Genomic DNA, 72089 nt, shown 5'->3' on the forward strand with positions numbered 1-72089 from the left:
CACATGGATCCTGTGTTCTTGGCTTTGGAGAGTGAGGTTTTTACCTGTGCAGCCGTGATCACAGGAACATTGCATTCTTCCGGTATAGAGATGGGCCCTTTAGGGGGTGAGAGGGGGTAAAGTTAGCACTGAACCTATCTGTCAAGATGTTGGCAGTATCAGTTGGTTCTGTATATTTAGTGCCATTGTGCTGTAACTCAGAGCAGATCTGTGTTGCCCCTGAGATTCTTGACATAGCTATAGAATGCTTTGTGGTTGTCTTTAGAATCAGTGGCAATTTTGTTTTCCTAACTAGCTTTGGAGGATTTTATGAGAGATCTCTGCTTCTTACTGAGGCTGACCAGGGAGTTCTTCCACTCATGGGATTTTACTTTTTTTTTGCAACAGTTTCTTTCTTCTCTTGTAGAGTTTGTTTATGGCAGAAGACCACCAGATTGGCATCCATTGTTTGGAGGATAGCATCTTGGTTCTGTTAGGGATAGCATGATCCATGCACTTGTGTAAGGGCTTATAAAGTGTATTTGTGTAGGATTCAGCAGTCATACCTTTATTGTCCATCTGCATAGGTGTCATGAAGTTTGCCACTTCTGTCTTAAGAAGCGTGAAGTTGGCTTTGGAGACATTTTTTACAGTTGTTTTCCTAATGGGGGTGGGAGCGGGATGTAGATGTCTAGGGTGATTAGCTTGTGGTCGGATCTGACCAATGAGGAATTGACTTTTGGTGTGGAACACTGGTCACCCATGTTGGTGATGACCAGGTCTAGGATATTGCTGCCCCCTGGTGGGGGAGTGGATATTTTGATCCAAGGCATTGGAACTGATGAATTCCAGAAAACGTTGAGCAGAAGAGTTGCTACATGAGTAGTTTTCCCAGTTAATGGTGGGGTAGTTGAAATCACCTATTATTAGGGTGTTGGGTTGTACCCTAATATTTTCCAGTGTATCAAGAAAAGAGGAGTGGGAATCCTGAGGCATGGTGGGGGGTCTGTAGCAAGCTACAATCTGGATTGTGATCTTGCTCAGAGTTAATTGAACTTGGATAATCTCGGATGCATTATGCTGAGCAACTAGCTTGGAGGTGTGGATATCCTTAATGAATATAGACACGCCTCCAGCTTTAATGTTTCGGTCCGGGTTAGGTGGCCGAAAGATGTGGTATGAATTATAGCCTGGTAATGCAGGGGTGCTCTCTGAAGCTTTGAACCAGGTCTCTGTCACTGCACCAATGTCGATGTTCTCCATTTTAAGGAGTGCCTCGAGTGAGTGCATTTTGAGGTTTAGACTTCTAGCATTGAGTAGCATTACCCTCGGATTTTGCTTGCTTGTACCTGTTACGGTGGTGAATTTGTCATTTGAACCTTGCCTAAAAAAGGCACTATAGGGGTGGCTAGAGCCTTTGCCAGTATCCAGAATCTCAAGGGTGACAGGTGCAGGCCATCTCTGGCAAAGCATCATGGTCTGTAGATCATGTCATCCCAGGCAGACAGATACTGGATTCCCTTAGAATGACACCAGAAGCTTAGTCAATTGTTGAAGTCAATCATTTTGTCCTTGTACTGTGGTATCATTCTGGGTGATGGCAGGATGCTACTCAGGGCTAGGGTCATACCTGCCTGGGCTACAAGATCAGAGAGCTTATGGATGTCTCTTTTCATGTAGTCCAGGGAGGTACGTCTCAGCTCATTCACACCAACAGGGACAATAACAGAGTCATATTTGTACTTGTTGTGGAGTGACCTGAGTGCGTGCTTTATGTGGCGGATCCTGGCACCTGACGGGCAGCTGACAGTAACTTTCTCCTTGTTTAGCCTGGTGAGTGGAACATCAGTGTGCCTGACTGTGGAGTCACCTATGACTAGAGTGTTGGGTATATTATGCCTTATGGGCTATAGTTGAGTGGCACACTGAGTATGTGGGCTATGTGTCATTTGGGTTGTGTTGGGGGGATGGAGGTTGCTTGCATATCTGCTTTGGAGGTCTCAGTTGTTTGGGCAGATTTTTATTGAGAGCCTCCGCAAATGTAGGCATGTGTTTTGTGCTCCTGTGTGTGTGTTTTGGTGGTGTAGGTTTTGAGGGACTATGTGATGAGTGTGGTGTGGTGCAAGCACTGCAGCCCATTTTTTCCGTGGTTATGGTGAGAGCCCATGAGCCCTCTGATTCCCCTTGAAAGCAAGAGTCAAGCACAGAACTAAGCAGTCATATGCATGAGTTCAAGCCCTACCTATTCTAACCTCATCCAATGGCAGCTGACTCTTTGATAATTACTGCTTCCTGGGAGATGAATGTGTGCCAGCTATGTCAGGAAAAATAGGGCAGTGGATGTGTAACATATGCCACAACAGCTAGCTGGAATTTTGTAAAAAACTATATGTCATTTGAATATCAAACTGATTTGTACAGATGTTTGTGTTTTAAAATGCATTTGTAAAATTCCTTGTGTTAAAATGCATCAACAGTGTTTCCCGCTGGACAGAAAAGAAATGTACATGCATTATTGTAACTGTTTAAATGTATACATTGTAACAGCATATACTGGTAGAGCCAAATCCAGCAGTAGGCGACATAGGCAGTTGCCTATGTCGCCCCATGAATGCTAGGGGCCCAAAAATGGGTAAAATTGAAAAAATATAATATATAAATATATATCTGTAAAAAATGCACTGTTTTATTTTTTTTTAAATTGGATTATGATCCGATGTGTACAGTGCGTTGCTTGACTTCTTCAACTCAATTGCGGTGTCATATTTTCACTTGACATTTTATTTTTCTCCCTCAGGTATCATACAATGCAAGCACTACTAAGCAGGTGCATTGGTCTGCCTTCTCCCGGCCTGACGGACTTAATAGTTCAGTCGGTTCAGGGTTCAGCTGCAGGTCACGCAGGTGCATTGTTCGTTAAAAGCGTCACCACGCTTTTTTTACTGCTGATCTGCTGGCCCAACTCCATCCTGCATTTTATTTCTTGTATTTATTGGCTGCCTTGGTACATAAGTTATGATTTATTATTTTATTGTATTGTATTTAATGATATTCTCACATACTGTCATACATGCCTCTCAGCCTGTGTGTTGTAGGTCCATTTAGTTATTTTGTTTTTGTAATCCTAACCCACGTCACTTTCCCTGACTCCAGTAGCCTTGGTATGTGTTGCCATCACTATGTCAGTTATATACTCCCATTACTCGAAGCCATGACTGCATCAGCCACTGTACTCACCCTGCATTCCAGGGCCAGTGTAAATCCCATAACCTTGCATTCATCCCATTCTTCCACATGATTAGCACCTGCTATCATCAAATTCAAACCTGCCGCCATACTTGGACATGCATGAAACTTTCTCCTTTTGCCCTTTCTTTTTCATCTTCATCTTATACTGTATTTTATCGTTTCTTTCTGGATTCTTTCAGTCTTCTTTTTTTTTTCCTCTCTTGCTGTACTCATGCTTATGTACCTGCTCTTTCCTGTTTTTAATTATTTTTTGCTTGCTGCATGCTTACTGTGGCCTTTTCGAAAACAAGATGGCATTGGCAACCACTAATCACGTACCTACAATAAACAGAGTGACTCTTTTATTCTGCAAAAATTGCAAAATTATAAATTGTTAAGGTTTGTGATTCATAAGACCTTAACTTAAAATTTTGCAATTTTTGCAGAATAAAAGAGTCACTCTGCTCATTGTAGGTACATTACAAAAAATAGCAATAACTGTTCATAATAATGATTGAAGCAACCACCCGCAGAAGCAGTCTAATACACACAAAGCACAGCATTCATAGCTTGCATGCACATCTTTATGTATTTCCACAGCTGGGGCAGTGAAAAAAAATCTAATTGACAGGCTGAAATCCAGAAAAGCAGAAACATATGTATACACTTGTTATTGTACTTACTGAATTTTGCAGAATTAAAATGTATGAACGGGTAGCAAGGGAACATGGGGCCAACATAAATGCGCACATACAGCTGAACAAAATATAATAAAAATGCAAGCAATAAGGCGTATGTAAGACAGCAAGGATAGCACAACACCCACCATGTATGCAAATAAAGGCCATGGAAATGCCAGATAGTAAAATCAGCAAAGATTAACAACCCTCCGTACATGTAGGACCAGAGCTTGGTTTTCACATGTATGATGAAGAAGCACAGGTAGTATATATGTAAAGAGGTTTTATCCAGGGCAGTCGCTCCTACCTTTTAAAGTCTGCCTGCAGTCACGCTTGTTAATTTCTGTATCTCTTGTATATTTTCATGCCAAAACAAATAAAGGAATTAAAGGAATATACTCAGTCAGATATTAAAATTTAACAAAAAATGAACAGGGTTTAAGCCAAGCAGAAATCAATGTTTGTAGTGGGTTAATTATTTTTGAGTTACCTTGTCCTTTAGAAAATGCACTGTAAAATAAAACCTTTTACTCTAGCAAACTTCCAAGTTTATGAGAGCAGTATTTAACATTTGTTCCCATTTTTGCGGCTTTGTCCTCCTCCCTTATGTTTGTCTTTGTCCAGATTTCTTGTTGTAAGAGGTAAGCTTACTCTGACTTGGAACATCATGTCTTTTTAAGTAATTATTGAACTGTCAGGATTTTTTCAAAATCTAATAGCAGTTACTCTTTCTGGAGAAGTTAATAGTTAAGATCAGTGATGATGGAATCTGTAAGAAGGCTATTTTCCTTGCTTCAAGAAACCTCATTAGCAATCCTTAAGTTGATCAGGATATGTGAGCCTGCTCTGGATGCATGCTGATCATTTGCAGCTTGGAAGAATCGACATTCCTTTGGCTGTCTCCTTTCAGCTTATGTGTTTGTCTATGCAAATTAGTAAAGCTTGTCTAAGTGATGGATTGTTTTCTTTTATTTCAGGCCCATTTATGCAATACTGTTGTTTTATAAAAGTTAATTTAAGTGCACTTGAGTCGTCTGCTATTGGATGTGAAATTAAGGTCTGTAGCTAATATCTACCATAATCACTCTCCCCTTCAGTATGTCCCTGTTCTGTCATTTTAACAGTGCTTTGCATTCTCCTCCTGACCTTTCAATGCATTGCTATATGATGCACTCTGTAAATGATACCTGCTCATGCTTAGATTGGGAGAATTCCTTGTTTCAATCGGGTTCCCCAGTCTTCTTCCACTTGTGGATTTTTCAATTTGATATGATGACTTAAAGACATGTGCATGAACATGAATCTGTTTCTAATCATATGGTACTACTCTGTGGAATATTGTATTCAAATTTTATCTCTCCTGTAATCCATCCTTAGACTGATGGCTCTTGGAGAAAAGGTGGCGAATTACCCATAATAAATAATGACAATAATTTGAGTTATAGGCTTCTTTTTCTACAGAAAAGTATATGTAAATTCACATTCTCTTATTCTGACAATGTTTCAAGTTAATAATAATAATGTTTTAACAGTGTCCATGATTGTCATTGATTGTCTGATTATTTCTGTATTTGGCTGTGATTCTTTTGAGATTTGTCCATGAATGCTTGAAAGCTATGGTTTAGCATAAAAGCACATTTTAACCAATATTTGTGTGGTAGTAGCATGTTAATTTAATTTTATTCAATTTAAGACATTTTTTTTGGGGGGGACGGCAACATTGTGACATCATGTGGCAGGGGGGCCCAGTCCAGTGTCCTGCCTAGGGCCCCATATGATCTTAATCCGTCTCTGTATACTGGAAGGGAAGAAGTTAATTCACCTGACTTTGACAAATATTCTTGAAATTAAAGTAATTTATGGGTTAAGCCATAAAGATGTTATTCCACAGTTTTGAAGGGAACCAGAGACGCAATGTCTGTGCTAGAGTATGTTTTATTAGCTCCTGTAGGATGAAGGGAAGTGCTTTATGGTTTTATCACTTCCAGGAGCTGCAGCAGATCTGAGCAAAGCTCTATCTGTGTGTATGGTAACACACAGGTGCTAAAATCATAGCAGCTTCTAGGGATGGTAATCGTGTGGGAACCAGAAGTCAGATGACCAGATGCATATGATATCATTCTGTACATAAATAAAGTTTTAATATTAGAGGAGACTAAATTTTCAGGGGCAGTCTGTTCTTGGAAAGTTGACTAGAAAGACTCTCACCCACATTATCTTGCCTTGCGGCAGTAAGTGACTTAACTAAGGACAGTAATTATTTTAGTTAATCAGGAATAGATAGTGAGATTAGCTAAATACTGTTTTTCTGTATCAGTGTGAAACTTTCCATCGGTGTTATTTTTTTAATATTTCATGCGGCAGAAACTCAGGTGTTTACTGTAAATAGATATTTAGTATTTTCTTGTCCTTTTATTATTTATTATTAAATATATTTAAAATTGTCATTATGGCTGTTCCTTTTTAGAAAATATTTAAGCTTTGAGAGTACTTACATTTATTTGTTGATAACTCTGGCCACTCCTGAAGGTCTTGCTGTTTGGTCAACATTACCATTTGTATTAGTATTAACTGTACACAGTATAATTGGGTACCCTTGTAAGAGCCTTAAAGTTGCTGGCAGGGCTTCCGGTGGCAGTGATAACTACCTTATAGTCTGGGCAGAAGGGGGCACAGCAAGTGAATCTGTGCCAGCCTTTCCCAGGTGTGTGTGTGTGTGTGTGTGTGTGTGTGTGTGTGTGTGTGTGTGTGTGTGTGTGTGTGTGTGTGTGTGTGTGTGCAAATAAAATCTCAAAGAGTGTGTGTGTGTGTGTGTGTGTGTGTGTGTGTGTGTGTGTGTGTGTGTGTGTGTGTGTGTGTGTGTGTGTGTGTGTGTGTGTGTGTGTGTGTGTGTGTGTGTGTGTGTGTCAGCTGCTTGTAGCAGGGACACAAGGCACTGGTTTCACAGAGAGGGTGCTGGCAAACTTGGCTTGGGACCTCAGTTAAAGACTCAACTCTAAAGCTGTTGTGAGGTCTGCATTTTTTATTCATGCTTGGAGAACATATTTTATCTATATTAGCACAGTATATAAAATTTATACTTCATTGCATTAGGCACAGGAATGTCTTTTAGATATTTCAGTCTTATTTTGTAGTTCAGTTTAGTGCAATTTTAATTTTTCATTGCTAGTTAATCAGAGTCTTAAAAATAACGATTATATCTTGTCTTTCTTATTATTTCAGTATGTCATTTACTACAGGTCAATTCTTTGTTTTGGTTTTCATTCTTAGGATCATAGGATCACAGGATCATAGGAGATTATTAGGCTGTCGACCAAAAGGTCATTTTAAGCCTAGCCATTTCAACACAATGTAATTACATACATGTACTAGTCAATTCTCAAGATTGCATTTAGTGATGACTGCCCATGTCCAGGACGGTTGCGGGTGCTATCCCCAGTAAGAATTTATGGTGCCCATCCACTCATCCAGGTTCCTCTTGTACAGCGACATAGAGGTGCTCTGTTTTACATGAATTCGTAGCCTGTTCCAAAGACATGGTAATCGCTGAGAGATAAATCTGTCCCAACAGCAATTCCTATTTAAGTCACAGGCCATATTTAAGTCCCTGGAATTGGTGGCCCTAGACACATATGATTTATGTATATGCAGTAAGTTCTTTAGGTTTGGGGCTTGGGTTGCTCTGTAGGCCAGGCATACGTCTCCCCTAAGAAGTCTATATGATACGGAGTATAGTGACAAGGATTTTAGTCAGTCTGTGTAAGGCAGATGCTGGAGGCCCTTGATCTTCTTTGTTAGAAACCACTGAGGTCTCTCTAATTGCTGTAGGTGCTTAGTACAGTACATACCGAATGGGACATTATACTCAATTATGGGCAAGATAAGTGCCGAGTATAGGGGGTTACGACTACTTTTGCTGTCAAAGTGATGTCTTTACTAATCAAGTGAGCTACATGGAAAGTTTTCCTTACAATGGTAGACACTTGGTGGTTGAAGTTAAGGTTGTGGTCGACCTGTGATCCCAGGTCCCTTACCACTTCATGGGTACTTACAATATTGTTATTGATTTGATAATGTGAAGGGACATTGTTTGTGCCAAAGGGAATGATGATGCATTTCTTTGCATTCAGTTTGAGACCGTGAATAATACACCAGTCGTTGGTCTGTGTGAGATGATCCTGGAGTATACTGACATCATTTGGGGATTTAATGGTTGCTCCTAGTTTGCAGTTATCTGCAAACTTGATCAGCCACAACTCTTTAGTTTTGACCTGAACTTCTGAGAAGTATATACCAAACAGTAGGGGGCCCAGCACTGACCCCTGTGGCAACCTGCTGGTAACAGGTCTTCTGGTTGATGTGGATTCAGCCACTTTGATCATGGGTGCCAGAAACATAGAGCCAGGGGGAGGGCAACCCTCCACTTTTACAGCTGCAAGGCCTTTCAGGAAAAATTAATGAAGTGGAGTTTTCATGCTAACATGGATTTGCGAGCGGAAGTTAAACTAACTAAACTAGCTGTTCTTGTTCTCTTATTGCTCTGTCACTTATGCTGCCAATATTCTGTTGGTGTTGCCAGAGCCAGTCATGCCGGTAAGGAGAGTTTTATTCTTTTATTTGCAGAAGTTATGCTGCTTGTGTGTGTGTGTGTGTGTGTGTGTGTGTGTGTGTGTGTGTGTGTGTGTGTGTGTGTGTGTGTGTGTGTGTGTGTGTGTGTAAAATGCCCCAGTTAGGTATACCTGGTGGTTAGTGTTAGTCAGGCTAAAACAAGAGCCTGAATTCTCTACTCATACCACCACTTGTGATTCAGGGAGTTGAGTCCATAGCTCTCAACTGTCCAGATTTTCACAGAATATTTGGCTCATGCTTTTGGTCTGTTCCTCTTAAAATTTGTGGTTTTCTGGCAAATCAGTGAGAACTGAATTCACTAAATAATGATAGCCCTTTAAGTTTCAGTGTTCCTATCTTTCAGAAAAAACACATAGTAACACAAAACACTTTATTTTAGCACCTTTCTAAGATTATACAAACAATATTTAAAATGTGTCCCTGGTTTTGGGCCCCCCCCAAAATAAATTTTGGCTTTTTCCAGATTTCTTGTGCTGCGAAGTTGAGAGATTTAGTTGAGCGTCAAGTGGATTTTACAAGGAGCTGATAGCTTCAGGAGAAGAGAAGTTTAGTGCTACTTATACTAAGTTGTTTGCCTTGTTAGTAGCACGACAGGTAGTATATTTGCTTTTTGATGCAGAAGGCTGTGGGTTCTATTCCCACAGTATGCAGATGGATCACTGATACTGTATTGTGTTGTATTTGAAAGGTAGTGGATGCTGCAGTCCTATGAATGTCCTCCTTTGGAGGAGTTACCTAGTAACTATGTTTCTGTTACCAGTTTGCCATCCATTTCCCATGGCAACATTACTAGCTTATCTTTTTTTTTAATGTAGCATAGGCAATTTATTCTTCGAGGGCAACAGGCACTTTATTTGTAGATGAAACAATGAAATATAAAGTTGTTTGCTAGCAGCAACCTCTTCATTAGTTACAGATCCATTTAATGTGGAATTATTTAGATGACTTACTTCTGCAGAGATTTTGCATATTTACTGATATTGGTGGATTGTAATGACAGAAGTTTGAGTGGCCTTTTATGGTTGAAATTTTCTGAAATGGGTAGTTTTGTCATTATTGGTTCATACATTTTGTTTCATTGCTTACTAGAAGACTGCTCTAAACTACAAATTTAAAATACATTCTAACAAGTGGTGCTGTGTTATACAAGGAATATAATTTAATATGGTTAATACAATTAGGAAGGTGAATCAAAGAATGCATATATGTATGCTTGCTCACAGGATGCAGGAGATCAAAATAGGGGAAGAGACCAGTCACCAATGGAGTCCCCCAGGGTTCGGTGCTGAGACTTTTTTCTGTTTGGCATATACATCTCAAAAGTAGAAGGAAATACCAAGGGCTTTGGCCAACTAAGTTTGAGATGACTACAAGCTAGGAGCATTACTGAATCCCCAAATGACTTAGCCATCATGCAGGAATGTTTGTCCCAAACAATAACTGGTGCCAGAATCATGGATTGGAACTAAACTCCAAGAAATATATTACTGTATCCTTTGGGAAGTTGTCTACTCCAGGGAACTGCCAAATTGACAATGCCCCATGAGAACTGACCCAGTTGTTTGGCATTTGGGAACTTGTGTGTATAGTGACCTAACTTTTGACCAACATGTGCCCAGAGTCATAAGAAAGTCTTTCTATATTGCACAGCTTATAAACAAATTGATTTTGACTAGATCTAGAGATGTTATTGTCCCCCTTTACAAAGCCCTCATCAGTTCAATCATTTTGTATAATGCCCACTTTGGCATGAATCTGTCCAGACCCATGCAACAACTGGAATACCCACAGAGATACCTTACTAAAAGGATACAAGTCATAAACAATAGGTCTTGCATGGACCACCTCAAAGATTTATCACTATACTCAGTGTCCTACAGAGTGCTTAGAGGTGACATGTCTGGCATACAAGGCATCCTCTGATCTAATACAGATGGACCTACTGAACATCAGCAAGTCAAATGGCATCAGAAATACTCAGTCCAGGTATCTAAACTGAATGTTGAGGGGAGATGGATATATATCACAGAGGCTACCACTGTTCCAGAACAGACTATCTATTCAAGTAAAAAAAAAAGTGCATCCCTGTCCACATTCAAATGCAACTTGGATCTAAGGATGGGTAATAGAAAATGTACTGCAGGATAGTGGCAGTTTCTAAATGTTATATCCTTTACATGGGTCCCCTCAAGTTATCTACAGTATGATCACATTTATTCTCACTAGGGCTAATATAAAATTTTCAGCCATGGGATAGGTAAGACCAATCAGGAAATGTTAAGTCAAGCACCAAAAGGGAAATTGGCTAAGCTTAAAATGTCCTCCAAATAAACCTATGTTGTGGTAGCAAATAGTTTTTAAAAAATTGCACTTTTTAGATCACTAAGTGCCCCTCTCACCCCCCCTCCCCCAGTCTTCAACACTTTCTGGCACCTCTGCAGTCTTTGATAGTGTGTGTCTGGTTTGTGAGCCAGTTGGCAACCTATCTTACAACAAAGGGGTTTACATTCAGTTTGCTAAGTTTATCGGTAATACCTGAAAGTGGGATTATGTCAAAAGCCTTTGCCAAGTTGAAGTATGCTGTGTGCATAGATTTGCCCTCATCAGTGGCCTTGGTTACACTTTCAAAGAAATCCACCAGATTTAACAGGCAGGATCTGCCCTTCAAGAAGCCAAATTGGGTAGGATCCAGGGTCACCTATGTCTTTATTTATGAGGTCCATAATGATACATTCAATTGCCTTACAGATGAAGCTGGTCAGGCTTATGGGTCTGTAATTCCTTGGGTCTGTTGCTAGACCACCTTTGTGGAGGGGAATAACTGTAGCTGTTCTACATTCTGCAGGAACAAAGCCTGTGGTTAGGCTATGATTGAAAAGGGTACTTAGTGGTGATGCTAGTTCATGTTTAAGTCTGTTTAGCAAACAGCCTGGGATGTCATCTGGTCCCCTAGAGATCATGTTCTTTGCTTTGGACAAGGCTTTGAGGACCTGCTCTTCAGATATGTAAGGTGGTGGGGGATTTTGGGGGAGGGTATGTTGTAAGTAAGGAGGGGATAAGAGAGTGAAATTTTCACCAAAACTATCCGCTAGCAGTTTTGCTATCTCTGTGGGGGTCAGTGTGTGTGATATCGTTGACCACCAGTTATGCACATGCTTGGGTCCTACCCTTTAGGTTACGTACAAAGCTGTAAAAGGCCTTATGGTTATCCTTGGCAGTAGTTGCTAGATTTCTCTTAAAAGAGATCTTTGAGGATTTGACAAGTTGTCTTATTTGCCTGCTAAGGCTGAGGAGGGTGCTTTTCCATTGTTGGGTCATTGTCTTTGTTTTCTTGGACAGTAACTTTTTGCATTTACGATAGAGTTTGTTGATGCTGGAAGTCCACCATGGCAGCTTGATTTCACTTGGGACTCTGGCTTTGATTCTATCTGGTACAGCCGAGTTTATACACTTATGCAAGTGATTGTACAAGGCTTTAGTGTAAGCTTCGGCATAGTTATCACTTTCAGCTTGAGGTGGGGCTTGGAATGCATTTATACCTTCTCCTAGGAGGGTATAGTTTGCCTTGGTGAAGTCTTTTAGTCTGAGTTCCCCCTTTGTAAGTTCTGGTCTTAGTGTCAGTTCGAACGTGACTGATTTGTGGTCAGTTTTAACGACTGAGGGTCTGACAGTTGCAGCAGTGCACCTGTTTGACATATTGGGGCAGACCAGATCTAGAATGTTTGTTTCTCTTGGCAGGGTATGGACAATTTGCTGCAGGGCATTTGAATTCACAAAGTCAAGGAACTTTTGTGTTAGTGAGTTTGGGCTAGAGTAGGTTTTCCAGTTGATGGTGGGATAATTGAAATCCCCCATAACTAGTATGTTCGGTAAAATTTGGATTGTCTTCAGTTTGGATAAGTAGGTTTCGTGGGTGTTGTGACCCATGCAGGAGGACCTATAACTGGCTAGGACTTGAATGGGGGTCTTACTCACCATAACCTGGACCAGGAGTAACTCCATGGAATTGTCCAGTCTAACTAGACATGAGGTGAATTTAGCTCTAATACAGATTGAAACACTGCCTCCTTTGGTTTTCACATGTTCATTTTGCGGTATAAAGCTGTGGAAGGCATTGTAACCTTGCAGGGCTGGGGTACTCTCTGAAGCCTTAAACCAGGTTTCTGTGACTGCACAGACATCTACAGCTTATAGTGATGGAAGTGCTTCCAGGGAGTGTAGTTTTTGGTTTAAGCTCGTAGCATTTAGCAGCATGACCCTTATTTTGTTGTCATTGGTTAATTTCACCTGTTTTTGAGACCTTGCTTTAAAAGGCACTATGGGGATGCAATAGCCTTTGCCAGCTGCTGAAAGCCTAGAGGTGCCAGGTGCAAACCGTCTCTGGCAAAGCAGTGAGGTTTGTCGAAATGTTGCAAATCTGTTATTGCTTTTGAATTTAGATTATGAAGGTTATGTATCTAATAATATGGCTGCACTGAATGAAAGCTTTGAGAGAATATTACATGAAGTAGAATCTGCTGCCTATCGGTTAAAAAGGCTACAATGGCAGCGCTTCCATCTTGAGGCTAGCATGCATTACAAAGTTATTCCTAGGGGCATGAGAATTAAGTGTATGCCGAGTTACGGCAACAAATATCCTGAAGTTCTTGCCCAATGGCAAGCGTTAAATTTGGAAACAAGCTTTAAATATATGCAGCTACTGACTGATTTTTTTAAGCCTGAAGAGGAAGAAACAGCTAAACTGATCAAAACTAAGCAACTGGAACTAGAAAAAATGGACCTGTCTGAGTCCTGTATTACTAAACTAGAGACTTTGCAGCTCAACCTGAAGTCTTATGACAACAAATTAAAAGATCAGAAAATTCATAAACTCTCTTAGAGATATTTCTCATTTTAAGCAAGGAAGGATTTTTGAATGGCCCAGGGAAGACAGACCAGCTCATTTTAAGAGTCAACAGCTATCTAGTTTATCTGTCTTGTCATCTCTCACCCATAGATCTCATATTAATATGAGTTCACCACTTTGCCTAAGACGAATGATGTGATGGCAACAGAAGCCTCTTCGTCCACCACCGGTGTTCATTCCATGTTTTCAGCTGATCTTACAGCTGATGAGGAGAGACAACTTGTCTGCCCAACAGGCACTAGACCTAAACAAGGAGCGTCACATGCTCCCATTATTCACCATTTACTGTTTTTTTTTTTTAAATTAAACCTGACAACGGAATACCATGTCCAACAGTCAGGACAGGAAGAGAAAGAAACCGATCCAGTAATCAGAACTGATCTGGTAGTGAATTTGTCTAATTTTGCATTAAGTAAAGACCAACTAAGCCTACCTAATAAAGGTTTAACTTTTATTCCTTCCTTGGGTACTGATTTGAGTGAGTTTGTTCTGGAAGCAAAATATTTTGGTAGAAATGCATCACTGAAGAATATTTTTGGTCATCAGAATAATCAACCACAAACCATCTTAAAGAAATCTAGCACCTTTGCTCCTGTCAACCATCCTACAGTGGATCTCTTTATCAGGTTATGTGAGAAAAAAGTACAACAAATCAGTCAAAGTGGTTTAGGAACAGCTCGCTTGTACAATATAACCAGGGAGAGAGAAAGGCACTGACTGAACTTCAGAAAAACACAGAGATTGTGATCAAGCCCTCAGATAAAGATGGTGCCATAGTTATTCTTGATTCCAAATAGTACAAAGACTCAATGAATATGATGCTCTCTGAGGAAAAAATGTATGAAAAGATCACTAAGGTTTTTTGGACCGAAAAATAACCAGAGTAAAGTAAGATCTACATGAAATGCTGATACAAAGACACATAAACCAGGACCTTTATGAGTTTTTTGATACACCTTATCCATCCATTGCTTCCATAAGTGGCCTTCCCAAGATTCATAAAAGTATCACAGACCAACCACACAGACCCATTGTTTCAGGACATGGATGGGTGACAGAGCCACTTTCCATTTTTGTGGAGAAATATCTAAAGACAGTACTTGCGGCTATTCCCACCATTCTTAGAGACACTGGTATGTTCTTGACACAGCTGAATATGTTTATGAACACTGCAGAAGATCTGTCCAACATGTTGCTTGTGACTATGGACATTTGTAGTCTTTTTACTTCCATTCCTAATGATTATGGAATTGAGTCCATCAGAGCCTTAGGTTCTATAGTTCCACATAATCTGAATTTAGACCTCATTTGTACACTACTTGAGATGATCCTGGAAACCAATATGTTTTTCTATGGACATAATTATTATTGGCAATGTTGGGGTGCGGCCATGGGCACACCTTGTATCAACAGTTACTCAAATCTTGTTTTAACTGTTTGAGAGAGAATACATATTTTTAATACCATCAATCTTTGGTCCAACAATGTGGCCTTTTATGGACATTTTGTGGATGATGTCTTTCTTTTATGGAAAGGGGATGAGAATGAGTTGAAGAAATTTGTCACCTATTTGAATGAAACCACTACCTTCTTAAAATTTACTGTCCAGAGCTCCTGCTCTGAGATTGATTTTTTTGGATGTGAAAGTGTCTTTGGATGAACACAAACAGATTGGCACCTCTATCATTAGGAAGGACACATGAAAAAATCATTATTTACACAAAAACAGTCTCCACCCCAGACATATCTCCAGGAACATTATGAAGAATGAGATGACCAGGATCTCACGACTTTCCACCAAGGAATCAGATTTTGACAAGGAGTGACACTTTTTACAACAAAACATAAAGGAGAGAGGCTTTTCAAACCATGATATTGATGTGAGCCAAGAGGAACTATGAAATCTCAGATTGAGTAAAGGCTTACCATATGTTAACAAGCAGCTACAACAGGAAAAATCGTATGCGAGAGACAGACAATATCAACATAATGACTGCGTCGAGTTCATTTTGACTTACACCAATGATAATCACCAGATCTGTGAAGTGATAAAAAAATATTGGCCGGTCCTAACCAAGGATAGTAAACTTTGTGAAATTGTTGGCGAACATCCGAAGTTTGTCTTTAAAAATAAAAAAAAACTTGAAGCGTCTACTCTGCCAGAAGGATGGCTTCTATCGTAACTCCAATTGGAGCAAACAAGGCACCCTTTGATGTGGCAGGTGCTCTTCTTGTAGAACTATAGATGTACTTAATACTTTTAAACATCCCATCAGTGGACTGGAATATACCTTTTCATGCAAAGCTGACTGTAATACGTAGCATTTAGTGAACCTCACTACTTGCCAATGCTGCACTGCCTATTATGTAGGTAAAACAGATCAAATCTTTAAAAACAGAATACTTAGGCATCTGAGAGATATTCGTAATAAGGACCTTAAGAATGCCCTTGCTTGTCATGTTGCTCAATTTCCAGGACACTTTTTTAAGTTTAAGGCTATTGAAGTTACATCTAAATGGATGAAACTAGGAGATATCACCAACAGTACTGAAAAGAATGAAACCAAATGGATCATAAGTTTGAGAGCAGACAAGCCTCCTGATTTAAACACTGTAGTTCCTCTGAGACATATTCTGAAGCATAGGAGAACAGCCATTGGTTGATGTGAAGGCATGTTTTCTTTTAAGTGCTCTGATTGGCAAGTTTTCTGATTGGAGCTCAAGGATGATACCTGGCTGTGATTGGCTTGTGATACTCTGACTGATGATTGGTTTATGCAAATAAGTACTTTTCTTCAAGCTTGTTGATTGGCGGATTTCCGATTGGTTCTTTGGCAGAAAAAACTGAAGCCGATTGGTTGTGCATATCTTTTAAAAGCATGTTGCTCCTGTTTCCCTTTATGATCTGAAGAAGGTATTTCCAAAAGCACTTATCATTTGAAAGGGATTTTATTTTTGTCTTGCCACATTTTATGTCTCAAGTTTTCAGTAAAAGATTTGTGTTCATCATTTTTGTTGGATTTTAACAAGTTTGCCAGTTGTCTGTGGTGGTGTCACTGCTTTTCTCTTTCGATTTTGTTCTTTGTAACAGTGCATCTTCAGCAGTTACAGGTTCATTTTGTGATTATGGCTTTCCAGGCAGACAGGAACTGGATCCCCTTAGAATGACACCAAAAACTAAGCCAATTACTGAAATCAATTATTTTTTGTTTATACTGTGACATCATCCTAGGTGAGGGTATTATGCTCCTCAAGGCTAGGGACATACCTGCCTGGGACACATACTCAGAGAGCTCAACTATGTCTCTCTTCATATAGTCCAGTGCAGTACATCTCAGGTCATTCACACCAATGTGAACTATGACAGAATCATAATGGTACTTGTTGCTGAGAGACCATGTGTGATTTGGTGAATCCTGGCAGTGGACAGGCAGCTGACAGTGACTTTCTCCCTGTCCAACCTAGTGAGTGAGACATCCGTGTGTCTCACTATTGAGTGTCCAATGACAAGAAAGCTTGGTTTTTGAGTGTTACACCTTACGGGTTTGGTGGGTGAGACACTGATGTTACTGTGTGTCATGGGTGCTGTGGCGACTGTGTTAGCTGTAGAAGACTTGTGTTTTGGAGGTCTCTAGTGTTTTGACAAGTTTTTCAAGAGGACCTCTGTGTATGGATAATGACGTGTTTGGTGCTTACTATGTGTATGAGTAGTGGTATTTGTGTGAGTAGTGGTACAATGTGAATATGTAGTGGTGGGTTAGTAGACAACCTTCTCCATGTTACTGTTTTGAGTGAGAGAGATTCTAGATTCTTGGTTTTAATACATCTCTCGCACTCTGTACTAGACTGTGTTATTAGTAGAGGGTTGTCTATATACATGAGGCAATTGCTACACTTTCTCAAGAGACACAAATAAACAAGCTTGGCAGGAGAGACAAGGGTAGTCCAACTGTCCATAATGCTAGGTTGAAGACTGTTGTCACTAGGGGTGGCTTTTCAGAAATTATCACAGAGGAGCTCAGCAAATAGATATTTCTGCCTAGGGTTTAAAGGAAAATCTGTTCAATTTAACTGTCTGGTTTTGGCGCACAGTTAAGTGGCAGTGCGTGGTGCTGTGTGAAGCACAAACCAGCAGAAACTGAGATGCAGGGCATATATACCAGATGCTAAAACTTGAAAAAAACCTCTAACAAAATTCAGATAGCTTTAAAACAGTGAAAAATACAAGTAAATACCTAACAAACAGTGGAAACAGCAAGATAGCTTGCTAAACAGTGAAAACAACAATAACATTTAATTTTACAGGTACAGTGTACCAGGCAATTGCAGTATAACAGTGTAGTTTAATACACAGTAAATAAATACAGTATAAAAGTAGGTGACTGGCAATAAAAAAATGGCAGTAAATAGTATAAATAAGTAAAAAAAAAAACAGGAAACTTATGTTTTTTGGAAGCTCAGAAGCCTCTAGTCATTTGGTATCTCAGCTCAGAGTGGTGGCTGGTAGCCCACCTCAGTTCAGCTTGGTACAAACAAGCAGAAACCTGCTCAGATGAGGGGGCCTATATACCAGAAGCTAAAACGTAAAAAAAAAAACTCTAACAAAATTCAAAAGGATAAATGAGGATGCTTATTCTAAGCCCTAGACAGGCCTCCCTTTACCAGTCAGGTTGCAGTAAAACACACTTCTCTCACAAAAGTGTAGATAGGCTCCTTCAATCCAAGATGACCTGGAAAACGTGCTCAGAACAAACAAACCACTACAAACAGTTCCAGAAGCAGCATGCCTAGATCTGGACTATGCTACAGAAAATAGCAGCATTGTGCACTGGAACCATAGATCAATCCAACCACCCAACTGTCTCAAATTGTATGTTGACGTCATCACGCGGTGCATGTATTTCCAGGTTTACGAGCGGGAACTGAAACTGACAGTTTCTGCTTATCTTCTGCTGGGAGGAGAAACAGACAGTTTCTGCTGCTTATCTGATGGTATTTCTGGGTTTAATGGACAGTTTTCTTTAGCTGCAAGGACTGAAACAGATGGTTAACACTTTTCAGAGTGAGTAAGATGGCATCTGAATGAAACACTGTGGACACTTTACAGAGTGAGTAAGGTGTCTGAATGAAGTGTGTAGTGTGTGTGTGTGTGTGTGTGTGTAAATACCCCCAACAGGCTACATCTGGTGGCTAGAGGTACTCAGGCTCAAACCCTGTACCTTGGGTACAGGTAAAAAGGGCCTAAAGTCCCTAGCCACCATCACTTGTGAATTTATGCTGCACATTTATATTCTGTTCCTCTGGTTTTCAGGAGTGGTAAAAAAAAACTTTTATTCTAGAATTTTCTAAGATTATAAAATCAGTAATTGAAATGCGTCCCTATTTTGGGGCTGTATTCCCCCCTTACTGGCTGTGTTCTGTATTTTTGTGCTAAGAGGTTGAGAGCTATGGTGAGAAGTGAGAACTGAATTCACTAAATGATATGATAGCCATTTAAGTTTGTCTTCCTGTCTTTCAAGAAACTGCTGGTTTAGCTTAGTGGTATGTTGCTCTGACTATAGTGTACAGAGTTCTGGGTTCAAGACTTGGTAGTTAAATGCATGGTCGTTAACACATTTTATGCAAGCAACTTTTCAAAATCATACAAACAATGTTTAAAATGTGTCCCTGCCCCCCCCCCCCAATTGAAAATAAGTTCAAGAAGCTATGCAACATGCCTATGGCTTACATTACTGTGATCCTGTATTTATATATTGTGTGTAGAAGTAGACTGTTATGGAAATGTTCTGAATAGGGCAGTTTTGTCATTATTGGTGCATGCATTTTGCTTCATTGCCTACTGGAAAAATGTTCAGACAATAAATTTAAAATGCAATTGTGTGTAGAAGTAGACTGTTATCATGGAAATGTTCTGAATAGGGCAGTTTGGTCATTATTGATGCATGCATTTTGCTTCATTGCCTACTGGAAAAATATTCAAACAATAAATTTAAAATGCAATTGTGTGTGGAAGTAGACTGTTATCATGGAAATGTTCTGAATAGGGCAGTTTTGTCATTATTGGTACATGCATTTTGCTTCATTGCCTACTGGAAAAATATTCAAACAATAAATTTAAAATGCAATTGTGTGTGGAAGTAGACTGTTATCATGGAAATGTTCTGAATAGGGCAGTTTTGTCATTATTGGTGCATGCATTTTGCTTCATTGCCTACTGGAAAAATATTCAAACAATAAATTTAAAATGCAATTGTGTGTGGAAGTAGACTGTTATCATGGAAAGGTTCTGAATAGAGCAGTTTTGTCATTATTGGTGCATGCATTTTGCTTCATTGCTTACTGGAAAAATGTTCAAACAATAAATTTAAAATGCAATTGTGTGTGGAAGTAGGCCTTTATGATGGAAATGTTCTGAATAGGGCAGTTTTGTCATTATTGGTTAATGCATTTTTGTTTCATTGCCTACTGGAAAAATGTTTAAACAATACATTTAAAATGGGCTCTAACTTAAGTCTAACAAGTGTGCTGTATTATTCAAGGAATATAATTTAATACAATCAGGAAGGTGCATCAAGGAATGCATACATGTATGCATGGCCCTAAAAATGTGTCTGAAAACAGCCCAGAGGAAAGTGTGAAAGGCTCAAAATCATGGACAAATTGTAAGCTTTAATCTTGTTACCAAAGCAATGGATGGGGGTAAAACAGTTCACACCACATTACCTTGACCTGGCCAGGCCTTTTGACACAATCCCCTACTCAGGTGTAGTACAAAAGATGAATAATGTAGGAGCAACACTTACATCACCAGCTGCATTACCAACTTGGCTCACAGGATGCAGGAGATCAAAACAGGGGAAGAGACCAGTCACCAATGGAGTCCCCCAGGGTTTCATGCTGAGATTTTTTCTGTTTGGCATATACATCTCAAAAGTAAAGGGAAATACCAAAGAGCTTTGGCCAGCCAAGTTCGAGATGACTGCAAGCTAGGAGAAGTTATTGAATCCCCAAATGACTTAACCATCATGCAGGAAGGTTTGTCCCAAATAATAACTGGTGTCAAAATGATGACAATGCCCTCTCAAAACTGATCCAATTGTTTGTCATTTGGGAACTTGTGTGTACAGTGACCTAACGTTTGACCAACATGTGCCCAGCATCATAAGAAAGCCTTTCTATATTGCACAGCTTCTAAACAAATTGATTGTGACTAGATCTAGATCTATGTGTCAGTAACCTTTTTATTATTGTCAGTCCTTGTTTTTCTTTCTTCAGTTCTTTCTTTCTGTTTTTTTTTAACATTCTTATTTTGGATTGTTTGTTATACCTACAAGATTTATAATTGAGAGCAGCTAGCTAAAAATATTATCTACCAACTACTGTAATTAGTTTAAAAAAATAATGATTGTATAAAAGCATTGATGGGATTTTGTGGGAAAGTTGTTTTTCTGATGTGGGGGGAGGTGCACCATGCACACGCTTGCTGTATGTATATACTAACTCCAAGATTGTTATACCTCTGATTTCAGAGTATACGCTGCAATGTTGCAATCTTAGATTTAATATTGAACATTGGTTTCATACTTTCAGTGTCAATATTTTAAGGATCACAGATATGATTACTAACACAAATCTTTTGCTTGGTGTCCACATGGATTTATCATATACATATCATATACATTTTTTTATAAACTGCAGAGTTTTACTGTACCTATGTAGAAAGCATTTACTTAGTAATCAATAGTGCAGAAATCATCTGCACCACACTAACTATAAATTCAAGAAAAACACTTAATATAATTCTCTGCTATACCCCACCTGGATATAATGCCCCAACTATAGAACATCTATTGCACTGGGCAAGTAGTACCCTTAGTCAGGAGACATTCATACTGGGTGATTTTAATTTAGAACCACACTCTGTCCAAGTCAAGAGTGTGTTCCAACTATTAATTAGAAAAACAACAAGTTAAGTGCTTTCGTCCCTTCAAGAACTTCATCAGAAACTGATGCCTTATAAAATCATGACTTATATATAACTTAAAACACACATCACCCAATCACAATGCATCAACATGTCAATTCCTCAACCCTTTAATGTCTATCATATGTTACCATCAGTGAAAACAAAGTCACTATCTGAAACAAAATAAGCATAACCAATATGATAGAAGCATAATAAAAACCTGATAAAAATCAAAGTCTTCTTATATTATTTGTAACCAAACATACATAAATATATCCACATTTCAACATGTGCCTATTGTACAAAAATTCTGTTTAAAATTCTGTTTAAAAAATAAAATAAGGAGGCCGTGGTGGTGAAGCGTTTAGCATTATCACCTCACAGCACAAGGTTCTCCACTTCGATTCTCTGCTGGAGTGCCTTCTGTGAGGATTTTGCGTGTCCACTCCGTGGTTGCGTGAACTTTATAAAGACATGCCGGTAGGTGCGTTTGTGAATGGTTGTGCCTTCTTTGAAGGCTGGGCACTGGGCTGGCAACTCAACACTGTAAAAGTCCACTGCCAATCATTAGAGGACCGGTGATCTGTTATGGTGAGCCCTAACCGGGAAAAGCCGAAAAGACACTAAGACACTATACGTTGTTAAATAAGCAAAATTAGTAAAAAATATTACAGTTTATCAGCTCTCATTTTAAGTATAGGATTAATCGTGACATATTCATTTAAACCTGGTTTGTGCATTGCATCTAATCTAAATTGCCATAGAAGTTCCTTGTATTTCATTTTCATTTCCCAAGCTCCCTCTGTAGCTTCTAGTGGAACTACATCTACAATTCCAAAAACAAACTTCTTATGGCCGTCATATACACAGGTCTATTTGTACAACACATTGTTCTTATTGCATTTCCTTATGTAGTATAGGTGTTCATAAATTCTTTTAGAAAGTTTCCTCTTCATTTTCCCCACATAAAATGAACAACAATGGTCACAGAGTGCTTAGTACACCACACCACTTGTGTTACAGTCTCCTCTTGAAAAAGTCATTTTGTTGTTGAAACTGTTGTTCAGAACAATTTTCCCTTTGTTAAATATGTGGTTGCAGTAACTGCATGTACCACATTTGGTTGTTCCAAATTTATGGGGTTTGGGGTCCCCTCTCTAACACTTGTTTGATGCTCTTGTCAACCTTGTGTGTAAATGTGGGTGTTTCTCCTATGTGCTGGAACAACTCTTCATCAGTTTTTAGAATGGCCCAGTTCCTTAGAATTATGTTCTTTATGTCCTTGTTCCTTTCATTGAACTTGATCATCATAACATTTTGAAAACCTTAAGTAGCCGTGTTTTTACTCTGTCCTATACTTTCTAGTAAATCTGGCTTCTCCAGTATACATGGGTATCTGATGTCTCTGTTGCTCACCACTTCCTCCCTAGGTGTTCTTAACAATTCCTGTGGGTAACCCCTTTCCAAGAATTTGAATGTCATTTTGTCCAGTTCTTCTTTGAACAATATTTCATTAGAATTCATCCTAGCCACACAAATGAATTGTCCCTTTACCAAGCTCCTTTTACAGTAACTTGGGTGCCCACTGTTGAAATGGAGAAAACCATAAGAGTATGTGTCCTTTCTATAGATCATAGTTGTATAAGTTTCATTCAATATTCTAAGATGAATGTCCAGATAATTTATGCTGTCTATGTTCTTAGTGTGTGTAAACCTCAGTAAGGCTGATGTACCCTGGAGGTAGTTGAAGACTCAATCTCTGTGGGGTTCCCTTTCCATGCAAAGAACAGGTCATCTAAAAATCGAAAATAGTGAGACCATAGTGAGAAATAGATGAATCTAGTATAGCCTTCTTCTCCCATCCTAACATCACTATGTTTGCAAATGTGGGGGCACACACCACTCCCATTGCCACTCCACTAACCTGTTTGAAATATTCACCTTCAAAGTATAGGAAATTATTGGTTAGTACAAGTCCCATCAAGTCTACCAAGAACCATGTGTCATTGACAGTAAACAATTTGGTTTCTAGGAGCATATCCTCAAAAAGTTCCAAACCTTCCTGATGTGGTATACTAGAGAAAAGATCATCAACATCAACCGTCAGAAAACAAGTTGAGTCTTTGGAACTGTTGACATCAAGTTTGGTTAAAAAGTCCCATGAGTCTCTTAGGATATGCATGTGTTCATTGTATACCTGTTTAACGTTCCTGTCTATGTAAACAGCTAAGGGGTATGTCTTTGATCCCTGTGCAGTTACAATTAAACTGTATGGGGCATCCTCCACACTTTTGTGTACTTTGGGGATACCAAATGCTGCCAGAATCAACAGGTTTCTATTGGTCAAAAAACAAGGGTATTTGGGGTGAAGAATCCTTGCAAAAGGGCATCTACTAGGAATAAATCAATTTTCTTGTGAGCTATATTGATCTCATTTCTCGAAACTGGGGTGTACCTAGTTTCATCTAAGAGCATGTTCAGCATTTTACCTACATAATTGATGTGCGCTGCTATCATCACCCACCCTCACTTGTCAGGTTTCATAACCCTGACTGATTTGTCTCTAAATAGCTCTTCAAGTAAGTCATGTTCTTCTTTGGTTAAATTACTAAAATTCTTCTTGTTGTCACTGTATGCTACATAAAGATCCCTTTCACAAGCTTTTTCAAAAGTTTGTAAAGCTTTACATAGTGGGGGGGTTAAAGGTGCTCTTTTTCTTCAGTGCATTGATTGTTGTGGGGGCTACATTATCTCTGTTTAGGAAAGATAAGTTTAACCTCCTAGTGAATAACTTTAACTAGAGCATTATGTCAGCTATGTTTCCTTTAGAACTGGGAACAAATTTAAACCCTTTTTCGAGTAAACTGAAATATACAGTGTCAATTTCCCTTTCTGTGTAGTTACAAATGTGGACACCATTGTGGTTTAACATCTTTCCACCATAGCTGGCAATAATCTGAGCTCCCTTTTCATTGATTGTTTGTTGTCCTATCTCCTGTTCACCTACCCCTCCTCTGTGATTCATTCACCCTGTGTGCCTGGTCTCATTTGACCTTGGAGTAAAAAAATGTCCCCTACCCTTCAAGTTTTGTACCCTTTCCAATCATCTAAGCAAAGACTGAATATGGGGTTGTTCTTTCCAACTATTGTACCTACTTTCCTCCGTAGAACCTTGCACTGTTTCTGCTAATGTGTTGAACTGGTAAACAAACTGCAAATAAATAAATAAATAAATAAATATGAATAAATCTGCCATCTTTCTAGACCTACCAAAAGCTTTTGATACGGCCTCCCATTCCAAACTAATAGATGTACTAACTGAACTATCCTTCTCACCATCTGCCACAGCTTGGTTTAATAATTATTTATCTGGCAGTCAGCAATCTGTTCTATGGCAAGTTGACCTATCTCCATACCTTTCTTTATCCAGTGGTGTCCCTCAAGGATCTATCTTAGCCCCTCTTCTTCTTGGACTTACTTGTCTCCCTAACAATAAAAAACATCCATAAGAAACTTGGAAGTCTATATAGGCACAAAATGTTCCTAACCAAAATGACCAAAATTACATTAGCACAGACCCATCTGCTCTTCACTCTACTATATGCCTCTCCAATTTTAACTAATCTTAGGAAAACTGACTTATCTAAGCTAGAAGCAGGTTATAATAAAATTGCTAAGTTTGCATCTGACTGCCCATATAGAATACATCATTGTACAGCTTTAAGGATACTAAACTGGCTTGAACTTCCCAACATTATTCTTTACAACCAACTCTCTCTAACTCACAAAATTGTAACACAACCAACCAGAACCCCTGCACTACAAAATCTCATCCTTCCTTATAGTTCCAGCAGACCACTTAGCTCTAACAATAAGAACTTACTCACCAACTCCAAGGCCAACAACACTGCAGCAGAAACTTTATTTTCCAGCTATATGTCTCGTATATGGAACTCCCTTCCTAACTCCATTTTCTCAGTCTCGTCCACTAACCATTTAAGCCACAACTTAAAGTTTATCTAAAAAAATAAGTGGCTATGTTCCTGTACTAACCCCTCATGAATGCTCTGATACATGACAGTATACCCCAACCATATCCAAGTTCTTCCCCAGTGTTTAATCTTTTATTCCTACTGGTCTGTCTTAATCTTATATCTTGACATAAGTCATACTTTACAAATAGTACTAGCTATGTTCAAAGCCTGGGTTTTGTTGTCATGATGTAACAACTTTGTATTTTCTTATGTATACTACATTTTGTTTACTTTATACTTTATTGACTATTGTAATTTGTGTATTAAAATTTACTGTTGCTCATGGAGCTTTTCTCCCCGGGCCTCCACTGAAAAAAGACCTGTGACCAGTTGGACTTTCCTGGTAAACAAATCTTAAATAAATAAAATAAATAAATGAAAAATAAAAATTTGGCAGGGTATTGTATAGTGTTGTGCTGTTGTGTTAGTATTGGCATTGGATGTTGTGGTGATATTGATTTTTGATAAGTATAACTGTGTATTAAAATTTTTACTTCTTGCGTTTTTATTAGTGTTTTAGATTTAGTGACATGGTATGTGAATGTATGCCTTATTTTGTGTGGGGAATTTTTATACGTCGTATAGTTTCAGTTTCTGAATGTTTGGTGATCTCACTATTTTGATCTTACTATTTTCTGCATTGAAGAGAATGGTATATATTTGTCTGTTTTTGTTAGAAATAGTAATTGAAGATTTGCTTAGTTGTTTATTTTGTCGTGTAGTGGAGATGTGTTTTTGTTGCATGCTTAGTTGTGTGTTTGTTTTCAGTGTGCATATTTTATACTGTTTGATATTTTTTCTAACAGCTGCCAATCAAACATCAAGTTCCCTGCCATCAACCAGTCATGCATGCATGCATCCTAAGGGTGGGGCCAATTCTGGGAACTATCACAAAGGCAACCATCATGGGACACAGGGTTTTCTGCTGTCCCTACCATCCACAAACACTTGGTTTTGTACTGAGTCGGATATGCAATATGCATCAGTTCTGAGCGGTCACTCTCTTCTTCAGAAGAGATAAGCCATAATATAGACAGAGACATTAATAGAGACATAAATATACATGTATAATTTCTCATGAAACTAACAAATTAAGAACTTGATTGTAGGTGGTACAGATATGGGGCAAAGATTATGAACAGGGGGATAGCAATGGGAGAAATTTGTGTATCTTAATAAAATGAGATGGATGGTTGCAGATGAGCATTAATGAAAACATGTAGGCTATTTATGTCAGGGTCTATAATTTAGGGAAATACTTGACATGGGAGAGATCATGCTAGTGCAAGACAACGTTTAAAGGGTAGCTGTCTCCATGGTGTAGAAGGCTGGGCCTCTGACTATGAACCAGTTAGTGTAGGTTGAATTAGTAACCTAGATACTAGAGGAGTCACTAATGAAATAGTAAAAGGAGTAATTATGGTCAGCTTGAACATAGGAGGAGATAGGAGTCCATATGGGAGGTCCATATGGGAGTCTGTGTCCCACTATAAGATACTAAGGTACAGGCAAAGGAAGCTAGTATCACCAGTGTTATCTCTCAAGAGAGAGGAGCCGGGCTGTCTGAGTAGCTGCCAGCTGCAAGGGTGAGCGACATCCTTATAATGTGCCCATGAAACCAGAACTGGTTGCCAGGATCTACAAGTCAAGGATAGCTACATGCAGGAAACAGCATCTCCATGCAAGATGATTGCCTACTACTATTTACTTGTCACCCTCCCATGTGTGACTGCTATGACCAGCCTAAACTGGGTAAAAATACGTCATCACATGTTGGGATAGACTTAATGTCCAAACAAAGATGGATAAAAAAGGAGAAAAAAGATTTAGGGGTTGTGATCATAACACTTTAAATCATCACAACTCTAGACAAGAGTAATGGCTGGGGTTAATAAAATGCTGAGTTGCACTGCATGATGAATGACACTGACAGAGACTGAAGTTATAATGTCATTGCTCATAGCATTAATGAGGCCTCCTCTAGTATTTTGTAAGTAATTCTAGAAACCACACAGGGAAAGGAAACCTATTGAATTGAAGGGGTTTAGAAAATGTAGCAGAAATGATGAATGGAATAGAAAGACTATGCTTCCTGGAAAAAAATAAACTAAAACTGGAATCACTGCAAGAGAGCAGGGGACTGGAGTATGAGAGGGATGCATCGTTAGTTAGAGGACAAGCTGGAATTATTTAGTGGAAAAGGGTAGACTGGGGAAGAAAGGACATATGCTGAAGCAGTAAGGGCTAGATTTATATGGGATGTGAGGAACATTTGGAATACTTTGCCAGGAGACCAAGGGACAATGGTGAGCTTCAAAATTTCTGAGTGAAACACTACAAAAGCATTCACCCTAATGGTGTAGATCAAAAAATAGTTACTCTCATATGAGGGACAAATCCCCATAACCCACAAACTTATATATACAAATTCCATGTTTGTACAATACTGGGGAAGGGAGAAATCCCCTTAAACTGCACAAATCTCTCAACCATTCATTGTTTTCACACTAACACAAGCTAGAAACTGATTACCAAGGAAATGCAGTTAAGGAAATACACAATAGCCATACATATTTGACATTTAGCATTCAGCTCTGCTATTTGACCAAAAAAGCAGTGCCATGTTACTCTTTATCTTGTGATGCTGATGTCTTTTCTATTACTGGCTCAAGGGTTTTGAACTTCCTTCAAAATGTAGCAAAACTCTTACCTACACGATCTAAGCATTCCAGCCACTGCTTCTGAAGAAAGCTGAATGGTGCTCCAAAAGCAAAGTTAGTTTGTTTTGCTAACACTACCACAACTGTTTCTAAAATTAGCAGGTCAGTATGTGTTTAAGCTGATGTAATGCTGTCTGCATATGTATACTCAAATGCTTTTCATGCACTGTAAAAAAGGCCCACTGTGTGTGTGTGTGTGTGTGTGTGTGTGTGTGTGTGTGTGTGTGTGTGTGTGTGTGTGTGTGTGTGTGTGTGTGTGTGTGTGTGTGTGTTCAAAACAGGCATTTGAGGCAGGACAAATGCAAACACAATAATCCACAAACCAAAACATTAGCCTGTTGCAGTTCCAAATGAAAGCAAACAGTACATTAATGAATTTCACAACAATGCTTAGTCCACATAGCCCCTCCATGATACAGTCTCTCTTGTAGCACAAGGAAAGGTCAACGCTGCAGGCTTCTTCTAGGCCCAACTTTCAGTCCTAAAAATAAGTGCTTTCACATGGTATGCTCCATAGACTGGACTTCACATGTTAGCCTTGACTGGGCTCTCAAACCACATATGTCCAGGTCTTTTCTTCAAATGCAGGTCTTTCTTTAGATGATCCTTCATGTGAGGAAATAACACAATGAATTTAGCCCACCCGGTTCCTCTCTTTTATATCACAATAATTTGCAATTAAGATATACCAATCTATATAGAAAAATATCAGTCACAGGATTACTAGACTCGGGAGCTCATTCTCCTACCTATAAAGCCCAACATACTCATCCGTCTACCTGGTGCCAGTCTTCAGTGTTAAAGGCAACATTAGGAAGAAAGTTAGAATAACCATTCCATAGTTCAGTACAGGTACAGTATTATTAGCAGCACAGCAGTGACCACAACAATCAGGAGAGGTAGGTTAGCTGCTTAAGACTGAGAAAGACACACTCAGGATGTAAGAAGAAATGCTCTTCATACTTTAAATTAAATTCGGGTAGGCAGATGTCAAAGTATGCTCGCTCATTCTGAGAGGACCTGCAACTGATTTTAGATAAGGTACTAATGGAGGTATACAAATAAGGTATGGGCACTAATATAAAGAGGAGTGGCTGCAGGGGCAGCAGGCTCATGGACATTAAACTTGGGCTCATGGAACAGTCAACAGATTAGTGAGGTGAGTAAGCACACATGAGAGAAGGCAAGATAACCAGCCAGCACAATGATGTGACTGATGACTGGAAGTGGTCATGTCAAATTATTCAGGGATGGCTGTTATTGTGGTAGGTTAAAATGCTGAAAGAGTCTGCTGAAGGTGCTGTCTAGACAGGGATTTGTAATCACTTACAGAACAGGTATAGAAAATGGAGAATTCCTTATGCAGTTTAGATTGAGTTCTTAAAATGTCACCCTCTATTTATAATTTTTTTCAGACAAGTTTTAATCCAGTGACTGGTAAACACATCCAGTTTAAGATTAATAAGGTTATGCAGTATACGTTGGTGAGATTTTCTATCATGTGCTTTTTGCAGATCCAGATAGATAATTCTGTGAAGAATCTTATTATTGAAGACTTCATTTAGTGATTGAAGAAAAACTGATAAGACTAGCCAAACTGTTGCTATTGCAGAAACCGTTTAGAATTGAGTTCATTTAAATGATCACCAGTTTTGCATTACTCTATTACTCTATTACCGGACTCCCTAAGGAGGAAAGCAGCAAGTACAGGCCCCAGTAGGATTAATAAATGCACACTATAGAGGAAAAAGGTGCTTTTAACAATGCAGTTAGTAATCCTTGTGTGTCCCATGGGTAAGCATAAGCTGCCATGTGTGAACTTCAATTTACTAGGCAGAGGCTTCCCTGCTGATGTGACACAGAAATAGCAGCAGTATACAGTGCACATTGTAATTTCATTATTAAGTAGTCACAAACAAACAATACTATCCACATGTATGTACTTGCAGAAACAGAGCCTAGAGCTTAGTTAGAACACCAGTTTTGCAACGAGTGAATAAGTCAACATGGGAATCTGCAGGATTCGAGTGAGATTCAGAAAGCTTTATGCTTAAATGCAAAGGGTAGTTGTACCTTGGAGCACATATAGTAGAACTAAAACAAACAAACAAAATGCTGACCAGGGAATCATGCCATGTCACAGTGGTGTGATTTCCAAGTCTGTGGTTTTTGTTTGTTTGTTTTAGTTCAGACTGTGACATGATTCCAAGTCAGCATTTTTTTTTAGTATAAGATGCAGTAACTGATCACTGTTGATCATATCACTGGGTGTTATGTGTAAGCAGTTTGCGACTCAGACCAATATGGCTATGTTTACACCTCCTCCCAACCTAGTAGTCCAATTCCTAAGTCACAAAATGAGTTAATCAGTTTTGAACCATGGAGCAGGTAGCCCTGTGCCTCAGAGTTGCAATCACAGATTTTTCTGCACAATTCTTCAGTTATGAATGCCGAGTGTACTTTGAACAAGTACAGAATGTTACACAATTGCCCTGTCTATCTATAGTGAATATTTTTGTTTGTGAGTAGATCATCTGTTATAACAAAAATGTTTACCCAGCCATTGACCAAACAGCTTAATAAGGTGTTCGCCCTCCTGATATCCCTGCAGTATTAACTTACTGGGAGTAATTGTTCACTGAGTCCTGGGCTGCTACACTAAGTTCTGACTTAACATGGCTCATAAAATTGCCTCAATAAATATTTATGATTCCCTTATTTTAAATACTGTTTAGTTGCTTACACCTCTTGTGTCATTATACTCCTCTACCTAGCTTCTGTATCCTAACCTTAGTTAATGCACTGCAAAAGCTTGTTATGTAACTCTTTTCTAACAGACCTCTTAAGGAGTGAATCAGTGAAATAGAGCAGATGCAAAATTAATAAAAAAAACACAGAATGCAGAGCATTCACTATTGAACATTCTTGTTGATTTTTGTTTGCCTCACAAGTATGTCAAAGAAAGAGTGGTATTTGTGATTCTGCAGCTAATTTTGCTCCTTACCAACAAAAGCCAAATATTTCTTTTTCTTTATTTCTTCCTCTCTGACTACTTTCATATTTTCTTGACTTCAGTTCTGTGCCCTTCTCTTCATCATGGACTCTGCAGCTTGACCAGTGATGTCATGAATGAGTCATGTGGTAAGTTGTAATTGCAGGAAAGCAACTAAAAGTCTTTCATCTTTTCCCGGTTAGGGGTCGCCACAGCAGAACTCTGGTCCACTCATGATTGGCAGTGGATTTTTACGGTGCCGAGTTGCCAGCCCGATGCCCACCCTTCAATGAAGGCACGCACATTCACGCTTTCACCTACCTGCATGTCTTTAGCATCACTCGACCGTGGGGAGGACATGCAGACTCCACACAGAACGCGCTCCAGCCTAGAATCGAATGGGAGAACCTCTTGCTGTGAGGCGACGACTCTAACTGCTGCACCACTGCAGCCTACAATTGCAGGAAAGCAACTCTAAACTGAAATTCACAAGGTGAGGTCACAAAATTGTCTGGCCCTTTATTGCTGGTCTACTTTGAATGAGTGCAGTTTGTTTTGGGAACACTAAGGGTGAAGAACCTCAACTGCTAGTCCACAACCAAGTTTTATTTAAATTAGAGATTAAAAATATCAGAAAGATGACAGATAATGAACATCTAAAAGACTAGACAAGTTGAAATAGTGGGCTGTGTCAGAACCCCACAAGAAATTTTGAGGTAGGTTATATTTATTTATGTGGGTTTACTGTTTATGAGTATAAACTTTCTTATAACAGAGATTACCATACTTTTAAATCATAGCTATAAGTATGCATCTGGTTATCTAACAGAAGCTTGGGCCGTTTTACATATGCATACATTTTTCTTTAATCATTTTTTTATCTTTGCTACCTATCAACTGTCAGTCTTCCCAAACTCTTCCTGTCTGTAAACCATCAGTCCTCATCCATTTTGTTCCCCTTAGGGAGACAGCTCATCACAGAAGACTATTAGCAAGGCAGCCATTAAGTACAGTATAGGATACAAGTCCTTTTTCCTGTCTACTTGTGGGTGCAGTCTCATATATGACAGCAGCTATGCTTTCTCCCAGCTGCATGCCTGCACACATTACTACACATTGACCCCTCAGAAGCCTACTGCACAGTGGCAACTTGGCAATGGCTGCATGCTGTACTTTCTGTTTCCAGCAGAAGTCAGTGCTACAACAGGCTAAAGTCCCTCTGATTCTCACATGATTAATTAATAATTATATTGTTTTGTCTGTTAGTTAATCGGGTAAGTACACTAGTACGTGACCCTTTTCAGCCACAACCCAGACCAAATAACAAGACAAAAATACACAAAGTACGTAATAAGATAATAAATCACAGTAAGCAAATATAAAGCAGAAGGTGCATGCAGTGTAACTACTTAAAATTTTCAAAACATTAAGAAATAATTTGCACTGCACCTATACAATATATAGATATTTCCAACAACAGCTAAGCTTTAACTGCTGTGGCTGTAGTACTGTCAGCTCAAAAGCGTGGTATAATAAGATGCATGAAGGTATAGATAAGGGAAAAATGGTGAAGCTGAACTACAGAAATGGAACTGCTAATCTGTATCTCTAATGCAGATGCATTTAAACTCTTCCTTTAGGTGTATTTTCAATTTTTTTTAAGTTTATAGTCATTGCGTTAAAACAGCGTGTAATTCAAGTGGTCTTAATTTGTTTGAAGGTGGTCTGAAATATCTTTAATTAAGCAATTTGACAGTTAGATAGTTGAACAGGTCATTGTCCCAGGCTGGCAGTGAAGGCCATCTACCATTTTGTATTGTTACACAGTGATGTTCTTTGTTACTGGGTAGATGCATTAATCTCAAAACTCTGTTTTTGTCATTTTGTGAAATGTTAGTGTTGTGGGCTGACAGGGATGTCATAAATTCATAGAGCATATTCTAATCTGGAGATTAACACATTAATAGTTATGGATTAACCAACTTCACTTAGGAAAACATTTTAATTATTTAAGCTACTTTGAGTTGCTTGGATTGCTTTTGAACTTTAATGGTTATTTGGTCTGTATATTTTTGAAAGTTTAATGTACTGTCCAGTATAGCGCTTAAATATTGTTGCTTTGTTGTATTAAGAAAGCGAATGCCTATGGGATCAGTAATTTTTACTTGTTGAATTTTGGCAAAAGGCTTAGTTGTGCCAAATATCATATTTGGTCATCTTCTGCTATCTTTATTTATTTATTTATTTTTATTTTAATAGTTTGCTGACAATGCACCAGTTCCAAAATGAGTTAAATGTCCTGCTGTAAATCAGAAGATTTACATTCACAGGCCTTAATTTTCTTGTATAATACCATGTCATCAGCACACGGTGGAATTTTTAGCTGTGGTAGGTCCCATGGAAGTTGCTTATGTACAAAGAAGGCAACAAGGGTCACCCTCTTGGTCAGTAAACATATTTCAGCCAAGTACTTAGGTGACTGCAGTGGTGCAGCGGTTAGCATTGTCACCTCACAGCAAGAGTTTCTCCAGTTTAAGTATCTGCTGGGGTGCCTTCTGTGTGGAGTCTGCATGCCCTTCCTGTGGTCATGCAGGTCCCCTCTGGGTGCTCCGGTTTCCTCCCCCATTCCAAAGACATGCAGTAGGTGGATTAGACACTCTAAATTGGCCATAGGTGCATGTGCTAGTGAGTGGTATGGATGAACTTCCATGGTAAGGCTAGCAACCTGGTGGTGTAAACCTTGGCTTGAGATGATCATCGCTGATGAAGTGACACCCTAACCCCATGTGCAAAATGGGAAAAGGGGTTGAGGATGTAAGGATGGAGTTATGTCCAACCAATGTAAATGATCTATTGGCAAAATAATTCCTAATCTGAGAGGTAGATTCTAATGAAAATACATAATTGGTAAGTTTCTGCAATAACAGATCCAAAAGCTATTTTGAGGTCTAAAACATAACACCTGGAGTAGGACTTTATCAGTATTGTCATAAATCTGAGATGCAGCTATAAAGACAACTGGCTGCATGTGATATTTGGATAAAGAAGATGTTGCCTGTTAGACAGCAGACTTAATTTGATAATGTGTTTGAGTATATGGCTATAGGTCAGTCTTTCAAGTATTTTGGTTAATGGATGGATGTTTAAAATTGATCTGTAATCAGCTGCATTGGGGTTGCTGAAATGGCAGGTAGGGAATAAATAGTGCATGTTTAACACTAAGAGGGACTATGTTAGTAGTTAATGTCAAGCTGTAAATGCAAGTTATATGTCCTGCCTTCTTTGTTGAGAAATTTTGGATGTAGATAGTAAAGCTGAGGGTTAAACTGAAGCCTACTGTAGCCAGGAGTTGCTGGACTGAATTCTTGCTAATTTATTTAAAGTAGATCAGTGGGTATTGTAATATTTTGTGTAATAAGGTTAATAGTTTGAGATGTGCATTACTGATAAAATGTTTGCCACTGAGGGTGGTGATGAGATATTGTCACTAATGCCTGCAATCACTGTGCCATCTAAAATAGATATAGTAGGGGTGGAGCCGAGATGGCCAACTGAGAGCAGTGAATTTTGAGAACTCCATAAACTAGTATATTAATATAGAAAATGTTCATTATTTTCAAGTTAAAAACATCAGAAATCTATAGATAAAGTACTAAACTACATAGATATCAATTTTGGTGGAGATATACAAAAATTTTCCTGTCAGGTAACTTGGAGACATTTTGAGTCACTGAATATGAACAACTCAAGGAATTCTCATCCAGATGCTGCTTTAAAAAAGAACTGCAATTGATTCTTTTTTAAATTCATTACTTTATTTATTATTTTATTTATTTATTTGCAGTTGGTTTACCAGGATAGTCCATTGGGCCAAAATGAGCCCATTTTCAATGGAGTCCTGGGGAGAAAAGCTCCAAAAACAAACAAACTAGGTACATACAATAGATTACTAATGATAATTATACAAATATAAAAAGATACAAGCATTTCATTTCAAACATTCAGGAAACATTTCAGAACAATACAGTCTAGTGATGAAAATTTGAGGTGTTTTAGGCTGTGAAAAGTAATATTGCATAATGATACAGAGTAGTTATTGTGTAAGTATTGGGTACATAGGCATTCTTACTACTGCTAGGACTCACCTCCACACATGCCCTTAGCAGCATGTGCCCACCTTTCCTTTAAGCAAAACTTGTATCCCTAGCCACCCAAGAATTGTGGTCATCTGGCCCTGCATTGCCCGCCCTACAACCTGGGAAGATAGCAGCCTTTCTGCAGTGTATGTAACTTGAATGTTTTAGGAGCATACCTGGCTCTTGATAACCTGCTTTTCTCTCAAAGTAGATTGCTAAGGGCATCCCACTTAGACTTTAGGTCCTGGTAGCTTCCCTGTGAGGTCCTTCCCATATTTGTTTTGCCTTCTGTAACTTTAAGTTTCCAACATAATTAACCTCAAAGCATCGCCTCACTCCCATATTCAAGGAAGTGAGACAGCAAATGCCCTTCTCTACATAACTAGCTGTAGACTGTAGTGTAGAAACTAATTGTTGAGAAAAATAACAGAGCTCAACAAGTAATAGAGTTTCCTGCAAATTGGAAAGAGTTGTAGTTCCAAATTAAGGGTTGTGTGGATAACTGACCTGGACAATATCTTTCTCTTACCAAATAGATTGGTTTTGGTAGATTGGTTTTGGTAGCGGCATCTTCTGCCACATGGGTCGGCCCTGCTCCGTTCGCCCTCTCTGCGCTCGGGCTCACTCCGCTCCCCTACCCTGCCCCCACTACATCTCGACTTATACCTATACACTCCTCCCACAAACCCCAAACCAATCACATAACAGCCTAACCAACAACTACCAATCCTCTTATACTGCAACCTACTCACTCCTCCCACTAATTACCACACACACTCTCCATCACAGCCACTTAACATGTATATATTCAACTTTATCACTCTTGCACTACTAGCTATAACGTATCACCTCACAGCCTATCGCATCACTCTTCCTACTACCATTACTATCCCATCACAAAATACATCCACTTACTCCACTCACACCAAACACTATAGCCTACACATACCCTCAAGTAGTTACCACCACAGCACAATCCCTCTACCTCCCACAACACTTATTAAAACCACTACTAAGTCACTTACCACACAGAGGTACATAGGCATTCTTACTAAGCTATCAAAACTCCTGTACCATATCAGGCACCAACTAATATTAGCGGGTGACATACACCCTAACCCAGGCCCAAACCCTGACATGAACTCCCCTTCCTCCCCACCCCTATCTAACAACCCACCTTTACTCTCCAGACCAAAAAATAGCCTACTTTTCCTAAACTTAAACATACGTAGCATTAATAATAAAGTACATCTGCTACATACTCTAATAGACCCTTATTCCCCAGATCTACTATCCCTAACCAAAACATGGTTAAAACCTACTACTCCTGACAGCGAATTTCTTCCCCCAGGCTATAATTTAATATGTAGTGATAGACAAAAAAGGGGGTGGTGTAGCATTACTCTACAAAAACAATCTAAAGGTTACCATTATTAACCCTCCTATACTCCCCCTAATGTCTTCTGAACTACTACTAGCCAGACCTGAACTTACTGATAACAATTTTTTGAATATTATTACAGGGTATATACCACCAGTTAATAACATCCCCACCCTAGAAGTCCTGTTGCATTGGGCCAATCAAAACCTACCCCAAAAAAACAATTATCCTTGATGACTTTAATATAGACTGGCATACATGCTCCAGTACCAACCCCACCAACTTTATAAATCTTTATAACTTCTCCCAAATGATTAAGTCTAGTATAAAGCTAGGTAATAATAAAAGCAAAGAAAGCCTCCTAGACTGGATACTGATAAACAATGCCAATACGTCCTACCAAGCAGGTGTCCTACCAGATGACCTCAGTGACCACCAACCCACCTTCCTACTTAAACTCAAACCCCACACCAACTCCGAACCACCACTTCACACCATTAGAAACAAATGAAACTTTGACATAAGTAAATTTAAACTTGAACTACAATACCAAAGGTGGAGCCTACTAAAAACACTCCCACTAGATGAAGCTGTTGATCTATTTAACATTACCTTCCTAAAAATTTTAAATACCCATGCCCCTCCTCATACAAGTAAACTAAAAATTAAAATAGCCCCCTGGATCACCAGTATCACCAGGACCATGATAACTCAAAGAAATAGAACCTGGCATCACTGGAGAGCCACAAAAAACACAGCAACCAAACAACAATTCCAGAAACTCAGAAACAAAACAAAAAAATAAATTCTACTAGACAAAAAGGAATTATTTTCTCAATTTGCAAAACAGACACCAAAACAGCCCCCAAAAATTCTTGGCAGGACTAAATAAATTACTCCACCCTGGCAAACTCATTACCCTAACACCAACCACTGTAAAGGATAGCATTGACATTTCAGAAGCCTTTAATAGATTTTTATAGAAACAATTTCAAAACTACTTCATCAACAACCCAGAACATCTACTACTAGCAACTCCATGCTTGCTAGCAGTATCAACACCACCTTCCAATTCAAACCTATTCCCACAGATTATGTAAAAAAACTATTAGGTAAACTCAAACCAACTAGCCTAGCTGCTGACAACATTCCTGTCAAATACCTTCAAATGGCTGCTAATGAGATAGCCTATCCAATATCAATTCTCCTAAACAGATCAATAACAGAAAGCAAAATTCCAACAATCTGGAAGACAGCATATGTCACCCCACTACGTAAAGGTGGTGCCTGCACAGACCATAGCAACTATTGCCCTATTGCCATATTATCCCCACTAAGTAAAATATTGGAAAAATGTATTCACCAGCAACTTGTGCAATACCTACTGAAAAAACAACTTTATACCAGCCTATAGTACAACAACTGCCATCCTCTCATTCACTAACCTAATCAACCAGAACTGGAATTTAGGCAAACTAACATCAGCCATATTTTTAGACCTATTAAAAGCCTTTGACATGGTAAACCATCCCAAACTTCTTGAGTCCCTGTCAGACCTTGGACTATCCAATCACTCACTAGCCTGGTTTCAGAATTACCTACTAGGTAGATAGGAAGCAGTCAGGTGGGATAACAAACTATCCACACTGATTCCTATTACAACTGGAGTCCCACAAGAGTCAATTTTAGGCCCTCTATTATTTTCCATTTTCATTAATGATCTCAACAGGATCACTCAAGATCCAACTGTCATACAATATACTGATGACTCGACACTAGTTTGCTCAGCCAGCAACCCTCTCACACTCCTCTCCATTACCCAACAAGTCTTAAAACCACTGAAGCTTGGTTTCTCAGTAAAAATCTGTTAATGAACCCCAAAAAAGACCAAATTATTAATTTTCAAACCAAATAAATCCAACTTAGACGCAGATACTTTCAGTATTATGTCTAGTGATGTACCATTATCTCCTCAGACTCCCACACAAAACTACTAGGTGTCACAATTGACAACAAACTGAAGTTTGATCTTCACATAAATCAAACTATCAAAAATATACACAAAAAACTAAGCTGTTTGCACAAAAATAAAACATACCTAAATCAAAAGACTAAAATTACCATGGCTTAAACTCTGCTCGTATCCACACTTCTATATTCTGCTCCCATCTTCACCAACCTATCCAAAACAATTACAAAACTAGACACATGTTACAATCAAATTGCCAGATTTGCCACAAATGCTCCCTACCGTTCCCACCATTGCCACTCACTACTTCAACTAAATTGTGTCGAACTTCCAAATCTTATTACCTTCCATCAACTAGTCTTCGTTCAGAAACTCCTACTATATCCTGAAAAAATACCAGCACTATCTAATTTGCTTAAAATACAAAAAAAAAAAAAAAACAGAAAACTATGCTCTAGTAACAAAACATTAAACAAAATAATCAAATCCACCAACTCAGCAGGTGATTCCCTATTTCCTAACTACATAGGTAAAATCTGGAGCTCACTGCCCTCTGCTATTACCTCAGCAAACTCAATCATTAAATTTAAACAACTACTAAAGGAACACCTATTTATCAAAAGACAATGCCCATGCCTTCCCCCAGGTTGACCCTCTATACCTAACACAGCAACCACCAACACAGCAAACCAACGATTCAAGAAGAAAACAACAGGAAACACCACAGCCTTCAAAGAGTATATTTTTTAATCAAACCTTCCCATATATAGATATATATATATATATATATATATATATATATATATATATATATATATATATATATACCCCTTAACACAACTAATCAAACAATAAAGCACTCAGGTAATAAAACAATTACATCAATTAAAGCAAACATTTCCAGTTAATTTCCTTATTCAACCCCCTTGGTGTAAGAGTATCATATTTTAAAATAAACACAGTTTCTTTATATGCTAATATATTTTTAATCAATCCTTCATCTCCCTTCTTTACCATAACTTTTTTTAAAATTGTTGCTTGTAAAAGACCACAATCACCATGATGTTTCTCCATAAAGTGTGTTGCTATAGGACTTTCCAATTTACTTTCTAATATCTCTAATATGCTCCTGCAACCTAGTTCTAAATTTCTTTTTGGTTTCACCAATGTAGAACAGGTTGCAGGGACACTTTAGACAATACACTACACCCATGGTATCACAAGAAAAACTGGTATTAGATACAAATATTTTTCCATTAATCCTACCAAAACTAGCCACAACATAACAGCATACGCTACAATTATTACAGGGCACAGTGCCTTTGCATCTTAAAGATATAGGAACATTTTCCACAGGCAAAATAAAATAAGCCTTAACTAATTTGTCTCTTAAATGTTGCCCTATTTTATATGCAATATAGGGTGTGCTACAAATAATTTTCTTCAAAAAATCATCATTCATAAGAAATTTTCAGTAGTACTTAACTGTTTCCGAAATCTTTCCACTTAAAATATTGTATGTAGTCACAAAAAACATTTTTCACCACAGTTCAATTTGTCTCTGTTCCTTACATCCATACTCTTATTATTATATAAAGAAAGATTTGGTTCAGTTATTTTGATTAAAGACTCCCTAATTAAATCTTTACTATAGCCTCAATGTATAAACACGGACAATGTTTGGCGCATTTCTTTTTCCAAATCAACTGCATTATTACAAAGTCTAGATAGTCTCACCATTTCCCCATATGGTAGAGCTTTAATAGTGTGATCAAGATGGCAACTAGTAGCACGTAGGTACTGACCCTCTACACCTGTTTCCTTCCTCAGTAAACGTTCTATCAACCTCCTCATAGTAACTTACTTCATCTGCTAGTAATCTTACTATGCTAACCTCATCTACTAGCAGTCCTACTATGCTCTAAATAACTCTCTACAACTCTTTGTAGTCCCCATTGTTTTCTAACACCACCATACTCAAACACATTGTTGTGAATTCGTGCATATTCCTGGGTAAATTATGCATTATGCAACCTCCTCATAGTAACTTACTTCATCTGCTAGTAATCTTACTATGCTAACCTCATCTACTAGCAGTCCTACTATGCTCTAAATAACTCTCTACAATTCTTTGTAGTCCCCATTGTTTTCTAACACCACCATACTCAAACACATTGTTGTGAATTCGCGCATATTCCTGGGTAAATTATGCATTATGCAACATCCTCATAGTAACTTACTTCATCTGCTAGTAATCTTACTATGATAACCTCATCTACTAGCAGTCCTACTATGCTCTAAATAACTCTCTACAACTCTTTGTAGTCCCCATTGTTTTCTAATACCCCCATACTCAAACACATTGTTGTGAATTCGTGCATATTCCTAGTTAAATTATGCATTATGCAACCTCCTCATAGTAACTTACTTCATCTGCTAGTAATCTTACTATGCTAACCTCATCTACTAGCAGGCCTACTATGCTCTAAATAACTCTCTACAACTCTTTGTAGTCCCCATTGTTTTCTAACACCACCATACTCAAACACATTGTTGTGAATTTGTGCATATTCCTGGGTAAATTATGCATTATGCAACCTCCTCATAGTAACTTACTTCATCTGCTAGTAATCTTACTATGCTAACCTCATCTACTAGCAGGCCTACTATGCTCTAAATAACTCTCTACAACTCTTTGTAGTCCCCATTGTTTTCTAACACCACCATACTCAAACACATTGTTGTGAATTTGTGCATATTCCTGGGTAAATTATGCGTACTCCCATTGATGATACTACTGGTCAAGTAGATATTACTGAGCATAAAACCAACGTGTCCTTCTACTACAGTTTACAAGCTAAAAATATTTTTTCTCTGTAAGCTAAAATGTTATGTTTGTTCTCTGTATACGTGAAATGGCTTTGTATATGTTAAACGGCTTTGTATATTAACAAACTGTGGAGATCTTCTGCCCGGTTTGACAATGATTATTCTTCCAGAATACAAGAACAAAGGGCAAAAAGTTTGGCCAATAATAAAACTGTTAAAACAAAACAACGTTAAAGCACAGCTGGCCTTTCCAACCAAGATACAAATACTTTTTGCCAATGAGATGAGAACCTTTAATGACTCAGAAGAAGCTACTATATTCATCAAAAACAACAACATAGTGTCTATCCCATAAGAAATGGAATGGATGGCCCCTACTCTTAAAAGAATAAGAGAAACAAATCCTTGGATTGATGCAAGAAAGAAGAAAAAAAAACTGATTCCAAGATAGCTGTCTCAAAAAATAACTCTTACAACCACGCCTCTCAAAATATCAATTAATATGGGACATCACTTGTCATCTGTTTTTATTTTATAAAAAAAGAAGGGTTTCTTAAACAACTGAGAAACAGTAATGTTTTTTTCAGAATGTTCAAAGAGACCAGTAATTCTTCACGAACAAAGGTAGGTCAAGATGGGTTACTATTTATGTTATATATAAGCCAAACAAAGCAACATATAATACAAACATAGAAGTTTCTAGTCCCCAATGTGAACTCAGTGAATACATATCTTGTTCATTTTTCATTGATTTTACTTATAATAATTTAAGTAATTAATTAACTAATTCAACAAGGTACCATTCATCAGAGTTCAGACTCAAATGTAACAAATTAACGTCATATATAATAACAGTAACAGTAGAGTGCTTTGAAAAAAATGCTGTCATGGAGACTAATGCCTTCTTCAGTTAAAGTGTGATTTAGAAATGTCATGTATATCCTGGTTAAATACTGCGGTGGTGGTGCTGCGGTAGCATTGTCGCCTCACAGTAAGATGCTCTCCTGTTCGATTCTCAGCTAGAGCGTCTTCTGTGTGGAGACATGCGTGAATGGGCATACCTCCATTGAAGGTTGTGCATCAGAGCTGGCAACTTGGCATGTAAAAATCTACTGCCAATCATTAGTGGACCGGAGTTCCGCTGTGGTGACCCCTAACCGGGAAAAGTCGAAAGACACAACAACATGCATATCCTGGTTAAATAATAGTAGCAAGTTCTTAGTACAAATGTCATCATTATTCTGTCTAAATTTAGGTAATATCAATTATGGCAGGTATCACAGCTTTGAGGGCTGTTTAATCAATCCTGATATGGTGTGCATGGATGCATCCATGTCTGACAGCGAGTAGAAATGTCATTATTATTCTGTCTAAACATAGTTAATATCAATTATGGCAGGTATCATAGCTTTGAGTGCTGTTTGATTAAGCCTGACATGGTGTGTGTGGATGCAGCTGTGTCTGGCAGCTGTTGTATGTTGCCATTTTCATTGCCAGGAAGCCGTGGGTTGCGGCTTGTGATTGAGGTTTGCTGATGCTTGTGTATTAGGAAGAGACATTTGGTGTTTTAGCCTGGATCCAGGGGAAGGGTGTGGTTAAAACTTTTGGCAGAGAATAGTTTGTTTATACATCTGCTGAGTGAGCGGTGGGAAGGCTGGAAGAATGTGTTATCTCTTGTTGTGGCGGCTTGTTGGGAGTTTTTTTTTTTTTTTATCTGTTTGCTCTCCATTCTTTTCCTGGCTGCTGCCTTGCTGAAAGAGAGGGAATTTAGGCTTGAAGTTGCAGCGAAGTGAAGCTTTGCTTCAGGTGCATTGCGAGCCTCTGGTATGAATTAAACAGACACACTAACAGAAACAGACGCTCTCAGGTTGCTACGGTAACAGAGACAGAGTGACCATAATGCTTATGGTTCTGAGAAGCCTCCGAGATGATTCTCGGCAATAAAGTTTTTGGTTTAAAAAAAAAAAAAAAATACACACACATATATATATATATATATATATATATATATATATATATATATATATATATATATATATATATATATATATATATATACATATATATAATAAAAGGGCTGTGTTAAACCACATGTATATATAGGTGGTCTCCCAACACTTCGTTTAGCTTGTTAAGTTAATTCTTGATAAAAAAAATAATAATAAGCGCAATTTTATATTTAAAATGTATTTTGGTCCAAACACATTAAGGACTTACATAAGAGTGGAAGTCTGAGTTATTGTGAAAGACTTAAGAGCACTTGGTCTTGTGAAGTACCCTTTGCAGTGGTATGGGAGGTGAGCTTGCTCGGACGTGTTGGGCATATGTGGATAGCTGATTCTAGGGGTGTTTGGGGTTGCCGGAAAATGCTAGAAAGTCATCTGATTTCATTCAAGGAAATATCTGTGGAAATGGAAGGTGTATTGAGTGGGTCACTGGCAGAGTGGCCACTGCATGGAATAGGCTGGTAAAATGGAACAGGACAAATATTGGTTTGGATATTTTAAGAACGGCCTGGAAACATACCACATGAACTAGTGAATGTTATTCTGAAAAAATGGATGGGCATTGTTGCCCGTGCTTGAAGTATTGATATGTGTGTATGTAAGGATGGAAATATACTTATAACAAATAAGAAACTAGAATGTGTATAATAACACTACTGTCTTAACTTGTCATAAATGACATGCACTACATTGAACATCAAGGGGAAACATGATGATTTTCTTATATAAGTAAATATGCATAACAATTCATGTAATTACTTTAACTTGAATTGTAGCTTTTGTATCCCATCTTGACCATATATAATACTTAAGTGGTTACCAAGGTAACTAATGTTTTATACATGACATCAAACTGACAGAGTTGTTCAAGAGAACTAGTAGAAGCCTAAACTTGAAATGTCACAGAATGTTAACAATCATATTCTGAACAAATAGTATTAAATTGACAATAGACACTCAGTTTAATAACATGGGCTTGTGTATAATAACACTACTGTTTTAACTTGTCATAAATGACATACACTATATTGAACATAAAGGGGAAGCATGATGATTTTCTCATAAGTAAATGTGCATAACAAATCCTATAATTGTTTTAACTTGAATTGTGGTTTTGTAACCCATCTTAACCATACATAATACTGTTACCAAAGTAACTAATGTTTTATACATGACATCAAACTGACAAAGTTGTTCAAGGGAAACAATATAAGCCTGAACTAGGAATGTCACAGAATGTAACAATCACATTCTGAACAAATAGTATTAAATTGACAATAATCACTCAGTTTAGCCTTTGCTGATTATGCAAAATAGAATGTTGCTATTTAAATCTAAAAACTTTCAGTATATACCATAAAATGGCAATTTATGAATATGGAAAGGGGACTTGGAATCATTAATCACAATAAGTGAATCTGCTGTTTTAACCTATAATTTCACTAATTTTATAATAAGAAATGACAGATATGAAAATCATTATGTGTAGAAAATGGGGGGAAGAGGGGTGCACTGATAATTAAAATGCACTAACATTCATCAATGTTCACATAAAACAAACTTGATGCTTTAAGTAAGTTAGCAACAAACAAAGTGATTACTTACATGCTGGCAAACAATGAAATATAACTTCATATATCCAGTAAATTACATTGTATTATAAACATTAGGTATAAATAGTATTGCCATCTATTTATATTAAGTAAGTTTTGAAAGAGTTCATCAGTAAGGGTGAATATGTTAAATAACTGTGTGCTACAATCTTTTACTGAGGTTTTATATATGATATTTCCTACTTTACTATGATTGAATTGCTTGTCATCTATCTTTTATGTAAATATTAATTGCTTATACAATAAGTAGACATTTATATTGTATTAGAATTTTGTCTAATCTACAATAGTACTATATCTGTTCAAAATAATATAAATATTGCTTATTCCTATTACAAATATTCTCCATATGATAATTCAATTTATGGAGCTCAGATGTTCTGTATTGTCAAGGTATGACTGATAATCTGATGGACTTAGGTTTATCCATCAGATTAGGATCTATTTTTATTCCATGGCTAGTGCGGATCTTAGTTTTGTTAACATTTATTTATTTAAATTTGTTATTTCACAAAAACATTTTTAGTATGCCTGACCAAAACATTACTTTATTGGTAAACACTCAAAGTATAAAACTGATCATTTCCTTTAAAAGCTCAAACATATACTTTATAGTTATCAGAGGAAAATGTTTAATAGTCACAATAAAACAAAAAATACATAGTCTAAATAACCTAAGATGGATTTAACTTTGCTATCTTTAAATACCAGTGGCTTAAACAATCCTAGCAAGAGATCAAATCTGAAATATTTAAAACTAAACAAAGCAGAAATTGTATTCCTTCAAGAAAGTCATTTCAAAACAAATGACAATTACAAATGGAATCCTAAGGAATATATGATATTGGCGCAATCCACTTATAAGACAAAGCCAAAAGGGGTAACAATTTTATGGAAAACAAATGTGATTAACCCAGAAATCATTTATAAGTATGAAGATAAAGAAGGCCTTATGACATTAGTAATAGTTAAATATTATAACAGAATATGGACCCTAGCCACTCTATACTGGTTCCCAGGCAGGAACTGTTAAAAAACACTTGGATTTCATTTCCAACAATTATAAAGGCAACTTGATGTTAGGAGGAGATTTTAACTGTATATTTGATATTTCTGAAACTACAAATAAAAGACTGTTGTGTACATCTGCTGTATCAAAGGCTTTAAACAAGTGGGTAGAATCATTTCATCTTGTAGATACTTTCAAATGTAAAGAAGATAAATCTTAGTTGTTTTCCCATCAAGATCACAGATTTGGTATCCAAACTAGAATAGATAAAATATTTGCTGCCCATGATTTACACTCTAAAATCATTAATTTCTCAATCCCTCCCTGCCCCTTTTCAGACCACAATTCATTGATACTAAAACTTCAAAATGGGTACAAACCATTAATCTTTAACTCCAGAATTCCAGCATATATAACTAAAATTAAAGAGTTCAAACCCTGGTTATTATCTGAATCACAGTTCTTCTTAGATATTAATTACACCACAGAGATAAATAAAATAATAATATAGGACTCATTAAAAGCTTACATATATGGTGAAACCCTAACTTGGTATAAAAAAATCAGAGAATGGGATTCTGAATTATTACATCTACATCTACAATCCAAACTTTTGTCAGTAAAAGTTGAAAAAATTCAAAATCATTTGGAGATGAAAAATAAAGTAGAAATATTAAACAATACATACATTGAAATTCTAACACATAAAACTAGTTTAGCTTTAGAAAAACTAAAAATTAATACCTTGGCGACTTCTCCCAAATATCTATATAATTTATCAACAAGAATCAAAATACAGTCAAAAGCTAATAACATTAAAATTATCTTCCATGAAAAGAAAGGGAAAAATGTCTTGGATATAGGTGACATTCTTGATGCCTGTAAAAATCACTATATGGAAGATTTCCAAAAAGAAAATATACATATCCATCAATTAAATCTAGATGAAAAATGTTCTAATATTAAAAAAACAGAAAAATTAAAACTAGATCTGCAAGTACCCATATCCTACAAAGAAATTACAGATACAATAAAAGAGGGTAAAAATTAATAAACTTCCTGGTATAGATGGCATAATTATGGAAATATATAAACTTTTTCCTTCAAAAATACTATCCCTTTTCCATAAAACTCTATTAGAAATTCAGTCACAAGCTTTAATACCACCCTCTTGGAGATATTCCTTAATCATACCAATCCTAAAGGAAAACAAATCCCCAAACCTCTGTACCTCATATAGTCCTATATCATTATTAAATAATGACTATAAGATACTTATGACAATTTAGTTCTGCCGTTCGGTTTACAGAAACAGGGAAGCCAGCAGCACGGCATGCTCGTTTGTATCCAGGTTTGGCTTAACTGGTGTGTGTGAAAAGGTGATTTTATCTGATGAAGTCTATTTGGACGAAAACGCTGTAACTGTCAAGGCGTTCATTCTGTGGATTATTTCGTGCTTCTGTGTGTTAATAAACTTGGAGGATCTTCTTCTACCTGCAGTTGTCGTCGCTTTCCTTTTTGCTTGGTTTAGTGATACTTATGACAATATTAACTAACAGAATGAAAATACCACTATCCAAAACAATAAATAATGATCAAACTGGATTTATATATCATAGACACACACATGACAATATTAAAAGGATAATTTATCTTATAGATCATGTTAATAAACAAAATAAAGAAATGCTCATAATTGGCTTAGATATAGAGAAAGTCTTTGATTCCCTAAATTGGGACTATTTATTCAAAATCCTAATGCTGTTTGAATTTCCTGCATCCTTTGTTCATCTCCTAAAGAATATATATACAAATAATTTACGTATGTCAAGTTAGGTCCTTTTACCTCTGAAGCTATACATATAACAAAAGGCACTAAACAAGGATGTCCCATGTCACTGATTCTATTTGCTAAATATTGGCAAATTCAATTTGTAACAATATAAAAATTAAAGGAATAGATGTTTATGAACAATACAGTTCTAAACTAACGCTATTTGCTGATGACATATTACTAACATTATCTAATACAAAACAGACATTAGAAGAATAAGATATATTAATTGACAAATTTCACACAACTTCAGGACTCCATTTCAATAAATCAAAATCATTTTTTTATTTTTAAATAAAAAAAGAATTGCAGACTAAGGGGGATCACATCATAGGGAAACAAGAATCTACCTTAAAATATCTAGGAACTGAGTTACGCAAGGATAATAATGAATTAGTCTCAAAAAACTACAATAATATCATCAATACAATTAAAATCTCTATGGAAAATTGAACAAAATAATATTAACATTTGAAGATAGACTACAGTTAATAAAAATGGTTTTACTGCCCAGAATCCTATATATAGCCTTGGCAATACAACTGTTTACCAGAAAGGAATATACTTAAAGAAATACATTTATGCCTAATAAAATGTTTATGGTTTTCCCAAAATAAACAGAATAGCTTTAATACATCATATCAGACCATGGAAACAGGGAGGATTAAACTTTCCTGAAATAGAAACATATATAAAAGCATCAGTATCTAAAACAATCTCAGATTGGATAAGTCCAAATTACTCTGCAAATTGGAAAGAATTACTAACTGTAATATCAATAAATGAATTTGATTTACAAAAAAGTTTCAAATAAATTAAAACAATTTGCCATGGCACATATTATGTATTAGTATGTAATATAACATAACTAAACCCATTAAAACGCGTATGATTAATTATTACATTGACTCATTTAGGAAAATTATCAATGCAAATATAGATTTAAAATTCTGGTTTGATCTTTTAACACCATTTATATTCACAAATAATTTCCACATAAAATATATAGAGAAATTATTAATTCTTGGGAACAGAAAGGATTTGTTTGTTGGCTCCAATGTATCAAAGAACTAAAAGTTGTAGATATGCAAGTAATAAAAACAGCATACAAAATTCCATAACAGGACTGGCTAGCTTTACAGAGTATTCTGTCATATTCGCAAGATTTAAGTAGAATAATTAACAATTCTTCATTTAAAGAAATATGTAAATGTACAAAATACATATATGAAATCATATATAATGACTTTGACATGGGAAACAGTATTTAAAAAATGTATAAAATATTGATAAACTATAAAACAGCACCCAAAACCTCATATTGGAAATATATAACAAAAGGACACTCAATATAGTTAACTAAAGATAATAAAACAAATATCTCATTATCAATAAAATATACATCCTTTACACAATCCTGGAAAGTTTTTAATGGGAAATGCTTGCACAGAGCATTCTTAACACCAGTCAGAATCAGTGAAATTAGTTCTTCCATAAAAGGAATATGTTGGAGATGTGAGCAAGTACACAATGCAGATTGGAACCACATTTTCTTTGATTATATTAAAATTAAGCCATTTTGGAATGATATTAATAACTTTCTGCAAGCTTTATTTAATGAATCATTTTATTTAACTAAAGGTCTTGTATTATTAAATGTGAACAAAGGTCCTCATTTGAATAGGTCAAACATGCATCTAATATGGACTACACTTGCAGTTTCAAGGAAGTGTATAACAAGAAGATGGAATACAAACACAATACCAACTTTGGCAGACTTCTACAGCCTACTGAAGACCACAGCATTATTGGAAATTAAAATTAAAGAACTAAGAATTTATCCAGAGCCATTTATCAACAACCCTTGGGGAAAAGTCTTATCGTTAATTGACACTATACAATAATTGATCAGACACTCTGATAATGAATTGGACATACTTATAAAGTAATTGTATACATTAAGATCTGTTATAGTGTCAGGCTAATGTAAACAGTGTAAAAAGTTATTTAAGATGTTATGTATAAATACTATGGAATTCATTCAAATGTATTTGAAAAAAAAAAAAAAAATTTGAGATAAAATAGATGTAGTACTATGTTTAGGGAATATTAAGGAGTTACTAAGTTGTACATTTTTAAAGAACAGTATTTTTGTATTGCTGAGGTTGAAGGAATGAAGGTCTCTGCATTACTTAGCTTTACCCTCATTGGTCTGAATTCTAGTATCATGTTTACATTGTTTGTATAGTTTTAGATTAGTAGTGCCTAGTGGGGCTTGTTTCCTAGCTAGCCATGGCTGATTTCTGGTTTTAAAGAGTATATATATATATATATATATATATATATATATATATATATATATATATATATATATATATATTGTAACATGCTAGTTATACTATAATGGTAAAATGTCTTTAAATATGTGTTGCTATATGGAGTATGGAAATATTCTCACACCAATTAGTCAGGTAAACACTATGTGTTACTCAACAGGCAAGGCAGTGGTTGCCAGTTATGCTGATATAAAAAGGGAGAAGCCTGGAGGGCTAGAATCAGGAAGCTCTTTCCTTAACGGTGCTTCAGACTTGAGGTGGAACTTGACTGGAAGAACCTGGAAACTTGGATTGTGAGAGGCCAGTCAAGGCTAATTTGTGTAATTATACTTGAAAGAAACATCCGGAGTAAGGCCTAGTACTGAAGCCTAACAGAAGCCTACTACTTGGACCTTTTTAGGACAGTGTGCGGTTGAAAAAGCTCTAAGACTCTAATACTCTTCAATGGAAGAAAACCAAGGGCTGTTTTGTTTTTGTTTCAAGACAAGTGGACTAATACTTTGTATGGTCCTATAACTTCATGAATAATACACCTGTGTTTTTTGGACATCTTGTCTCCAGTGCCTCTTTAGAGTACCACTAGTAAAAAATGTGGTCACATGGCCAGAGACTTGCCATTGTCAAATCCCAATAATACATCTGCTGCTAACTGCAAACCATAGTTGGGCTACTAATTTCCTACAGCTCATTAACAGTTGTGTTGCTGACATTCACAATAGAGGACTGACCAAAATATGGTAAAATCTACAGCAACAGCTAGTTTTACTGGCCAAAGTAGCTGACAACTCCAAGGTTGTACCTATTATGAAAAGGCTAACTGGGGAAGATGACTTACTTGATGGTTTTTTAGTGTCATGGCACCACATTGAACTTGGACCAAGTACACTGGGCAATAATCCTGTCATCCCAACTGACAGAAAAGAACTGAAAACATATATGCATGTGGAGGGAACTAATTACATGAACAATAACAAATTTGGTGGTGCTGCGGTAGCGTTGTCGCCTCACAGTAAGATGCTGTCCTTTTCGATTCTCAGCTAGAGCGTCTTCTGTGTGGAGACATGCGTGAATGGGCGTACCTTAGTTGAAGGTTGTGCATCAGAGCTGGCAACTCGGCACATAAAAATCTACTGCCAATCATTAGCGGACCAGAGTTCTGCTGTGGCAACCCCTAACCAGGAAAAGCCAAAAGACACAACAACAACAACAACAATAGCTAGGGGCCTGGTATAATCTTTGAAGTACAAGAAATCAAAATTTATAACTGGACTTTTAGTACAGATAAACTAGTAAGAGCACAGCTGTATGATTTAAAACAGATATTAAAACTCTGGTTAGAGCCTAATAGCAACATTAAAGTTGAAATATTAGAAATGTTAGCAGTAGACTAGTTTAAAAGAGCTTTACCTAGTAATGAAAAATATGAGTAAAATAAGAACGTGATCCCAAAAACACTGTTAGTTATCGCTGTTAGTATAATTGCGACGGAATCACCAATGAGTGTACGACCACCTCTAAGTTCGTAAAAAAATGTTTTATTCCAAAACGGTAAAAAAACGGACCTGAGTACACATTAAAAATGTAAGCGCTTTCACCCACAGCACAGTGGGCTTCATCAGAACATAATAATTACTTTGAATACATCTTATATTTGAAAATTGGCGCCAAAATTACAGCTGATGTTAAGCTTAGGCTTTTAAACTTTTAAAGCGACACCTACAAAAATAATAGTACCAGCTGTCTGGCTAAGTCTGCCGTATCTGAAAAAGGCAGCTCACGAACCATAACAAAAATATATCAATAGTAAATTCCTCCAAATATAGGGTGTATGAAATTAAAAACATGAACAAAAACATAATCAAAAACATTCAAAAAACATTAAATATTCCAAGACACTACCTGTCCTCCACAGATATGGCCAATAGGCCAGAAACATTTATAAATCACTCCTAACCAATGACCATGTAGCAATGAGTAGAATGTTGTACCTCCTTAACACAGTAACTGTACAGGAATACCTATAGTACATATAGCAGTATCCATACACTTGACACTGTGTACTATAGACCACTATTAAGGTACATATTCTGAAATTTATCATTGTTATTTAGGGACATATCATATAAGTATATGATGTGCTTCACCTAAGGATGGCAATGTGGTCCATGTCTGTAATATGTCCATGTCTCAACACAGGACTGGCAAGACCAGACAGGAGGAGAAGGAAACCACACACACCACAAACCCAGTCTCACATAGCACTATCACAACTTCAAATCATACACATAAACACACAAAGACATACTCGGAGGCTCTGATCAAAAATCTACCAAAACAGCAGAGGCCACCAAAGCAGACACCCAAACAACTGCCTCCACAGGGCACAGCACGTGCAACACATAGACCACAGAGTCAGTGTGCCAAACAGTCGCAGCCCTTAAGGCCAAACACAATGCCAGATACACTCGTCATAGGTGACTCAATAGTCAGACACACTGACATCCCGCTCACCAGATTGAGTAAGGAGAAGGTCACAGTAAGCTGCCTATCGGGCGCTAGAATCCGCCACATAACGCAAGCACTCAGGTCACTCAACTGCAGGTACAAGTATGACTCAGTCATTGTCCATGCTGGTGTGAACGACCTGAGACGTACCTCCCTGGACTACATGAAAAGAGACATAGAGGAGCTCTCTGATTATGTAGCCCAGGCAGGTATGACCCTGACCTTGAGCAGTATCCTACCTTCACCAAGAATGATGCCACAATACGAAGACAAGATGATCAGCTTTAATAATTGGCTTAAACTATGGTGTCATTCAGAGGGGATCCAATGTCTGTCTGCCTGGGATGACATGCTGGACAAGCCACTCTGCTTCGCAAGGGACGGCTTGCACCTGTCACCCCCGGGCTTCCGGATTTTTGCAAAGACTCTTGCCACCCCCATTGTGCCTTTTTTAGGCAGGGCTCAAATTCTAAACCTACCACCCTAGAACACAAAAAAGGAAAAAAAATAAGGGTAATGCTGCTCAATGCCAGAAGTCTCAACCTCAAGATGCACGCACTCGAAGCCCTTCTCAGTATGGAGAACATCGATGTCTGTGCTGTGACTGAAACCTGGTTCAAGGCTCCTGAGAGCACCCCGGCACTATCAGGTTTTGCCTCATATCATGCGTTCCGGCCCCAAAATCTGGACAACACCAAGAAAGGAGGGGGGTGTCCATATTCATCAAGGACACCCTCACCTCAAGATTGGTGGCAACGCACGATGCATCGGAAACCATCCAGGTGCAATTAACCGTAGGCAAGACTGCTCTGCAGTTTGTAGCCTGTTACAGGCCACCCTCTCAAACTCAGGAACCTCACACAGCTTTCCTGAAAACACTGGAGGGGATAAATATATCTCCAAACACCATCATACTGGGTGATTTCAACTATCCAAATAAAGACTGGGATCACTACTCAAGCCCCAACACTCTAGCCCAAAGGTTCCTAGAGTTCATAAACTCAAATGCCATGGAACTAGTCACCATCCCCACAAGAGGAGAAAACATACTAGATCTCATCATCACAAACATGGGCTCACAATGTTCAACACCAGAAGTATACCCATCATTGGTGCGATCAGATCATAAACTAATCTCACTGGAAGTCCACATCCCGCCCCCACCACAGATAAAAAAGACCACAGTGAAGAACTTCTCAAAAGCCGACTTCACACTCCTAAAGACTGGTGTGGTCTCTTTCAAGGCCCCCGAGCCAGCGGAAACCACTACTCAAACCGCTGAATCACTTACAAATGCCTTCTACCAGCACCTCCAGGACTGCATGGACCAGGCAATCCCAAACAAAACAAAGACTCTGTGTACCAAAGGCAAGCGTCCAGTCTGGTGGACCCCAGCCATAAACAAGCTTTACAACAAAAGGAAGAAGCTACTACAAGATAGAGGAAAATCCGTAAAAGGGAAGACACCCTTGATCATTATAAGTAAAAAACTGAGATCTCTCATAAAAGCATCCAGGGCAAATTTTGAGAGAAAAATCGCTAAGGACTCAAAAGACAATCATAAGGCCTTTTTTAGCTATGTTAGAAACCTGGGAGGAAACTCCCAGATATGCTCAGAATTAGTTCAAAATGATGTAAAAATCACTGAACCTACAGACATTGCCAACATACTGGCTGACAGGTTCAGTGCAAATTCCCCCCCACCCCAAAAGGAGAGATATCTATACCAGAGGATTGTAGCCCCCCAAACATCTCAAATGCTCAGGTGAGAACTGCTCTCTCCAAGGCGAAAAACACAGCATCCATGGGACCAGATGGTGTCCCCAGTTGTGTGCTCCATGAACTCATTGAGGAATTAAACCTGCAGCTAGGGCAGCTGTTTAATCTTAGCCTCACCTCAGGATACGTACCCAAGGAGTGGCGTACGGCAACGGTGGTCCCACTTCATAAAGGAGGTGCCTCCACCGACCCCGGAAACTACCGTCCCATCAGCTTGACAAGCCTGGTCTGCAAAGCTATGGAGAGGATCATAATGGAACTCATAAATAAAGACATAGGGGACTTGCAGACTTTGGATCCAACCCAGTTTGGCTTTGTCAAGGGCAGATCATGCCTTTTAAACTTGGTTGACTTTTTTGAAACAGTCACCAAGGCCATTGACGAGGGCAAGGCAGTCCACACAGCCTACCTTGACCTGGCAAAGGCTTTCGACACAATACCCCACTCGGGTATCATTGAAAAACTCACCAGCTTAAATGTAAACCCATACATCACTAGATGGGTTGCTAACTGGCTAAGTGGCAGAACCCACAGGGTCAGAGTTGCTGGCGCCATGTCAGACTCCAAGCCTGTCACAAGTGGTGTCCCACAGGGCTCAGTCCTGGGCCCACTTTTGTTCGGCATCTACTTTTCAGAAGTACAAGCAAACACAGGAGGATTATGGCTGACAAAGTTTGCAGATGACTGCAAACTGGGCACCATAGTTGAAAACCCATCTGACACAGACATCCTTCAGAAGGGTCTCATAGAAATGGAAAACTGGTGCCAGAACCATGGCCTAAAGTTAAACGCCAAAAAATGCATAGTCATACCCTTCGGGAAAAACAAGGTTACCCCTAGTTACCATATAGGTGGCAATCCACTAAGCACAGAAGAGGTTATCAGGGATCTGGGGACCCAGGTTGACAGTAACCTTTCGTTTGACACTCACATTGCCAAAGTAGTTAGGAAGACCTTCTACATTGCCCACCTGATCATGAAGGGATTCACATCTAGATCAAGGGAGGTCATCATTCCCCTGTACTCATCACTCATCAGACCAATGATTGAGTACAATGCCCCATTCGGAATGCATTTGACCCGACACATGCAGCAATTGGAAAGGCCCCAAAAGTTCCTCACCAAAAGGATAAAGGGTCTCAAAAATATGTCTTATGCTGCCTGACTGAAGGAACTCCAGCTCTATTCAGTCGCTTACTGTCTGCTCAGAGGTGACCTGTGCCTGACATACAAGGCCATGTCCAACCCGGAACTGATGAACATGCTTCACCTCAAAAAATCTAAATCCATCAGAAGTACAAGGGCAAGGAACTTAAACCTCAACACGGCTATTAATAGGACGTGCTGGAGGGACAGATTCATCACCCAGAGACTTCCTATGCTGTGGAACAAAATCCCGGTACATGTGAGGCAGAGCACCTCGCTGGCCTTGTTCAAGAGAAATCTTGACCAATGGATGGGAGATCGCAGGTATACCCCAGGGATAACCTCTGTGTCACTGCTTGACAGAGGCACAGCAAAATAATGGACATAGTATCCTTCAAACTAAAGGGGTGGCGAAAGCCACAAAACTCTGGGCTAGGCTTATAAATGCCCTAGGGCAGATAGCCTAGTATGAACCTATGAACCTATGAACCTAATATACTGTACCCTCTACAGTACAACATAGAACATGTCATGTCCACCACCATCCATACACATAAATCAAACCACTGTATGTTTAGTTGCACACTTTGAATACATAGAATGCAGTGAGGGTTATCTATGCAGCCTACCTCCCCCCACACACTGCGGAGTATTCCTTGCATACTGCACCACTGTCTGAGAAATACATGCATGTCTGCCATCTAGACACATGTCCATCTCCAGCCTAATGTAAAGTAGGGTGATTGCAAAGATGGATATTATTTATTATTTATTGATATTTGTTGACAGCGAAAGTCCACTGGGTCAGAAACCCATTTTCATTGGAGACCAGGGAAAAAAGCTCAACAACATGATTACAAGCAAATTTACAAAGATACATAAACAAGAATTGTTTACAAAATCATAAAAAGACTGTTGTCTAGCAGTACAAAAACACAGTAGCATACCATGGTGCCACTATTTCAGGCTAAATCTACCTTAGCTATGCAAAAAGTTTTTAGCTGAACACTACAGACCTGATGCTTGTATTCAGTGGGATGCAAAGGTATGTAGCCATGTTGTAGACAGGAAGGGAAGATGAGCATGCTGCACCATAGTGTCCATTTATATTGGTACGGCTCATGCTCAGTGTCCAGTATGTCCTGCAGATTGACTCACAGCCTGAGGTGAAGGTCTGTACTTTGTAATGGTAGAGCTTTAGTAAAAATCCCAGTTATGAACCTTACTAATGTCCACACCATGTACTAGATACATTGTACAAAACCCATTTATGAGACCATACTCTATGCTTGTGAATCCACCTGTTAAGAGGCAAAAATCCTTGACTGTAAAACAAAACTCATGCAGCATGACAGCTCCCATCAGGTCACCTTCAGGATATCACACATCACAAAATAAACAGAACTCAGAGTGATGCAGAAATCTTTCTACCTCTAAAAGAATCAGGCTATAATAAAAAAATATGTTTTTCATTGCAATTGCCCATTCATATCAGTTTGATTTTAGTAAAGTATTTGAGGTCAGGGTATAAAGATTGCTACACATCTGTATACATGCTTCAAAAATGGCAATGCAATGGCACAAATGACTAAACTTTATAATAAACAACATAAACTTACTATGAGAATTTGGTACAACATAACTACAAAGTATGTTTTCGCTTTATGGATCAAAAATAAACCATATTAATTTTTTTGGTGTGGGGGTGTGTGGATTTTCTAGGCCTGTTAAAAAAATAGTACTGCATTGTTAACACATAATGTAAAGGATGCAAAACTGCAGGTCTTGTCCTTTGCCAATTTAAAGCAAATTAAATGACAATAAAATATTAAGCTTCATAAACCTATCTAACAATATTGAAACAACTGCACTACAAAAAAAATGGTAGATGGCTTACAGTTGCAGCAAGAAACAAACTACTGCTTAACAACCTTATATACAAGTTCCTTAATACTGGATCCTGTTCTCCTTAAAGGACCAGACTTTTTAAAAGGTATTGTTGATATACTCTAAATACAGATATCACTCAGCTGTCCCTATATTCTTACAAACCAGTACTGAAAACGCCTTCTCTAAAAATGCACCTTCCAGTTGGAACAAATTCCCAGAAGAAATAAGACAAATGAATGAACTTTCTAGCTTCAAAATACAACTAAAAAAATCAAGCAGCATGCCTGTATGTACTTCAGCGATATGGGCTAGAAAGCCGCTATAAGCTAAGGAATATATATTTCATCTATGGCTTTGTACTAATTCAGCTATCACATTCATAATACTTCTTTGGAAATAAACTACTTCTTTGGAAATGAACTGTAAATTAAGTTGCTCCAGCAGTAATGAACTGCACATTCCTGAAAAATTCAAAATGAAAGTTCAATACTATTCTGTATCTGCCACTATATTACTACCAACGCCTATGTAAATTTCTGTTTAAATAGTTCAGGATTCCATTTTATGTCTAGTTGTATTGTCTGACCTCTGTTGCCCAAATTGTGACTGAAAAGAATACTTGGACTTGACTACCAACCTGGTTTGAAAAAATGTTAAATAAATATAAAGGTGTCATGGTTTTCTTGTTACAGGTATTAATTTCTAAAGTATTTTAGTTGTGCATACATGTCTGTGTAGCCCAGACTATGCTGTAATTGCAGGTGTTTTATGAATACTAGGTATTTATTTGCTATTTTGATGTTTTAATATATTACAATTACCAAGTCATGTGAAAATTAATAATGCATAATTGGTTGCAAAAATCTTTTTTCATATTTACTGTCTCAGGTATGGGCCATTGTGAAGCCTGGTATTGCATATGACAATGAAAGAGCTCAGAAGATAAACTGATAGAGCAGACTTTTCTTTATTTCTTTTCATTTCATAGCTTCTGATCTTTTGTAATGCTATATGATTTTAAGTGTGACACAAATATTTATAAAGGTCATAAACAAAGGCATACCGTGGAATATTTATGATAAAAGCTGGGAATATATCAAATAAATACAGCATTCTGTGAAATCTGTCGATATATACATTGCAAAACATTTTTTTGCTGCTACAGATACAAATTATGGTTGTACAAAACTGAAGCAATAGTTAAAATGAAATCATGAGGCCTGCTAACAGTTAATAGTCAGTTGGAATCTTTGTGGAGTACAATATGTTAAATTTACAATTTAATGCCAAGGACACAGGGACAAAGATCATGACCTTTACATTCATGTGTGTCAGAAGAGAAAAGGAAGTTCAGTAACATAAAGGGTGAGGCCTTGGGGTGACAATCACATCACTTTTCTGTGAAACATCAGCAAGATGTGGAGGACCATTTTCCTTTGTCAGCTTTCTTACAAGACAGGTTGGTAACAGGGTGGGTGTAAGCATTCCTTCTCATACCATGTGAAAGGTAAGTCTTGTTCATTGGTTATTTTATGAATTTCACATCCATCTTAAGTTGCAAGTAGCCCTTCTCCTGTCTGCAGTCAGCCTTCTAATCCAAGTGACACTTCATTTTCTTTTCAGAGTCTGATGACCCAAATCTTGACCTTTGTTCTGTGTTATCTTCTTGATGGAGCAGCTATCAAAACATTTCAGTTAGGAAAGGACCTGATGCAGCTATTTTGTATTTTCCAAGCTGTAGGTATGAGGCATTTTTCCAGCTCTGGCCTGAAGACTGACCCTCCCATGAATCTCTTTTCTTTGGCACCCTGATTATTAAGCTGAATTTTACATGACTGTTAATTATTTCTTCTGTGTTTCCTCAACTTAACCTCTTTTTGAAATCACTACATTTTAAAGGCTCCTCTACATATAATTATTATAGAAATGAAAATATTTATATTGTTTAATATTGCATATCTGTGTCAGTTCTGAGTGGAAAATTCACTTTTAAAGCAAGAGTATTGTGGAGGCACTTGTTCATTGTTAGATACATGCACCTGAGATTGTATTCAAGTTCTAATATCCATAATGCAGTATGAGGTACCAGGTTTAGAAATACATGTTTAATAGTGGTCTCATTTGCTTCTTCCAGTAATTTTTAATGATTGTTGGTACTTCTGAAAAGAAAGTAAAGCAGGGGATTATTTATTAAAACTGAATTTCTGTGGTTATTTAAATTATGAGTGCTAAATTGTTTACAGAGTACTTCAAACAAAATATCATATCTATCTTAAAACTGTACAATTATTTTTTTTCTTTTTTGTTCCTAGTCCCCACTGTGTATGAAGCCTTTCTTCAGTTAGGTAGACAGAGTGTTCTTCACAGATAGAGCTGACCAGATTCTTTTAAATGTGAATTTAACATCACCCAGGGATGCAGGTATGCAGCAGTATTGATGTGTGTACACAGTACTCCATTACATGGAGTATTTGATCGACCAGAATCATACAATATTTGTAACCCTGCATTTCTCCTGTTGCTGTCCACAAGAAGGTGATTTAACAGTATCCCATTACTGTTAACCCAGGATAATTGAATTTACCTCTAATGATTCATGTCTGTTTTAGCCTCATACCTTCACCAGTGGGAAACCATGCAATGTTCAGGACACAAGCCAAATCCAGCTTGTTGGAAATGCAACAGAAACTGGGTTTCTGTGATGATTGTCTAGCTAACTGACTTTAATTAAAGCCATGCTTGAATTTCTAAAGCATAATACAATCAACTGAAAAAGCATTTCCCATTTGGCTCAAACAACAAAAGCATTTCCCATTTGATTCAAACAAGAGTGTCAGTTACAACTCTTGAGAGAAGAAATTTTCTGACAGATAAGGATATGTATTTATCACTCGGGGTAAGAGGTACCATATTTAACTAGTCTGTATTCAACATTAGTCCATATTCTACACCGTATAACAATGTCACATATTTTTGTGCTTGTTTCCCTAGATGACTGTTTTTATATTTATAATTATAATATATTTATAATTATTTTATCATGTTCTGTGTGGAGCAAAGAGTATATCTAATTTACATAAAAGTAATAATAAAACTGCATACATCACACTGCTGCCTTGGAATTTGTCTCAAACACTTATGCATTCATAAACTAAAAAACTGAAATGTAGTCTTTAGGAAACAATCACTCTATACATATTTGACAACAAACATTTGTAATTTTATTAGTGACCTCATTAAAATGTCCCCTACTTGGTACAGCTCATTTTGGGTCAATTTAAAAATGAAGCCTTGATAGTTCATTATCTCTACCTGATTAAAAGGCCATGGAAAAATAAAAAAATACATTTTTTAGAACAAAATATGTTTTTCATCATTCATTTGTGCATTTGTTAATTATTTAACAAGTGTTATCATATATGTAACTTTTAATAGCACAGAGAAATTCCCCATTCCTAGACAGAATTGGAATAACTCAACATAAGAAGCTCACGTTCATTTTTTTGTTATGAGTGCAAAAATTAAATGTTATCCTGCTTCTAAGATACCAGCTGTGGGATTGGGACAGAGGACTAAGTTATATCTCAAGTACAAATGTAAGTACTTTGATAGAATCTGAGCTGATATCAATGTTATATTAAAGGTGATGAGCAAAAGAAGTATTCAACATAGTAAAAGCAGAGAGAAGAACCAGGACAAAAAGATGCTGACATTGTGGGGTTTGCTAGCGTGCCAGGATTGTGGTAGTTGCCTCTATGAGAAATGCCCAAGAATGGAGAGAAAATCAAACAAAGCTCACGGTAACATACTTCCAAAGAGTGAGTCATGCTGCAGTACCCCATTATCAGATTTCATCCAAATTTACATGAGCCAAGGCATCAGGGATGAGATATAATGAGGGAAAGAATACAGATGCACATACATACCCACAGTGTTGAAAGTGTGCGTGCCAAATGGCTATTTATGCTGCAGAATCATAGACAATATATGGTGCCTACATATATGACAAACAGAAGGCACTAAACAAGGATCATTGTTGCAGCACTGCAGGGAGGACATGCAGTGCACTATGGGTATACAGTCTCACTAGTCTTATATGTAAAGACATGGAAAGAATTGTCATGGAAATGATCAATAGTGATATAGTAAATCGCCAGATACTTGACCCAACCCAGTTTGGTTTCATCAAGGGCAGATCATGCCTACTCAACCTGGTGGACCTCATTGAGAAGGTCACCAAAGCAATGGATGAGGCAAAATGGTTCACACTGCCTACCTTGACCTGGCCAAGACATTTGACACAATACCCTACTCAGGCATTGTTGACAAACTCAAAAGGTTAGGTACAAACTCATATGTCACCCAGTGGATAGCCAACTGGCTCACAGACAGGACACAGGAATTGGGGAGTCCACCCCTACAAAGAGGCCACTCATAAGTGGTGTCCCTCAGGGATCAGTCCTTGGACCACTCCTTTTTGGCATTTACTTCTGTGAAGTCAAGGCCAATGTCGGTGGTCTCTGGCTGACTAAATTTGCAGATGATTGCAAATTAGGAGTTGTCATTGAATCCCACACTGACACAACTGCTCTCTAGGAGAGGCTGATACAGACAAACAACTAGTTGCAGAGCCATGGACTAAAACTAAATGCCAAGAAATGTATAACAGTATCCTTTGGGAAGTCATTATTCCTCTGTATTTGGCATTAATCAGATCTATCATTGAGTACAATGCCCCCTTTGGTATGTACCTAACCAGGCATATCCAACAATTGGAATGTCCACAAAGATTCTTCACTAAAAGAATACAGGTCTTAAGTAAAATGTCCTATGCAGACCACCTAAAGGCTCTATCCCTGTAGTCTGTCTCCTACAGGCTTATGAGGGGAGATCTATGCCTGACATACAGGGTATTGCCAGACCCCCACTCTGATGGACCTCCTGCATATCCACAAAATAAACAGCACCAGAATTACCCATTCTAAAGACTTAAACCTTGCCTGTGGTATAAATAGGACCTGCTGGAAAGACAGGTATGTATCCCAGAGATTACCCCATCTCTGGAACAGGCTTCCCATCCATGTGAAGCAGAGTTCATCCCTAACCCAATTCAAGTGCAACCTGGACAGTTGGATGGGGAATAGGAAATTCCTCCCTGGCTTGGCATGTATGTCTCTAATGGACACAGGCAACCTGTAAATGCTTCATCTCCCAAGCCCCTGCTTACACTTATCAAGGGTATCAAAACTTGTCGGAGATTTGCAATGCATGGCTAGCCTTAAAAAGGCCCTTGTGGTTGTTAGCCTAGTAAACACCTGTGAACCTAAAGCATACCTAACACATGGCAGTTGTAAATGTCTAGCATTTCTCAAAATAACCATAAGTATCTCTGACAAACCATCAGGGTATAACCAAACAATGCAGCAAATTAGATAGACAAAACAGAATACTGCAAGAGTATAGTACATAAAAGGTGAAAAAGTGATTAAATAAAACATTCTGTGTTATGATTCATAACACATAGGGAGTGATGAAATGCCAGTGACCTAGCAAAACATACGTTCAGATATACAGGTTCAACAGAAATGTCTACAGCAGCAATACATTTAATTACTTACACAACCGCTTACACTTAGAAGTTCAACTTGGATGTAAGGCTTGGTAGAGATAATGGTGCATTCATCAGGGAAAGGTACAATCAGAAAATGTAGTTCAAGTATAATACAGAGAAAGAAAAACCTGAAAACACTGATTTTGTAGGAATACAAGGGCCAAGTGGCTATTTTAATTTCAGTAAGGCACAGAGTCTGTCTTCCCAACAGATAAGGTACCATCATGTTTACCATCATGTTATTGTGCATTTTTTCCTGAAAAATTATACTTAGTGTGATTCTATGGATGGAATAGATGTAGCTGTTTGGAGATGGCTGCTTCGTGGAGGCATTGTGATTATGGTCAAGGTGTCAAACATAATTGCAAAAAATATTTATTTAAGTGTTTTCTCTAGTGGATAAGACCACCAGCTATATGCTTTCAGTTTTGTTCTTTCCATCCCCTTTATCAAAATAATCAACTCATATTCCTCTGCATTTCATGGAAGGGAATGTGGAGACCATAGAAAAATGGGAACATGGTGTTTGATGCTTTACTGGTAGACAACCAGTATCCAAAGAAATAGTCTATGACAAGGCAACCATATTCTAAAGTGGATCTCTTTTTCTCAATATAGCTGTGCAGAGAGAAGTCTCTAGAACAGCCCTAGCTAATGGAGATTGGATCATGTCAGTTGTCAATATAGAGTGATATTCCAGTAGCCTTTCATCCTCTTCCCTCATATTTCTTGATTACAGTCATCTAACCTAGCATGACTACATCATGTTTCTTATTTGTATGATATTCCTACTGCTTCCACTTTGACTTCATTTATTTCCTGCAAATTTTAATCCGTAATACACCTATATGCAGTATATTTAAAATACAATGTTTTAGGCTATTTCAAAATGCAGTATAGCAATGGCCACTATAAAGTGGTGACAGTTTTACCAAGGAATGCACAGGAAACAGCCTTGATGAAATGATCTGATTTTAGTTATAACTACTAATAAATCCCCATTGAGAAAATAGGAGAGCTGGATAGAGTAATTTTCTGATAGTCTTCAAGCAAAAGTAAATTGTGAAAAACTACTCATATCGTGATACTTGAAAACCAGCTTATGGCACAGCACATTCTTCTCATGTGGTAGTAAGATAGGTGACCACTAATCATATGCACGCACAACTTGCACACAAACATGTACGTGCATTAGAATTATGATAACAAAATTATGGGGAGGGAACAATGCTTGCTGCCTATAAAAATGGTAACTGTTGAATGACATTTAATCTGGTTTTAAAAATATAAATAGTTGTGTATTTCATTAGGTGTGTAGAATGGTCTTCTTTTAATAATATGACATTGTTTATAGTTGTTTACCCTCTGGTTCCTTCAGAAGTAACAGCACTTATTATTGAACAGAACTGCCTGAGCATTCTGTAGTTTGTTTCAGAAGGAATGGCAGCTTCTGTTTGTGTTTGAAATATGAATAACCTTTGTGGACTGTACTACATCAGAGCTACTGATGCAATTTGCCTTCTTTTTGTCTGAGACTATTACTGTGACTCAGGACAATCTTTCTAGTCACTAAGGAGTATGCTTCACTAGAGCTGCTGCTGATGTCCTTTTCTTTTTGTTTGTCTAGGACTGCTATATGGACTTTGGAAATTGTAACTGGCAGTGAAATCTATATCAAGTTGCTTAGATTACAGGTATGTTGGCTTTTATTTTCATCCTGTCATTGAGTCATCATCCATAAGTATTTGAAAATAACATCTGTAGATGCAGTTAGAGGTTTTTTCTATAAAAAGTCAAATATACATTTTATTTCCTTGTGAAACTTTAGCATTGTTTAAATCAGATATTTTAAAAGTAAAGCATTTTCATTTGCTTATTTGACAGAGATTGCAGCTAAAGTCTTATTTTCTTGGAGAGGATATAGTCATAGCATTAGTTTGACTGTTGCTGTTGAGTGACATAAACTATTATGAACCTATGCCTAAAACTAGTGCCCAAGAATACATTTTAGGGGTACACAAGGTTTTGGATGAATTATATAAGAAAGAAATTATTGATATAAATATGTATAATTTTTTGCTCATTGATACAACAATTATTCCGATAATCCAAGGGTTACCTAAAGTGCATAAAGACCCAGTTGCCCCCCCCCCCAATGAGACCAATTGTGTCAGGTCAAGGGTGGGTCACAGAATCCTTATCAGTATTCATTGAGAAGATGTTAAGACCTATAGTGGACTCAAATATTTTTATTTTGAGAGATTCTAAACAGTTTTTATTAGATTTTTATGATGAAACTGTAAATTTAAAGGATACTGATTTAATTACTATGGTGACAATGGATGTCAATTCATTATTCACAAATATACCTAATGATATAGGAATTAGGAGCATCAAATTATGCCTTGAAAAACATTCTAACCTGTCGGAGAATAAGAGAGACCTTATCTGTTTATTCCTTAAATTAGTGTTGGATAATAATATTTTCTTGTTTGATGAATGCTTATATTTGCAGAAAGATGGCGTAGCTATGGGCACTTCATGTGCCAATAGCTATGCCAATCTAGTAATGGCATTATGGGAAGAAGAAAGACTTTTTCAGCTTGAGATGTTTCAAAGGTTTGTCTGTTTTTACAGAAGGTTTGTAGATGATTTGTTTTTTCTTTGGGTTGGTTCAGCAGATGATTTGAGCAGATTTTACAGAGAAATAAACTCTTCAACTCCATTTTAAAAATTTACTATGACTAGTTCTAAGGATAGTATAGCTTTCTTAGACGTATCTGTGCAGCGTATGTGGAACGGGGATTTTAATACTGGGGTGCACAGGAAAAATTGCTATAAGAATACATTGCTGCATAGAAGCAGTGTGCACCCCCAGCATGTCTTTACTAACATTATAAAAGGGCAGGCTACAAGAGCGTCTAGACTAAATCCTATACAAAATAATTATGAAGCTGAATTAGAAGTTCTGAATAAGAGGTTATTAGCCCGTAATTATAAACATAAAGAAGTTGAGGAATGCTTTCTGAGTGTTGACCAAGAAAGGGAAAATAAAGCATGTCCTTACTTCTCAGATAAAGGTAGTAGTTATTATAAAGACTCTTATAAAGTAGAGAATAGAGATGAAAGGAAGCAGCAGAAAATAACCTTATTTTACACCCAGGACATAAATTCAGTTAAGCATGTGTTGAGTAGATATTGGGATATTTTAACTACTAATCCTGATATCAAGGAATTAGTGGGCGATTATCCTCGATTTACATACAAGAATAAAAAAAATCTACAAAAGTTATTATGTTTCCCAGATAGTACTAAAATAGATACAGTAGGCTTTAATGGTACTGTAACATGTGGTAAATGTAATTTTTGTAGGTATATTAACAGTAGTAATATGTTTGTGCATCCCTCTACTTCCAAAGTCTATACTTTTAATGCTACTGGTTCATGTAATACAGAACATTTAGTGTATTTGGCTACCTGTTTGGAATGTAATGTGTTTTATGTAGGAAAAACGGACAGGAAGTTAAAATTAGGGAGCACATTTACCAAATCAGAATGAAATCAGAAGTTAATGCTCTCTCTAAACATGTTTTAAAAGAAGGTCCTATACATGCTTTCAAGTTCATGATTATACAAACAAATACACCTAGTCAAAGAGGGGGAGATATAAGAAACCGAACTGAACAAATAGAAACAGACTGGATAATCAGACTGCAGGCACATAATCCCCCTGGCCTAAATGATAAAATTCCTTTAAAACCTAAGCTAAAAGGTAGAAAATTCAAATACTAAACATTAAAAGTTTCAGTATGGTTTTATTTTATTTTTAATGAGTTATTTTTAATGAGTTTTATATACTTTTTAAAAGTATTAATATCAATTATTATAAAATATGAAATATGTGGTTTATATAAGCTGTTTGTTGTCTCTATGCCTTTTAAAAACTGATTGTTTTATTGCTTAATTAAATATAATTAGGTAATTATTATGCACATGTATATATATATATATATATATATATATATATATATATATATATATATATATATATAGATCAGCTTTGTGAATGGTTTTATTATGGTTTGAAAAAGCTACACAGCGAAAGCGCTTACCTTTCTGGTTCTTAGTTAATAAAGGCTTTTGAATATAATTTTGTATTTTTCTTGAAGGAAGTTATTTGAAAGAGCCTTATGGATTGAATACTGGTCTGAATAGACACTTGAATTTGTGCTTGATGGTTTTTAAGCACCTTGTTGGATTATTTACTGGTGTTGTACTTTAGAACTAATACTTGAACGACTGCCTGGGTGGATCCTGCACAGCAGCTGTTAACATTTGTTATTTCATGGTAACTTTTTTTGAACTGTGCAGGTACATTTATTTACTAGTGGTGTACTCTATTATTGCTTATCTAATTTTTTAATACCTTTATTAACTGTTAAACTAGAAACATTGCTAACAGGCTCAAAAAACAATACCATATGATCAGTTATATTTACATGAATAAGAACAAAAAAAATTAAAGAAACAGAATCTATGTAAGAAAAATAATCAATCTCAGTGGATAAGCTACCTCTCTGATAGGTTGTCCCTATGTAAGGTCCTAAAACAAGATTATTAGAGTCTAATATCTCATTTAATAACTTTAAATAAGTACTTTTTTCTTGTTGTAATATGGCAGTTCCAATCTCCTACAACAATAATGGGCCGATTAACATTTAAAAAAGTTGCAATACATGAAATACAGCTTCCCTAGATATTTTTTACCAGTAGAATCATCAGCAATGAGTCTAAAAAGCCCCATCCAAGATTGTATATCTCCAATAAGAATTTGTCCTAGAATAGCAATTAATATATCTAACAAAGAAATATTAGATTTAAACAAAATAGCTATACCAGAGAATAAATCTTCTCCAAAGCTCCAAAAAAGTGTATATCCTCAAATAACCCCAGTTTATTTTTTGTAAATCTGTAAGTAATCTTATAGGGATTTTCCAAGATGGTGGTTGTCTGAGTAGCACCCTCTCCACAGAGCTCTTTAGTAAATTTAGGTTAATACTGCCTTTGCCAGCAACTCAATAACTACAAACAGCTTAAAGAAAGTATAAACCTGAAAGTATCTTGGTTTTGTATAAATTTCCTGTAATTCCAAGAATACCATCAAATTAACTCTATTTTACTGGATATAAAGTGTTCAGTATGAGTTTCCATGTGTAAAATAGAGGCCTGAAGGCTTCAGCACCTATACAGCAGACAGCGACCACGAGAGAAACAAGAAATCAAAGCCGAAGTGTAAAAATCCCAAAGAAGCTGAAGGTATAGAAATTGAAACATCTGAAACCAATCTATCAGCAATAGCTTCTCCAGAAATAGAAGTTACACCCAAAAGACAAAAAACATCTAAAGCACAACAAGAACAGAGCAAAGACCCCTCTAAACAAAAAGCTGAAAATTCCTTTACCGTGGAGGATCTGAAGAGTGCCCTTTTACCTCTACAATCTGCTGTCCAAGGCTACTCGGAGCAGCTCAGTACATTTGGTGGCACCCTGAAACAAATTGTGGAAAGAATGGATTCTGTAGAAGGAAGAATCAAATCTAATGAAATGGACCTAGACCAGCTAAAATCAGAAGTGAAAGCCAAAGAAAAGGCCCTGTCTGACATTCATTCAAAATTACTAGACCTAGAAGCAAGGAGTAGAAGGAACAATCTCATCATCAGAGGTGTGCCGTAAAAATATGAACACAATCAACTCATCCCTACAATAAAACAAATTTTCAACACACTATTGCTTACAAGAGAGCATGCATCTGATTGTACAATCAAAAGACACACTGAGCCCTGTATAAAAATCAAAACAACACAAGCCCATGTTCAATCTACGTAAAGCTCCTAAATCACCAAAATGTACAAGATATTCTATCCTCCTACAAAAAACAAAAGCACTTTATGTGGAATACTTATTCTATTTCTGTCTTTCAAGATCTTCCCATGGAAATCAAAGAAAACCTCCAGAAACTATCCTCTTACTGTGCACCTCATGCGGTGTCCTAATGGTTAAGGTGTTTGCCTTACAAACACAAGGTGCAGGGTTTGAGTCTCACAAGGGATAATTGGCTAGGCTTAAAATGGCTCGCAAGGGCAGTTAGCTTAGTACTAATCTATGAACCTAAATATTGATTGGGGTATAGGGGTTTGACCCCTAAAAAATGAATTTTCTAGCAGATAGCCTAGTATGAACCTATGAACCTATAACCTCAGCACTGAAATAAATAGGACATGCTGGAGGGACAGATTCATAACCCAGAGGCTCCCTTCACTCTGGAATAAAATCCCAGTCCAGGTTAGGCAGAGTCCCTCATTGACTCTCTTCAAGAGGAATCTTGATGAGTGGATGGGAGATCATAGGTTTATGCCGGGTATCACTTCTGTGTCACTGTTAGACAGAGGCACAGTATACTAACCTCGAAAAAGGGCATAGCAAAATTTATTTAAAATGGGTGGCGAAAGCCAAACACACACTGGCTAGGCTTATAAATGCCCTAGGGCAGATAGCCTAGTATGAAAAGTATGAACCTATTAAGCAAATGATAACATTTCAAATGAGATTCTCAAATACTCTCGCCTTTTTTCACAATGACATTAAATACAGCCTGGCTTCACCCAAGGACGCTAACCCGATATTTCAGAAATGTTTCAGAAAAGTACCTGAAGCCTAGAAAAATATAAATTCATCATCACTCTTTTTTTCTCGTCTCCAAAGCCGTGATCTATCTGTCCGGTCCCAGCCTTCTGTTTCTAAGCCCTAGCACAGTGCCTCTCACAATGCATATTAGTTTTATTAGAAAAGAAAAGTGTTGTGCTCTTTTCTAGCACCAGGTACATTCAGCTCAAAGCGAGGTTGCCTGTGGGACCCTCAAAGGTGGCAATCAAGGTCACTATTAAGCAGAACACTACAGGAAATACTGACCTCTTCCTGCAGTCTCAGCCTGATTCATGGGGCTGCTTATCCAAACTCTGTAAATAATTTCTTCCTCTCTGCACATTCTATAAGGCTCTCCAATACATGGAAAGAGGCAAGCAAGGTGCTGCAGTACCAGCGATCCACTCCCAAAGGTTGAAATAAGGTGAGAAATTTTGCTGGGGGTTTTGAGCGCACTGTCTCTTTAGCACAAGCCAGGGTAATGCCGTGTCTGCAATGTCTCAGAGATGAATGGTACTGAAAGAGACGGCTTGTTGTTCGGTAAGCAGTCAAACAAATCTCACATCCCCAAAATGTGTCAAACTACTGAAAATAAACTTAATACAGTCAACCTAGTCATCTGGTAATTGGGTGAGGAAAGGAGGTAGCTAACAAGACCTTTAAGCCGTGGCAACCGCTGTCCTGTCTAAACTAAGACACAGCTAAGGTATTTAGCACCTCCAGTTGTCCTTATACAAGTTGAGAGGTCTTACGAAGGCTTTTCAATCAATACCTACCTCTCTCCACATCTGAAGACTCTAATAGATAGGTCTTGAGTCATCCAGGAAAAGAAGCAGGTAACAGAATCCTACCAAAGAATATAGTAGGGTAAGAGGCCATGTCTCAAGAGTGATCTGGAGTTTGGTTTTGTGCCCAGTGGAGGCAGAGTATCACTTTTTAAGAGATGGAATTATCTTATAAGGCATTTGCTGAGAGGTATGTATAGATCATAATGGTAGATAGTGTTTTTCCCTATTTCAGGAGTTATTTATCAGAAGGTGTGTGCATGGCAAATGCAATAGATTTAGGGGAGTCTGCTTCAGTGCCTCAATAAATTATCAAATGGACTGTTATGTTTCATTTTCACTCCTTATATAAGGTGTTTTGTCGGGAACCTATTGCCTATCGAGTTTTGGTCAACTAATGAGTAACTCTTCTGTTACTTTGTGTTTTTAATACCCGAAAACTCACCCAGACTTTTAAAGTGGATACAGTAATAACTCTAACTAGAACAAAAGCAAGCTGGAGCAGATTTTGTTTAAGTAGATCTCTCCCAGAGATCGCAGCATGAGAATGTACATGTATAAACTTGTTGGCCGGCTCATAACTTAACTATTAAACTTGACAGCAAGGGATATTATTAAAATCTCCAGTTAACTCCCACCCATTTCTCTGTCAAAGATGTCTTCCCTTTCTTTCCTTTACCATTCTTTCTCCTCCTTCCCTGCTTTTCTGTCTCCATTTGTCAAAACTATGTTTATTACATAATTTGTCAGGATAGCATATTCGACAGATGGGCTTCCTTAAAGGCAATGACACCACTGTAACAATGTCAGTTTTTTACAATTCTCTTCCTTAGTAACTGCAATGTAGAGAATACATACTACCTCTTACTCCTCATTTGGCATAGTCCTTCTATTTGAGGTTATGGTCTTGTGCTAGGGACTTTTTATGTAACGCCTGAATGTATGTACAGTAACAAATAACATAGCTGGTGCTGGGTTGGAAATCTTATCAACCATTATCAAGCATAACCTATTGGCAATGTCAGTGACTAGAAATTTATATTAGTTACAAGAACTTGATATGATGTTACATATATGCACTGTTGTTTAGTTTAATCTAGTTTGTTACACTCCCTTAATTTGCTCAATAATGTTTATAGTTCAATTTTGTACTAATCTCTCTCCATCTGATCCCATTTGCAATGGGTCTTTTGTATTTTTACATCTGCTCTTTCTCTTATCAGTGTCGGACTATAGTCCTGTTTATTTCTTTAATGTATAAAATACTTAACAACTATACCTTCAATGGTTCATGGTAATGTTATAACCTCAACTACTGGCAAATCCATTAGTTAAGAGCTTGGTGGCTATGTCTAGTAGGGTACCTGATGTCGACGTTTGGAATTACTTCAATGATGTACATAATATGTAAATTAAGTTTTTTTG

Source organism: Protopterus annectens, chromosome 3.part1 (genome assembly GCF_019279795.1).
Source record: "Protopterus annectens isolate FY-2018-M chromosome 3.part1, PAN1.0, whole genome shotgun sequence".
NCBI lineage: Eukaryota > Metazoa > Chordata > Ceratodontiformes > Protopteridae > Protopterus > Protopterus annectens.